Source organism: Fringilla coelebs (assembly GCF_963513975.1).
Source record: "Fringilla coelebs genome assembly, chromosome: 3".
Lineage (NCBI taxonomy): Eukaryota > Metazoa > Chordata > Aves > Passeriformes > Fringillidae > Fringilla > Fringilla coelebs.
In genome coordinates this window covers 51,501,546-51,573,634 of record NC_140030.1, presented here as the reverse complement: position 1 = coordinate 51,573,634, position 72,089 = coordinate 51,501,546, and the positions used below count along the sequence as shown (strand labels likewise).

At 40.1% G+C, this 72,089-nt stretch overlaps 1 protein-coding gene across 1 annotated transcript; it reads right to left on the bottom strand.

The window, feature by feature from the left end:
• Positions 1 to 13,292: 13,292 nt before the first annotated feature.
• Positions 13,293 to 61,050, bottom strand: CLVS2 (clavesin 2; the record flags this gene model as incomplete). Its single annotated transcript, XM_084203308.1, has 5 exons — positions 13,293 to 13,629; positions 18,143 to 18,363; positions 20,813 to 20,923; positions 51,967 to 52,141; positions 60,662 to 61,050. The coding sequence occupies 5 exons, from the start codon at positions 61,048 to 61,050 to the stop codon at positions 13,542 to 13,544; spliced, it is 984 nt and encodes a 327-aa protein (XP_084059434.1). The 3' UTR covers positions 13,293 to 13,541.
• Between the last annotated feature and the right edge of the window lie 11,039 nt (positions 61,051 to 72,089).

The window sequence follows — 72,089 nt, the reverse complement described above, 5'->3', positions numbered from 1 at the left end:
TGCAAACAGGGTGGCATTAATCATCTGTGCCCTGGAATTATGGACCTCACTATCTGAGGATGGAGGCAATAAAGCTGAGCAGTGCGTTGCTTAAATTTATAGAGCAGGTGCAAGCATTAACTAAACTTTTCAGAAGACTAATCTTGCATTTTAAGATGGGAGTTAATGACGTTATTATTTTCTAGTTCAGTAAATCAGGAAATAAGTGACTTTTAGTGTCCTCTTAGGCTCTTTAATCTTATTTCAGTTCATTTGGTAAAGGAACCAATATATATTTGCGACTTATGACTTCATATGACAGAAGTCAAGCAACAGAGCACATTCAATTAAGATCTTCTCTTCCATGAGAAATTGTGGTAGTTTGCCACTAAAGACACAAAATCAAAAAGGACATGAGAACAAAACTTCCTTTAAAAAGTGCAATGTTAATAATTCAGACTCATGATATCACTTTAATAATCAGAATAGCAGGCTTGATTCACAAAAAAAAATATATTGTTTTAGTTATAGGTTATAAACAGACAGAAAATCAATTTTAAAATCAAAGCTATTTTGAGACGGAAAATCAAAAAGTCAGGTCATTTTAATCAAAATGCTCTTGCAAATAATTACTGCAAACTTGAACATTAAAATCAATACCGGTACTGCTACTAGCCTCTGGTAGTTTTCCTCACAAAATAAAAAGTCTCTAGGGAAACTCTCTCAGCTTGAAAAAGCTGACAGTTTTATTCTCTGCCTTCCCAAAATTAGTTCTCTGATGGCACTGATACTTTTCTCCCTAGGGTGCAGCAGTTCTGTTCAGTGAAGCTGTGTGACAAAAATCCCATGGAAACTAAAACCCATATAAAGTACCACTTACAAAGAAGAGGTTTCCATATCTGAAATGCAAACCAAGGAGCTGTGCTGTAACTGGCCTCTATGGCCCCTCATTATTTAATGACTTCAGCCAAACACCAACTTACTTCTGCAGTCTGAAATCCACAAATTTCACTCTGCAAACAAGCAGCAGTAAAAGGCAGCTGGTAGGTGCCTTTTCACTATGTTGTGCCCAACCAATATACAACTTTCCCTGGTAGACTTTTATAGTAAATAAATTCTTACCTGAGCTTTAAAATGTAAATAAATAGATAATTAAACAAGGGTCATCTTATTAATGTTTTTTTTTCCATATGTGAGAATAAAGATAAATTTTTTTTTCCAGCAGAAAAAGCTCAAGATAAACTGCATTATTTGCATTTTATTGTCTCTGCAGAGGTGTAAATTGCTGTTATCTTGGGCTTTAAATTGCACTGTTAAGGTGCTTCTAGGAGAGGGAAACTAGGCAGGAAATTGGCATTATTATGCATTTTTAAGGTGCTTATATTTAATCATTAAAACCAGCAAATATTTGAATAATAAACTGGGGGAAATATACAGTCAAAAATAAATTTTTGTAGCTACAGGATTGTGAAAACATTATTTGATGAATTACCTTGAAAGAGAAGAAAGTACTTATTTCCTCCCCTTCAAAAAAAAAAACCAACAAAAAAAAAACCAAAAAACAACAACAACAACAAAAATGAAAAACCCTCACAACAAAAATCACCTCATCATCAATAAAATTGGAAGACAGGATATAGCAACAAATGAAGATTAAAGAAATTATTCTCTAGTAGATTCATCTGCTTCCTTTCATTATTCAGGACATTAGCAGGGAAATTTAAAGGCAATGAACTTGAGAATAAAAGCAACAATACCAGGTCCCATTCCCAGCTTCCCTGAAAACCTCTGCCAGATCATCCACCAAGCATCAAGTGGCAGAGGATGTTACTCACAGGAATTGTGGCTTCAGGTCAATCTGTTAATGACTGAATTTTAATTATTCCACACTGCAGTGTAGTTGCCTCTATATTTTACTAAATTCTTATAATGAAGCAATTTTATCATAGCGAGAAATTACCAGTAGGCTAAATCTTAGAATCACAAAATGGTTTGGGTCAGAAGGAACCTTACAGATCATTTAGTTCCAACCCCCCTGTCATGGGCAGGGGTACCTTCCACTAGACCAGGTGGCTCAGAGCCCCATCCAACCTGGCTTTGAGCACTTCCAGGGATGGAGCATCCTCACCCCCCTCTGAATAAAGTATTTCTTCCTAACATCTAACCTAAATCTCTCTTCTTTTAGTTTTAAACTGTTCCCTCTTGTACAATCACTATGTGCTCATGTAGAAAGTTGTATTACTGAAAGACATATTCCTTTTCCCTTGTCTTTAATTCTGGAGGTTGAAGACCATCATTCCCTAAAGTGACTGCAAACCACGTCTCTTTAAGAGACTGTGTATCTGACAGGTAAGTCTACAAGCATTTTTTAAAGAACTCTCCTGCAAGCAGCATCATTATTTCATGATTAACTTTAGTCTGTAATTTTTTTTCCAAAAGACACTATATGTCAAAGGGTTCTGAGATCCATGGCTACAGTTTTCTTAAAGAAGAAAAGAAAGTCTCATGAACAAGAAATTAAATCAAAAAAAGATACATTGTGAAGTGCCAGGTCCATATTTCCTTTCTTTTTTTTTATTTTTCTGCAAACAAGACAATTTGTTTCTACTTGAGGTCTTTGCTATATGAGCATTAAAAAGATCTAATAATGATAATATAGAGCCTTAATAGAAAAAATCCAGTTCATAGTATAATGCACTGTTGTACCTCATACTTTATTCTGAGCGCTTTCAGATTTTAGGGTATGTTCTTGGTTTGTGGTCTCTTGATCTGAACTGTAAAAGGGTATATGCATTAAAGAAAAAGAAAAAAATGTAAAGCTTTGAATATGTTATTTTCCACTATTGTGTTATTTAAAAATTAATTTGAGGCTTCATATTTCACATTTAAATTTTATAAAATTTGGTTTATGCGTCAAAATCTAAAAGAAAAAAATCTCACTAAGATCAGCATCCCAACTGCTTCTTCATCAGGGTCAGACTTTATCTGGTGATTCTAAGATTGGGACATGGTTAAAATCAGTCTCATTTTTACTTCATTGCTCCATGAGGAAGAAATTATATGTCTGTTAAAAAAAATTTTTATTTTCAGAGACTGAACTGAAAATTAATGCTATCAAACCATATGATTATCTGTTTTCAGTAGCATTACCACTGCTGAAGATAAAATTTAAGCAGTCATATTTAAATAATATTTTTCATTAATATCTTTTCTGTAAATTTAATGGTAAAAGTTGCAAAATTGCATATCTGAATAAAAGAGAATGATAGTGTAAAAACATTATCTCCATTTTGACCAGTGTGACATATTTTTGCTACACAGGCACTTTCTCAGTTGCTAATCTCCAGCGGTTTCAGCAGTTAAGCTGATGGATGATGGGAAGAGGATTTCTTGACAGCCCAGTAATCTGTCCAGAGGGGAAAGGATGCTGTTGGTCAGGGTTCAGGTACTGGAAGGGCTTTTGACTAGCCAACCATCTGGACATGTCTGGAAGGCCAAGGGCTGTTTTTCCCCACTACTCAGCTCATGGGTATGAAAACAGCACTGCCGAGAATGATGCAGGCAGTGCAACAAAATATTTTATTTGCTACTGACAAAAAGAATTTCTGGCTTTGTGTGCGCTTACTTTGTTTATATTGTGCTCTACAGACAGAGATGTGTGTAAACACTGCCAGTACTATTGAAATTATTAGCACAGCTCCCAGTTTCACTATCCACTCCTCTACCCTTCATCACTGCAGCACTACTGTGGGCTGCACCAGAGCTGTGGTAGCATGATAGGTAATTAACTCCCGGGCAAAGCTCCCATACTCCTGAAAATCCTTGTGGTTGTGCCACTACACTGATGGGATTTACACTGCCTCCAGTCTCCTTTTGACTGGAGGTCATGTGTGGACTCCTGCCCACAGCGAGCAAAAAGCATTCCTCTGCCCACTCACCTACTTTTATGGTACTACATGTCTAAAATGTCTGTGCAGTACAGGTCCCCACTGCCTCCCAGTTCCCTCAGAACAAAGGCAGGTCTGGCACTCTTTCTCCCGTCCTCCAGCCGTCAGGCTGCTCTCCTCTGGTAGGAGCTGAAGGTACTGGAGTCACAGGTGAACTGCAGGATGCTCCAGCCAGCTGCACATCAGAGCCAGGCAACCTGAGCGTGCCACAACACACTGACACTTGGCAACACAAGATGCCAGCTTTGAGGCCTCTTTTTCCCAGAAAACCAACGTTAGGGAAGGGGGTCCAGCATGGGAGGTGGGGTGAGACAAGCAGACATACAAACACACACACCCACACCCCAAAGGTGACACACTGAGAGTGCATTGTTTGCAGGGAAAAGCAGCCTGACAGCATACAGATGGGTAGTGGTTATAACTCAGAACTCTGGCTTTGCAGACCATACCATCATAGGGGCTTCAACTCTGCTGTCAGAGGGATGCAAGTGAGGGAGTTCCAAGGGAGCAGAGAGCTGTATTGGCACGTAGCTTGTACAGTTATGTCATGATGAAATGCACCCTTGTGCGGCAGTGGCTTACACAATGCATACAACCATGCAGCACCTGGGAGCTGAGGGACTGACAACATTCCCACATAGATGAGAACCCATCAAAATCTTATCACCATGCTAATATAAGGAATGCATCTGCATACAGCACTGAAATTTTGTGTGAAACAGGAAGCTACTGCAGCCTATTTTTTTTTTTAATCAGTGTAAACCAAAGAAAAGATACAGAAAATGTACAGAAGAGATGAATAAGTGTCCTTGTGTCTAAAGCAAGGCATACTACAAAAATGACATTAAAGAAGCACATAAACACATTACTGTAATTTACTGGGCCTCACCTCCCATGGGAAAAAAAATTCTAGAATGAAATATGGTCATTCAGCAGGCAGTGCTCCAATGTCACACAGCCTGCTCTATCCTACCCTGGTTAATCTCTCCTGAGAACAGAAACATTTTGCTGAACAAAGGGACATCCCTGTGAAGAGCTAATACCACTTCTCCCTGATGTGGCATCAAAAGAAAAGTCAATGAACACGAGACAATGCTAGGGAACATGCTACACACAGAGCTTAGAGGCAGGAGAGTAGGAATTATCTTGGAGGGGGAAATGAGCTTTCTTGTGTTGCACCTCTAGTGATCTTCACCAGTGAGATAAAAGAGACTTCCAAGTGACAGTTCAAAATGGTATTGTAAATGTGAAATATGTTAACTCTCTAAAACTTACTGATGGGCGGAAAGAGCCATTCAGTGTTACCAGATTTTCATGCTGTCATGCCACTCAGTATTTTTCTTTCAATACCTTGATTAAAAAAATGCAGTTCATCCAGTTAAAGTATGTCTTCCATATACGTTTTACCATAAGAAAGGCAGACAAACACTCCCATGTACAAACACGAAAATATATATGTATTTTAATTTTCATTTGGTCATATTTTATTTAACAGAATGTCATTCTTCCTCAATAACCAATGATGATTCAAAGTAGTAGCACTCTCCAAAGCAGCCCATTGATCACAGAGAACTAATGATATTTAAATATACAATATAAAGAGTGATGTTTCACAAAGTTGCTTCATCTTCAGACTTTAGGTTAGAACACAACAGACCTAAATTAACCATTTCACTAGGTTCAAGAATAAAATTCAAACTGACAACAAGTTGTGAAAAGAGAATAGTTATTGAAACTTTACAGAGAAAGAACATGATTAATAAACTTGTCCTGGCTTTACAAATCTCAGACCCCCTGAGTCCTAACAATACTAAACTGAGAAACAAACAAATTTTATCCTGAGGATACAAGCATTGTTTGTAAATTACTCCTGCAATTTAATTTTGAATTTTGATATGGTGCTATAATATTTTCCATAAGGCTCCAAAGTAGATTGCTGCATGCAAAAAGAACATTATTCAGTAGTTACTGCTATGCAAGTACTACAGATCACAGGAGCCTTAAGGCACAGATTGACAATCTGCAATTTTAGATGTCACCATGACTAGCTGTTAATCATTATTCTCATAACAGAGCTGTACTAATAGATTATGTGAGTGATTTTGTATTTGCACGAGTGCAGAATCAACAGAGTTAACATGATTTGTGCACAGCCTTCACTGGGACACGAGTACTTCCATAAAATGTTGTTGATTAAAAGTTGGCTCAGTATCTCCTATGTGAAGAGTGGCAACTAACAGTCAGGCAAGGTAACATCTTAAATCACAGGAGTTGTTTCACCTACACTTCTAGCCAGACTCTTTCGTTTTTTATTCCTTTATGATGTGGTTGGCCTTGGTCTCATTTTCCATCTCACCCTGTTAACTGGAGATTTATAGAGGGGAAATATTTAAAATACTGGTCCTCCAGATCTACTCTGCAGATTATCAGTATGTTTGGGTTTTTTTACAGTTTTCTTCAGTTATTCATGGAATAAAGCACACACAGAAGACAGGATGCTGTTGAACACAAGAGGGTAGGAGAAGGGATGAAAAGCTGGGAATGTTTTGTAGAGCACATTTTACACAGCAATCCTTAGGGTGAAAGAGCTAGAGAAGCAAATGATTTAAAAGAGCCATTATTCTCAACTTGAACACAGGAAAACTGCAAAACAATTTTTCTTACTATTGGCAGGTAATCTAAATGTGCCCCTCTGAATATATTCATAGCTTTAGAATGGCATTTTCTACTATTTAATTCCTTTTACCATGGCTGCATCAAAGATGCACGTGAACCTCAGGGACAAACACTTAAAGGAAAGTGATTATACACTAAGTCCCATCAAGGATACAATGCAACCAAACCCTGGAAGTCTTTAAGTTATCATAATCTTAGGCATTACTTGTAACAATAACCAATTTAATATTCTTAGGCATTAAGTGTAATGCTTAAAGTTGTCAGTTTCCTTTAAATCATCTCTGCTCTGAGTGACTAATAGCTACAATTAACATCACCAGCCACACTGTTTAAAGACACAGGACACAGATCACCAGCTACAGCTCGAAGGCTGCATAATCAGCACAAGACACTGAGGTTTGCAGGAGACATTCCCACACCACTTCCACCCACAGCTTTCCATAGAGTAGGTGCTGACACTGATGTCAGGACAAGGCAGGCTGTAACTTGAGCAAATGCTGAGTTCTCCCAAAAATTTTTCTCTGCAGCAGGGTTCTGCAGAATATGTCCCTCCCTTCTCTTCCTAGGGACAGGCTGGGGGTGCTCTGCCCTTCCAGCTCCTGCATGCTACATGATACCCACATCCTGCGAGCTACTGTGGAAACAGCAGAACCAGAGGCACTTCAGGTTTAGCATATGCATCAGGTTTAAATATATCCAAACTGAGTTTGTGTGGGAAAGTGAGAAACATGTTATCTCTCCTTCCTGATGACAGATGCGTCATGGGGTTTGTAAGTCCTCTCTAATATTACTGAGCAGGTGAAAGCCTCCCTCATAATTAAAATGGTTAAGCAGTTCACTCCAAATACCTACTGTTGCTTTCTCCCTAGGCCTGCCACCTTTCCTTACCACACAGTGCTCCTTTCATGATCTCCTTCCACGACTTCTTCACCCAGGTAGGACATAGCACTTCTCATATTCCTGGGACCCATCTACAGGTGAGGCTCTGCTGTCTTCTTCTGACCCCTTAAATAATATTCACAAGCTCAGCTACAGCACCTACTATTTTACATGGTAACTCATTTTCTAAAGATTTGGGAAACTCCATTGTGACCATACATGGTAGACCATGTGAAAAATGGAAACTCTGCTCGTAATGTAGAGGGGGGACTCATAATAGGCTACTGATTAATTACTTAGAAAATTCTATCACATCATTTTTGCCATTCATACAGCTTTCCACTGCAAGCTTGTTTCCTTCTGTTTTGATTTTTTAATTATTGCGTTTTATCATCTTCTATTATCTCTCCCCTTGATTTTTTCTACTCTTAAATTTTTATTAACCAAGGGACCTGATTTGAGATGCCTGCCTTTAGGCACTGCTGTTTGTTGCTGATGATGCAACAGCCTCTTTAGGGAATCACAGCCGCATTTCCATATCAAATAAAAATCCTAATTAACTCCCGCCATTTGTCTACTGTAAATTGACAGATATGTCAATTCCCTAGAAGTGAATTCTCTGCAAAAGGAAGCTTTGTCATGCCTTTATTTGAGAGGGAATGATTGTGAGCCACTGGTTCAGAGAGAACAGATCTGGCTGACCACAGTCTCTGCAGACAAAATTCTTTGGCCACATTTTGACAAAACTTGTACCATAAGGAATTATCAACATCTTCCTTTGGAGGTCTCTCTATTTCCCCTGTGTGCAGTGCTTCCCCCCCAGCTTTGGATTCCACAGCAACAGCTGATCAAGTCATATTTTGAACTCCCTGCAGAAACTTTTTTCTCTAGTTTTAAATTCATACCAAGCAAGTGTTAACACGCCTTTTATCAATCAAAGCAGTTTACACGCACAAAACACCAGAGGAGGAGTGACAAAAGAGTGGGAACTTCTCACCCACCCATGGCTCAAATTCACCACTGTCCAGTACTGCACAAGTTGTTATTCTTTAACCACAAAACCACTTTGCAATCCATCAATGCTGTTTTGTGCCAACAGACACTTCTGAAGGCAACAAATTAAGATCCCAAAGGCTGATGGGAAAGAAATCCCTACACAACTGAAAGCTGAAAAACAGGAATGTCCAAGGCAATCTGCTAAATACAGATTTTGACACAGGATCATTCAAAGTTACAAGGCAATACAGGACGTGGGATTCTATCTACCTAGCTTGCACTTTCATTTGGGGTCACCTGAGCATGCCTCTAAACAAAACGTTGATGTTCCTTGTATAGTTAATGGAAGATAAGTATCTTGTTTTGTTCCTGACAGATTTCTTTACGAGGCAAATTTCATTTTGGGGGAGTCTTTGGATTAAACTACCATTTTTTCCCAACAGTCAGACAGGGAAGAAAGGCATTTCATTTGGGGGACATACACCCTTTTTACCATTTCCTCAGCAGAAATGGTTAAATGTACACTCAGATTTAACTCTACAGGAAAGCAGATCACCCCTGGTTTGCAAAGGTCTTTTGGCAAAGTGTTTAAAGAAACTAGACAGGAGTGAATCATCAATAAGACTTTCTTACACAAAACAGGGACACACTATTTTCTCTCCTGTTAAACTCAGACTGAGTGATCAGTGTAATCTTTTCCACATAGAAAAATGTCATCCATTGAGATATGTCTCTAACTCACTGTGCTCCTGTTTTACTACCTGAGAAATAGGATGACTATCATTTTCTCAATTTCATTGAGTGTTTTGAAGTTTGTGGACAAAAGAGCTATTCTCACCACCAGAAGTACACACCCATGGGCTACTTGCAAAATACCTTTCTTTAGAGGGACCTGATCCAGTTAGCAATGTGATTAAGTGTTTTCTTCAGTACAATGCTTTGAGACGTTTGCTGTTGTCTTTCACATTGATATTTATCTTCCAAATTTGTCTTGGAACTCAACACTGCTAATAGCTCAGCAGGACATTCCACCGACACAATTTAAGATTACAAAATCCAAACTCCCCCTAAAATCCCATTTTAATATTCTAAATAAAACCCTGAAGCCTGATTGATTTTGGGTTTTTCTCTCTTGCATGCTTTTTCAAACATGACTTTATCAAAAAACTTGACAAATACATACACTGATAATCATAACAGAAACAATATAATAACAGAGATATGACCAAAGCTTATTGCAAAGTGTTTTCCAAGTAATGCTAAATGGTAGTTCTTATGATGCTTGACAAACTTTAATTTCCCAAACAGAACAGGAAAATAATAAAAGGCATGAACAAAATACTGTCAGGTTACAATTTAGTCAGGTAATGTGCTTAGGCTTGGCTGTGACTGTGATTAAATAATACAAAGAGCATTCCATGCAAGGTACTGAGCTAAAACATTTGAGAGCGACATTAAAGTGAATCTGCTCCTCCACATATCAGTGACCTCTTGAGGTCCCTTTTACTCCTCTTTTCTTTAATTCTGTTTTCAGTTTGTGACTAGGCATAGCATGTTTGTAGAGTGCAAAACATCTTCTTAAATATGCTATACAGTAAATTTACATTTCTGCAGAGACATCTCAAACTATTTTACAGCTAATAACTATTGGGAGGGAGTCTGTGTATTCATTGGAGCTTAGTGGGTCAGATTACCTGTCTCTATAAAGCCAAGAGTCTATTGACATCTCTGATTACAAGTAGGTTTTGGTCATGGAAGTTTCCATAATTTTTCCATATATTTTTAGACATTTGCGTCTTGGAAAAGTCATCATGTAAGAGGATTTTTTTAGATCTTATCAAAGGTCCAAACCTATCAATTTTTACACTTTTTTTTTTTTTTAATTCTCCTTTTTTTATGTAGTTGGACAGGTATATCCAGTTTCTCCACTAAGTTCCTTATATTGCAGGATATTTTTATATGCATATCAGCATGCATAATTACAACAAGGTTTTATTCTATCCAATACACAAGAAAGGTAAGAAATTAAGAGGAGTTCCTCCCAAGCATGTGCATTCTGTTTTCAGCACTTCAATTCTGCTATAAAAATTAGACAGCAATTCCTATGATAATAAAGATTGGAAAAAGTTTTCAGTCCAAATTCAGCTAATAAAAATTGAACTACCTATAAAGATTTTCTACAAGAAAGGTGGAACCCTTTATGTACCCTGATATGTAAAAGAGAAATGCCTTCAAAGAATAGTGAGAGCAGGTAAAGTAGATTTATTTCTTTTACCCATTTCCATATTCTTTTTCAATGTCACAATTGCAATTAGCACTGTCAGAATTTGATTCAGTGAAATAAAAGCTGCAGCCAAGATGACCTGTAGCCCAAGTCTTCAAGAGAGAGGATCTAATTGAAAAAGCAATTTTGTTCTTACCGAAATATGAGGTCCCAGTTACACAAAATTATAATATATCCTACTTTCACTTTCTGGAAGTGAGTATGTATTCATACTCATTACCTTAAATTGAAAAGACATCAGAAAATATTATATAAATTACAGTTAAGTGCACAAATAAAGGATTTTCAAACAAAAATTTATAAGCTTCAAAACAAATTTCAAGCTTCATACAGTGGAACAGATTTGCATGTTGTGATTAGACAGGTGGTGTACTCTGAAATCAGCATTCTGCTGATTCTGTCTTACACCACTCTGGCCCATGTATCTAAAAGGATCCATGAAGATTTTGATCACCACTGTGTCACAGCTTGTATAAATGTGGAGTACTGACTAAATCCTGAAGCCCTTATAAGGAGAAAATTTCTACTGATGTTTTAGTTTTATCTGATAAGAATTATTAAATCATAACCATGGCAATATACTATTCTACTAACCAGAAGCGTGGAAATATATAACATACATTCAAAGATGGCACTTATGCGAATACTGGAGACACATCTCACTTTTACAGCATGATTTTACAAGGAATGTGAAAAATACAACTGAATAAAAGAGTACATAAGAACTGATCAGTTTTTCAAGTCTCTCAAACCACAGCAGTAGTATTAGGACAGTTTCTACTACTGACAACTTTTTGAACAGACTGATAAGAAGTTCAGGCTCCATATCTTTCCTCTCTGCGTTTCCTAACACATGCCATGAAAACAGAATTAGGAAAGCAGAAAGGCAATGAGTTGTTCAGACAAACTCCTGCAAGCTGATGGTATATTAGGGCACACACTATTTATCAGTGCTGCTAATGACATGTGAAGTAGGAAAGCTTTATCTGTGATTTGCCTGGGCTAATCAAGGGTGATGCTGGAATAGTCAGGGTCGTCTCAGCCCTGAGAAATGCTGAAGCTGCCACCATAGGAGTTACAGCTCAACTCGAGACAACACACTTTCAAGTTCTCACTCTCTGCTCTTAACCCATCTCAGTACCAAATCTTACAGCTGTAATCATCCTGGATGAGAAGAAGCGACCTACAACCAGTAACTTGGAAACTTCACCTACCACTGGAGTGAGGGAAGAAATGTTTTAAACTCTAGCACTCAGGAGGCAGGGTTACTGTGAACTATCACCTCCAATGTGCTCAGTGTTTTCATAACCAATCCCTGCACTGCCTGAACATGCTCTTACAATACCTTTAATTATTCAGATGTCTTGCTGGGTATCCTGAGTGTCTTCCCACTCTGTCGATTTAAGTCCTAATAAGAAATTGCATTCTCACCTCTGCACACACATCAGCCAGCACACAGAGATGACACAGCCCCTATGTTTCAGCAGATTTACCCAATCCCTACTGAAACCTGTTGCCCTTTTGAGGTAAAATGTATTTCTCTATTATGGCACATGTTCAGTACATATATTTACACTACAACCAAAACAAAGGTGTTCCAAACTATAGGCTGAGATGACTAAAACTTATTCATATTAATCTTTGCTTGGAGTGGGATGCTGTTGATCTATGGAAAGGTTTACTATAGCAATAATGACAGTGTCTCAATATACAATCTATAATATATCTAAGTACATTGAATAGGTATGATTTCTTGTATAAACCTTCAATGAAATATACTTATCTAACAATGTCACCTTGTATGCTTGTCAGAGATTGGTAAATATATATATATATATATATATGTATCCAATCTCCCAGTGCACAGGATTCAGTGACTAACCTCTGCTGCCAGGCTTTACTTTCAGATACTGGTTATTCCACTGTAGTTAGAGGACTAATGTCTCACTCCAAGGGAGAACAGAGTTCTGGAAAAATTCTTGATGTGCACCCAAAATGCAAGAGAAGTAACTCCAATGTGTCCCACATTACAACACCCAGATTAAGGTACCAAGCCAGGTTGTAAATGAAGAGTTAGGGAAGAAACCTCAGAGACCCACAAAGCTAAATGACAAAGCTATCCGAGAGTTGGTTCCAGTTCACCTGTGATCTTTCTCACAATGTACATTGTTTATGCTAAATAACAATCCTAGACCCCCGTGTTATTTGAGAAACCAATTCCCACAGTTAGGAAACATTGCACCAATTACAGCATCTCCCAATGCCATAATCCCTCTCCATATTCCCTCTTTATCTTAGCACACTATATGATCATTGCAGAAAAAAATTTTTGTCCCATGGGAAGGACAACACTTAATTGCCTTTGATATTTTTCTTTGTTCAGTATGTTTCTCTCTGTGCATGTGAGAACACACATGTTTTCTTCTCTTTTTTATGGTGCGCTTCACTGACATATTTAATAGTCACTTATTTCCATAGCACTTTTTTACCATAACTTACAAAGTAAAATTGGAGGATTATATTGTATTTACAAACAAGTTGGCACTTACAGAATAAATTATTGATTCCTTTTCTTTTTTTTATTTAATTTTCTTTTTTTTCTCCGCTTCTTTTTCACCAGAGGGCTTCCAGAATTCAGGCAGAATAGTAACACCTGCTGCCAATATGCTACATTAACATGAGTAAATAGGATTCCAGCTGTTACAGTCTTTCCCAATGATTTTCTTGCTGCTGAGAGGCAGTGCCTTCCACCTCAGTTCATGTCCAATGCTCAAAAACTGTTAGTCAAGTGAAAGCAAAGGCTGCATGTTTTCTTCCTCATTCTTATCCATGCGTTTCAGCACCCCAGGATCCACAACTGACTGAGACCTGCAGAGGGACAAGAGGTTTATGTGACATTTCCAGATCAAGACAAATGAGGGTAAACCTCAGCTTTCTTTTGTTTATTTTAATTTCTATCAGGGTTTAAAAATAAGGGTACAGCATTACCCAAGCATCTGATCATTGCAAATCATCAGGAAATACTCTCATGGAGGGATAACAGGGCTCAGGGCTGATCTGTAAATATGGGAGCAATAGGTGGAATAAAGTGGATTCTCTCTTCAGTGAAATTGTAAAGCAAGGAGTATCCTCCACACACGAGCAAACTAAGCTGTCCTCAGTAGTGGCTTAAGTACTGACTGTCTCTCCAGAAGGTTATACAGCAGTGGGCTGGTAAAGAAGGTACAATTCAGCCACCCAGCTGGCTAATCACACACTGCAATTAGCAGGATGTGTTAGCTGGAAGCAGAGGTTGCTCGTTTTCTGAATAGCATCTTAATTCAACAGTGTGAGATCCTAAGTCAAACCTAGGAATGGTGCCATGGTTAGCAGGATTTTTGAAGCAGCACAAATGTGTCAAACTGACTTTTCAGCTCAACTGAACAAGGCAGGGTAAATTCACTGATGATTGTAAAATTTCTCCAGATTCTCTGATTCAGCCCAGAAGCATAACATAATACCAGTGCCCTGCAACAGCCATATGTGAGAGGCAAACAGGAAAACTGAGTGTCCAGCAAAATCAAAATGTTCCATTGAAAACAAATCCTGGAGTGTTAAGATGGAGTCTCACATTGCCATGGCTCAGCTCATCAAAAAGCAGCCACTTCTGGGCTACAGTAAATGCAACCCTGGTTAGATGTTTCCTGTAGTGAGAAAAATCTCAAGCAGGAAATGCCTACTTCTCTTTCCTTCTGTACAGATTTGAGATGACTAAAGAGCATGTGTACATCTCTACAATGCAGGCATTTATTTTTGATCAGTAGAAGCACACTGAGCCTGCAGCATTGCTACAGATTTGCCCATTTAGAGGGCTACAGTGCAGAGAAAAACCTTTATAAATTCTAACTTTTCCTAAGATAAGCATATGGAGTCAATCCCCCCCTCTTATAAACTGGCATCCTCCAGTGAAACCAATGAATGAGACTGATGAGGTCCTTCTCAAAAGATTTAAAGAAAACTTATAAAAACACAAGAAAAGAAATCTGACTTAAAGCCTAGGTGAAAACTGAATTAAAAATGCTTTTTTAAAATCTTCAGCACAAGGTACCGTGCCAATGCAAAGCTGATTGAAAATTTGCTGGTGGGAAGCTGCACTCATGGAAAATCCAGTTCATCATGATAAAAATTGCTGTGGAAGCAAATTAACTTCAAAGGTTTGCCAACTGGATTTAAGTGCTAAAACTGAGCCTTTTCCCCAGCTGCCAGTGACTGAGCAGACAGGGTTTCCAGTTCTCACCTGGGGAGAACTGAAGGGCAGCTGGAATGCCTGCAAACCCTGCCTCCAGTTCCCAGTCAGGAAGCTGAGGCCACTAATTCCCAGGGCCTCCAAAACCCCCAATGCCAAGGTAGGTGAGAAAATCAAACTGCACAAATCCTGACCTATGGTTTGTAAGCTCAGATGCCCAAATGCCTTGAAGAAGAAGGAGACAGTTTGCACTCAGTTTTAAACAGAAATATACTGTCATGCTTCATACCATTCAGCAGTAATTCACAAATGAAGGCATGTGAAAGGAAAAACATTTGTTTAAGTTGATAGCTCCTTCTCTTCTGCCTACATCTCCCAGATAAATTTACAGGCATTACTGAATATATTCCGAGAAAACACAGTGGGCCTGAGTTATACTGCAAAGTCCCATTGCAGAGGTGAGGAACCAAAGCACACCTCCTCTGCAAAGTTCATCAACACAGACACCTGCCCTGCTGGGTTAGGTGAGAGGAGGATGCAGGTCTCCAGCTGGGTCCCTCAGGATGACAGCACAGGTGACCACAGTCACAGGCTAAACCTGACTGCTGAGACAGCTGCAATGTTGCCAGGTGACAAACACAAGTTCTCCCCAGAAGTCTGTGCATTAATCCCTCCTTTTACCCATCATCCTCCTCCCAATCAACCTTCTTTTCAAGGTGAGGTCATGCAATTCACCGAAAATTCAAGGAGATCTGGAGGAATGTTAGTGGTTCCCACTGGGGGCAAAAAGAAATGGGGGGGGTGGTAAGAAAGAAATGAATTCTCAGTAGCAGTTTGGTTTTAGAAAGACATTCTTCCAGGAAGTAAACTAATTTTAAAATGGTAAGCCAAATTAAACAACATCATTGTTGGAGATCTGTAGATGCTTGTGAAATTTGTTCTAAGCTAAGCACTTTTCATTGCCTTAGTCATGGTTCTTTTATATGTTAAAAGTTTTATGCACTAACATATACTGACTGTGGGTTTAAACTGAGAGAAACAATCCATCAGTTGCTGAATACAAGTTAAATTTAATTTTTAATGAAATAGAATCTATCTGGCTTATCATAACTTTTCTATTCATGTTTTAACAGAGTCTGAGCACTTAGTACACTGAAGTCTTGGGACTTTCTGTCAGTCTTAGCACTGGCCCAGTAAGTCTACTTAGTACTTTTTATGTCCAGCAGCAGGGAACAAGGATTCCAGCAGATGCTGGAGGCATGCTAACTGAGAAAGAATGCATAGAAAGAGAATAACTTTTAGCATAATATTATACAGATACAGATTTCAACATATTTATTTTCTGCACTAAGGGTTCTACTGTGTTAGATCACCCAGAATGAAAGAATATCAATTTAAGCTTACACTGAAGTGTAACACTGTATGAAAAGAGTTTTTAAGAACAAGTTAAATGAGAATAAAAATTATTTGAGAAAGAATGAAGAATCTGGTCAACCCATTGCTTTTCCACTTCATAACATTCATGCCCAGGACAATCTGGAAAACTCTGCTACAAACAGGATACTCCAAAAGGACTTGTCACAGGCCTTCTCATATCTTATTTTGTTGCACCCTTGGATGAAATTATTTACTCTCACAGCATCATTTTACAGCAGAAAGACTTCTGCATTTCAGTTCCTTAATTCCATCCTTCTGTCTAAGACTGTTCCTCTGTTGTCTGATAATTCTTGTGTTATGTGCAAATCATATATAAGTGTATTGCTCACCTTTCCCCTCTCCTGGCTCTTTTTCTCTGCCCCATTTTCTCCATTAATTGTGCTAGTTACACATTTCTAGCTTCATATATCTGGGCATTGCAGATTTTGGAGGCTCTGGGAATTTATGGCCAAAGCTCCCTCACTGGGAATTTGAGACCAGGTTTGCAGCCATTCCAGCAACACTGTCATATAGTTTCAGAACCTTTTGAACTTCTTATCCTTGCTCATTCCTATCCAATTTCTTGCTATTTCCCACCTTCAATAAAGTGGAGGCTTTTTCAACAGAAAATCCTTAAACTTTATTGGATTTTTTTTTTAATTTCCTATAGCAATCTTATGTTTTCTCCTCTGTTTCCACAAAAATGACTCCCTTTTAAACCACACTGTCCTTCCCAGTCTAGGCAATACTTTCCAGCCAAAATAATATTCCTGGCTGAGAAATCTGAAAATACTTTATCCTGTTTGATCTGTTTCCTGAGTTTCTTTCCCTTCTGTATCACATGCCACCTCCTGAAACTGGGTTCTCAGCCTAGCATATCCTAACTTAGCTTTAATGACTATATATATTGGTTTCTGCCTTGTTTGTTCTTTTCTGATCCATTGCTAGGCCTGTCCCTTATAAGCTGCACTCTGACTTTTGCTGCCCTTTCTGCTGCCCTTTCTGCTACTTTTTCTATCACAGTTGTAATCTTTACCCTTTTCTCTCCTACTGCCCTGGCAAGCTTGGATCAGATTCACCCCTTCCAAGTTAATGACATAGCTACTGGAGAGGTAACTAAGCTCTTCCTATACTTTATTTTGAATGGTAAAATGCAGCAAGAAATTACAGTGTACCTTCTCAAAGAGAAGAATATCAGAATGCCAGAAGGTTTACCAGACTTGAGTATAACAACTGGCACTGATTTCGGTCCTGGTTCTCCTCATATTTTCTCAGGCATGCAGTGACTGTGACTGAAGGTTCAGATGCCATAAACGTCCTGGCACCTACAGGCTGGTGGATACCAGGCAGTGGGCTATGAGATAGAGGAAGATAAGAGCTAACATCCCCACCCAGAAAGATAATTGGTCCAAATTTACCCTCTGCACAGAGGCTTAATCCAGCTATTATTGTTTCTCTAATAAGTACTCTAGGCTGAGGTAAGATAGCAGCTTATTCCAAAGACAGCGCTGTGTATACAACCTATATGGCACCACAGAAATAATCAGCTGCACTGAGTTCACAACTCACATGTGTAATAATCATGGCCATGATCTCTCATCAACACTGAACTTTTTAAGAAAGGGGAAAAAAACCAAATTGTCTTCCTATATGATAGACTGAACTACCTACAGCTTCATAAAGGAGGAAGAAGGCAAATGTTAATGGCAATACTAGAAGACAGCAGTACCTTTAACTCACCTTTTCATGGATTTGGGAGAGAGGTCCTTCTCTATATCCTTTGCAGGAGTGTTGTAGGAGTCCGCGTTGCATTCACTGTCATCATCGTATTCATGGTCAAGCAGAGTTCTTGCCCACGTGCCCATGTCATAGGGGGGCAACATTCCTCCAAACTCTGAAGGCAGGATCTCAGGGTGTATGAGCTGATGCAGGCTGTTGAGGTTGTTACCATGCAGGAATATCTGTATGTACACATGCAGGTAAAAACACAGGGGTATCACCAAAAAACATTGAAGCCCAAATGACATCATCATTATTAGGAGGATATTGTACAATTTAAACATTCTGGTTGTGCTAGCACAGAGGAAAGGACACGTCACCTCTGCCTTAAGCATGGTCATACTACGTTCATAAATCTCCATAGTGATTAAAGCATTAATAACTTTAAATGTTTACAGGTGTCTGGTTGCTAGATTGACAGAATATTAGATAGACAAACTGCCTTGGTAATCTCTTGTCAATTGCTCTCCCTAATTCTGTGAATTAAGTTAATAAATTAAGATTATAACAAATGAATAACAATAATATATTCCTTTCTGTATATGGTGAATATATTGGCTTCCAGCATGTAGCCATGAGTTCTATAAATAAGATAAATTGTGCAGTGTAATGATAACAGTGCTGGAAATATTTTCCTCCTTAGCCTAGCCACCAGTAACTGCAATTTATACTTGATAATACATGAAGTAAGTAATAACAGGAAACCACTGTGACAACACTGAGGGAATAGCTGATGGACTATTTGATATTTTCCATCAATGTTTTGGTGGACTGATACTCATATATACTTTACACTTATATATCTGTATATTAGTATCGTGTAATATGAATACTTGTATTTATGTTTATATTTAACTTTAGTGTTTCCCCTCAGAGATCTTTCACATTCCAGTTCAGCTTGCAGGGACTCCTCTGGGCAGCTGCACCCTTAGCAGGATTTATAAGAGTTAAATTCAAAAGGCAGAAAGGCAAAGACCAAATATATGCTTGTTTTTTAGTGCTTACTTCAGACCACCTTCCACTCAGCTGTGGACCCAGGAAAGTTAATATGACCATGCTAAACCAGTGATTTTCTTCCATCTCAGAAAGGAATTTATCCTTTTGTGACAGCACATTTATTAATGGTGAAAGTTATTTGCTTTAGGGTGCCTTTACAGCTGAGTGTTTCACTTCTTAGCAGTTGTTTTTATATATGCCCAGTACTGCATTTATCTGAGCATACTTATCACTTTCAAATACGCATGACAAATTAAAAAAATACATAATAATTCAAGATAAAAACAATGGATAAATAATAAGCCTGATAAGAAACTATAAAGAGAATTCTTTTGGATTTGAGAAGTTTTTTTCCTACTCATTTGTTCTGCATCTAATAATTTTTTTTAAAGCTGATTTTAAATTTTATGTGCTGGTCATAACTTTCACATTTTGACACTAAGTTTAGAACTGTAAATCAATATTTAACCACCTGACTACTTTTTATAGGTATTTGGTATTGACAAAAAACAGTTGTAAAAAGTCAGTATTTCTGAAAATATATGCCATTGATTCAGGTGTCTAAGTAAAAATTTAGATGCCAACTGATAAGCCTCCATGTTCAACTGCCTTGTCACTTATTTTTAATGCTGTAACCCTTCTATGAGCTAAACTTTATTCCCTAGTTATGCATATGCAGCACTTGAGTTGAAAAGGCCTCAGATATATCTGGCACTACAATGTTCTTTGCAGAAGCTGCAGTCAACAGAGTGCAACTGAATCCTGCAAAATGGGGCTTCATTTGCATATTTATAACAGATATTACATAAAGTTCAAAATCTGTAAATACCAGAGGCCTCTCAAGCATAATCTGTCAGTAAAAAACAGCTCAACACCAAGGATCATTGTGGCCTTGCAGAATGTGTTTGAGGAGAAAAAACACAGGGCTGCTTAAGGAGCTGATTCCATTGAAAAAAAAAAAAAATCATCATGTTCTTTGTAGTGCCGTTGTACATGATGTTGATTGTGTTTTCCTGGATGACAAATTTCCTGTTACAGAAATAATATCATTCTATACGCTATCACCACCAAGCTCTAATTTAATTGCACTGATGCAAATGGTACAAATTCAGCAACATCTCAGAGGCTGCTCATGCTTATGCACAGATGCATGCGCACAAATTCCCTTTTATTGGTTTTCATTCAAATTAGTATTTGCAAACTAATACTACTAGATGCCAGCTGGGTATTTTAGCTTATGCTAATGTCAAGGAAAGCACACTAGGAAAGGACTTTGTAGTCACTAACTCTGTTTTTAAAAGAAAGACACAAATAATTTTAGCAGAAATTAAACTGAACTGAATTGAATACAATCTTAATAGAAAGTGTAGTGTTGGCAGTATTTTTTATATAGCCCCCAGGAGCAAGCATACGCTTACATTTTAAAATACATTTAAGTGCACTGCTTGACTGTGTCCTTAAAGGACAATGTTGTATAAGTTTCTAAAACAGTTGAAGGTACCCTTTACAACACAGATATATTTAAACATTTTCCACCAATAGCAAGCTGATATCTCATGTTAATCTACTTTATTAGAGGATGATGCATCTGCTGATGACGACTGCCTGGAAATGGACAATTAAAAAGAAGAATACCCTTTTTCTTGTCTTCTCCTTCAGAAAGGGCCGGATAACTGTGTAGAGGGCATGGATATACCACGGCTGATTGACGAAATGTATTCCTCCAAACCGAGCTGGAAAGCTGTCCTGTGTGTCACAAAACAAATACACAAAATTTGAGCCAATTCTTAACATATGTAGCATATGCATCGAATACCTTTTTTTTTTCCTGAATGCCTTCATCTTAATAATAAACCTTTAACAAGAAGAAAGATTATTCAAAACTATGTCCTCTTAGTTGAGTTCCAACCTTCCACACCAAGGAGCAACACACCTTGGACAGAGTAAGTGTGGAGGAAGTGTTCTGAGATAGCTTTGCTATTCAAATAAAGGCACAGCATTTCTAACCTCCAGAAATTCTTTAAACATTTATGATTTGCCTATAATCCATCTATACAATGTATTTTCCTCTTTTCCACTTCAATGGATTTTATTCATTCTTAATAGTAACAATCTCAACTCTTCCAATGTCATTGAAGAGTGCTAAAAAAGTCCCTCATCTCCTCCTTAAAAAGAAAGTGTAAATCTAAGCTACTATTCAGAATGTCTCCAATATTATCCATATTTAATAAAACTGAGACTGCATTAAACATTATGCACAAACCGTTATGCAATATCCATGACAGTAATTCTTGTCACATAGTCAGAGGCCTTCTGGGAACTTAAATGTAAGGATAGCATATCTGTATTGAAGCAATGGCTTTTCTTTTTTACTTGCTGAAAATCACAAGGAGCAGATAACTCACTAGGAAATGATTCTGATATGCATTTTCAGTTTCTAAGTCGAGAGAATATGCCACAGGGTTTGGCAGTTTCAGGAGGGCAGCCACTCCGTCCTGGAATACAATTGCCAAATTCCTTGTGCTGTCCTCATTTTGTCTTCGCCTGGTTGATCATATGCACAAACAATGCAGGAAGCCAGCTCCTATGTTTCCTAGAGTTGCACCATTGAGGAAGGAGGAGAGAGGTGTAAACAGGTGCAGTTGATGCGTGCTCCCTTTTGTTTTCATGGCTTACATCAGAACCTTCTCAGTGAAGAACCTTCTCCTGCTTATACAGACTTCCTAAATTAATAGCTCTCATTTAAGGATTAATTCAACAGGTGACACAACATAGGCAGCCATGGCAGTCACTTAGGTCACAGCCAGGTTCCTCACTGCAGCAGCAGCTCCTGTTTGACCATACAGGTAACAAACAAGGACATCCTTTCCAGCTACACCTCCTCCTCTTCCTCTTCTCTTCCTCCTCCTATGTGGATGCAATAAAGGCAAATTCAGCTCTGTGCCACTGGGATCAAAGGCTCCAAAGGAGGCAATCAAATGGTCGGACATGGTGCTTTGTGCTAACAGACCTATTTTGCCTCCTCTGGAGACAAGAGAGGAGGCCCTACAGAAGCACCCAGCAGCCTCAATGTAATCTGCAAAGCACCGCTTGAAGCACAGGGTCATACAGCACACGCCAGCAAAATGGCCAAGAAAGCAATTATAAACTATTCCAGCCAATCAAGAACTGTCACAAAAGGAAAGCAGAAACTGCAGGAAGGAAATCTTTCATTAAATGTTTCCAGATAGGAATATACCCTGCAACTGTCTGCATATCCACAGAACCTTTTTTAGTTCTGCGAATGTGTTTAGACCTGTGGGAATAATGAAGTACGAATCACTTACTCCTCTCCAAAGATCCATTCACATCCTGTCAGGCATGCCTAACCCAGGGGCTCTTTACAGCAAGGTACCTCTTGCCTTCAAATTGTAACAGTTTGCTGGATTTTCCATCAAGGAGGCAGCACCTTGACAATAATTTACAGGGAGGATGACAACCACAACACACACTATTCACATCTGGCTGGCCAGAGCACAAGTCAATGCAATCAATGGTCTGTTTTGCAGCTTTTCTCCTGAAACTTTTGATTAACAGCAGCCTTGAAAGAAAACAATCCTATCAAAAGATTGCTTCAGAAGCCCCATTCTGATAAATGCACAATTCCTGTCAGCACTAACTAAATGTCAAACAGGATGGTTGATAATTTGACACATAATTCACCCAGTTCAGTATTGTAAATCCCCAAACACCATTCTGAGGACACAGCTATGATGTGCAAAAGGTAGTAAATTATGTTTGTATCATAGTGATCCAACAAATACATTTGGGAAGGATAAATCACCGGATGACACCTTAACCTTTAGTTACAGGAGATACAATTCATCTACAGAAGGCTGTGTTTATTTGGATTATCACAGCTGGTTCTCCAGCAAAGAAATCAGATGCTCCATGATGCATACCATGCACAAAAGAGCACACACTTAGAGCTGCAGAAATCTCAGCGGAGCTGAGAGTCACACAGAAACTGAAGATAATATGTGAATAAGAACATCTCAATAGGCAAACTGGCATGCACAAACATGGATTCAGAGAAGACTGCCAATGGCCTCAGAATACTCTGTATCTTTTTAAAGATATAAAATTTCCAGCAGACAAAAAGATTATCCTTAAAAACTACCCCTTTGATACATCTACTATCTTCTCCTGCATCTTGGAAACCATTTACATGGAGGATCATGAATATATGTGGAATGATCCTCAAACAGAAGATGTTACTTGATCTTAAAAGCCAGTTTGTTTCAGTGTTTCTCAGAAATTCTGAAAGCATTTTCTGGAACTAAAGAAGACGGGTATTTATCAGTCTCTGTGACTAAACCGAGGTGCCCAGATTCAGAAGCAGGTCCTAATTAAACCGAAAATTTGTACCAAAAAAGAGAAAGGGTGATTTGGTCAGAATGATCCTGCATTGTACACAGTGCTTAAACTAGTATTCAAAAGCTCCTGAAAGTAGATCCAAAATCAAATCTCAAAAGCACCTGCTGAAAAATAAAAAAGTCGAATAAGCAACTACTAAGCAACTACATCTGCTGGAGAAACAGGTGTCAGAAGGTTGTCTTGCTCTTCTCAGATGTACCTGAATTCCACATGGGGATTTTCCAGACAGATGGTCATCCTTACACAAACAGCAGGTAGGAATTTCTTTCAAATCAGTGATTCTTCTGGGGATTTATGTAGATTAGGTTACAAGCACGGTGGCAGTCACAACTGCCTCTGCAGACACACTGCACTTCAACAGATGAGCCTGTAACCCATGAATCACATGAATTCTAAGTAAAAGGAATCTGTTGCCAGAAAACAGTAAGAAATGGAGATCAGCTGTAAAGTGAGCTGTGCTTCTGACTGGAAAAGTAATAAATCTGATGAGGTATTACCAAACTGCAAAAAAGAACTAATTATATCCACACAGTGGGTGGATTTTTCTTCACATTCACTGTAACCTCTGTTACAGCAGCAGAACATAACTTTTTCTTTTCTCTGGTGAGCACAGCTTGTGACATGGCCATGCCACAGACACAGACAAGCAGGCAGTTATTATCAGAGACCACAGACCCCATGACACGAGGCTTGCAAGTGACAATTAACAGGCTGCCAAGGAAGAGGCACACCCCTACACCACCGTCTGCAGCCCTGGGGGACTACCAGTGCGCTGGCAGCGTCACAGAGCATTCCCTCGCTGGGTTTCCAACTCTTGTGAAATGGTTCTGTGCGCTCACAGCACAGCAATTCTACCCTCTCTGCCAAACATAATTTATACAATCTTTACAAGCTTTCTCTCCAAGGACCCAGCTGCTGTTGCCTGCTACTACCCTTGGCACATACAATGCCAGGTTTCCACTTGCCAGACACCACATTCCACCCTGTGCTGGGCTCGGCCATCACCTGAGCCAGCTCTCAGGGTTTCACTGAGGGTCCCCTGCTCCACTCTGGCATTAAGGAACTCTTACAGCACAGGCAGTAACGGCAAAACCAGTATATGACATTTTCAACAGTACTTATGGGAAGAAAGTGCCAAATTCCTACTGAAAACCAATGTGAGTCTTAATGGTATCAGGACTGTTATCATAAAAATGACCCATCTTTACCAAATGTAAAAGATCAAAGAACTTCTTAAAGCATTCTTCACTCCTTGACCATCGTGTCAACATTTAAATCACTGAAGTCACTTTTAATGAAGCAGCCCTGCTAGCTGAACTCAGTACTGTAATCAAATTTGTCTGCACAGCTTCTAGAAGCGTAGTCTCAGAAGCTGCTGGGTCCACTGTGGGCCCAAAGGTACTTTGGCAGCCCATTGTCATCAGAGCCTTAAAAGTATGCTGCACATCTACAGCAAACAGACTGCCTGGACACATCTTGCTGCATATTAACATCAAGAGAGTGATTGGGCATGTGTGCTCTGGGGTTATTTCTGAGGGTTTGCTGTCCTTATGTGCAGTGAAACTGTTTGTGCAAACAGCCTAGAGACGTCCTTCAAAGGACAGTCTAGACAAACACAATGAATACACTCACACCCTTCACTTAAGGCTGCACTTGAGTGCTCTGACGAAGTCAGGCTGTTGCATCTGCAAACAAGAGGTTACAAACTCAAAACTGCAAGAGCCGTATCTTCATAACAAAAATTGCAAGTTCAAAGAAAGCATACAAAACTATTAGTATTTTAACTGACTTAAGACTTATTCCTCAAGATAATACATTAATCTTCCTTTAGCTTTTCTGCTAAGTCAAGTACTTCTGGGAGGAAAAAAAATTATTATAGTGAACCAAAATAGTATCTTCATAATGGAAAGCTCCACTAGAAAGAAACTGAAACATTCTGTCTCCTACAAAATGCATCACAACTAAACTTCATTTTGAGCATGTTAAAGAGAAAACTATGGAAACTCATGGAAAGAAAAGACTCTGACTAGAAGGAATAGCTCACATTCTTATCCAAGAGGTGAACTACCGGAGGAACCAAGAGTCACAGCCACCTACATCAGGACAGGACACCTATCTTGTTACCAGACTGTAACTTTAACCAAAGGTAGGAAAGAAAAAGGCATTCCTAATACCAAACTTCCTGCCAGCATCCATCCATGACATGAGTACTTGCAATGCCTCAAACAAACAAATTTTATGTCAAGACTGATCACCTATGCTGAAGACATGACTGGAACCAGTGATGAGATTGGATGATTAGGAGACTGGAAAGTGAATATTTGAAAACCTGAAAGAATTTGGGTTGGATTTTTTTAAGGAAACAGATGCTGAACACACCAGGGAGAATAAATAACAGGTGAGGAAAGAACCTTTCAAAACAAAGGACAATGCTGACAATGAAACAAAGGGGAGAAAGCTGACCAGGAACACAACTAGATTGGAAGCTGATAGACCGCTTTGAATCACCAAACATGCAGCAAGACTGGCACCCTAACTCATTTTGAGAAAATTAGTGAATTCTCAAGAAGCTAAGTTTCAGCTTGTCTAACAATAGGAGACCTTCCCTCTGTACCTCTCTGTTAAGGTGCTATTAAGGTTCAGATCCAAAAAAGAAGACTCAGGTGGTGAAATTTTGCTCGGCCCCTGGAACAGCTGCACTGGTGCTTTCCCTCCTTAAGACTAACATGTTATTCTCTCCTAGTCTGAGCTTTTCGTTTTTATTACACAACATTGAGCCATTTCTAAGACAAACAAAAAGTGCCCAAATAAATTTTTGTTACTGTGTTCAACCAAAAGGACAGTACCTAAAGGCAAATTGCATCATTCAGTGATATTCCTACAAAATAAGATTTAATTATCTAGAACTGGATGTTGCCATTTGGCTAAGAAGCTTCCAATGAAGCAATTTGACTTTTGGCAGCGCTTTTCATTTCTATTAGTCATTTTATCTTACAACTCATATAGAAATATGTTAAGTTGAATGAAATGAGAAGAGAGATAGTATCCATCCAGTAAGAATATTGCTTTTTTATTGAAGTATCTGTTTTAATTTCAAATAGCCTTCCACCTTGCATTTCATATGCTACTCATGAAAATTATATATTGTTTAAATTAATTAGGTGGGATTTAAATTTCATTTGACTGCATGTTTACGTATAAATATAATAAAATTTAAAACCTACAAAGATTTTGTGCTTTCACTGTTGGGATAAAGGGATTATATCACTCCAATTTTTAATTAGGAGGGCTTGATAAAGAAAGTATTTTGTGTAAAACCTTCATTTTAATTAAAAATTACTTTATTTCTTTACAAATTATCTTCAGTAGGTTTTGATCTTATTTAAGTTTTAATTAGAATTTGGAAATTCTTTTAGAAATTTTTCTTCATTTTGGTGGGGGCTTGGGGTTTTGAATCTTGGTCCTTGCCCTATTTTTTTAGTTTAAATCTTGAAGATGAAGGCTATAATTTTAAAGAAGAAATTAAAAATGCTGTTTTTCAAGGACAATACTGTTTTCAACTATCAGCACTGCCTCTTTTCTAACACTTAATTTGAAATGTGAGATATTAAAAAGAGGGAAAGGAACCCAAAAATTTTTACAGCCTGATGCTATTTTCCAAATAAGCAAAGCCAAAAAAGAAGAGTAAGAAGGAGGGTAAAAGTAGGTTCTTCTATTCTGTTTTCTACCCTGTGATGAAAATAATTTTTTACAATAGACAATTATCAGATGGTGATTTCTTCTATGGAAATTCCCACAGGGAAAAAAAAAAGTCTGTTTTCCAGGCAGCTTGTGAATGTCTGATTAGATTAAGATTACAGACAAAGAGAAAACAACACTATACTGCAAATTGCTGAGCATAAATACAGTAGCAATACTTTCATAATACTGGTGGAATAAAAATAATGTGGAGAATAATGTGGAAAATGCCCATAAAGGATTCCATACTCCAGTTCCTGAAGGCAGAAGTCTTTGGCCAGGGACTGCAAAGCAAGAGCTGAAATGCCACACCAGCATCTCAGCTTGGGCCACCCCCCTACTGAAGTCGCCCTCTTTTTGTCAGTGAGACTGTCCAAACAGCCCCTGGTCTCTGCCAAACTGCTGACCACAGGATCACTGTCAAGATGCTTTTCATCATGCAGAAAGCTTCCCACAGGCCTGAGGACACTTCAAAGAGGAGCATTAGTAGCTATCAGATACCACCCCTCCTCCCTGTACCTGACCACTTTCAAATATGAGCCAGTTAAACAGCGCCTGGGAATGAAGGGATATTTTAGGATAATGTTAATATGGGGATTGAAAGAAACAAGGCAAGGCAGAAACCATAGAAATGAGATAAAAGTAAGGAGCAGAAGAAATGAAATTAAAAAGTAATTCAGGGGGAGGTATCAAGATACTACTATGATCCACAAGAGAAAACCATTCATCTTGTTCCTTTTCCAGCGCCTTTTCAAAAATTTCACAGGAAGATAGAGAAAGAGAAATAGAAAGTATTCCTGCACAGAAGACCCATGTTTTACAGTCACATGTGAAGACTGATTTTAGGCACAGACCTAAACTCAAACAGGATAAATAAATACCAAATCCTATATCTTCCACGTAATTTCGTAAATCATTCCAGCTGACAATTTGCTAGCACCAGACCCAGCCTAAGGATTTTCAGTTCGGGATTGACTTCTGTCAAAATTTGCAAGAAGCTAATCTGAACCTGTCCAAGCAACGGGGCACACAGGTTTGCTGATGGATAAGGTGAAGAAAGATCCTGCACAGAGGCAAAAATGCATGTTTTAAAATAGCACTGCATAGCTATTAAGAGCCAGAAAGCTACTGAGTTAAAAGATACCACTTCTCCTACCATAATATTCGCTTTTTCTCCCCTAGAAATGGAGAACTTCTAAACTGGTGCCTATAAATTAATTTTTCAAAGCTCCTCCAAAAAAGCAACTCTCAGTTTCAGACAAGATGCATTAAAATTGGATTAGCCTTTTGTAAGTTTCAATTTACAACAATACAATAAACTGAAAACTATAGTGTTTCAAGAGTTATTTAATGAGCCATGTGTTTCTTCATACTATGAGGAATCAATCTCCATCACTGCAGTAAGCACTAAGAGCCATAATCATTTTAGCCATCCAATTTTAATCTGTCACTCCATGCAAATGACAGTCCTGAGAATTGAACTGAACTGCAAAATTGGAGTGATAGTGATTTGAGAAAAATCAGCTGAGGACAGCCACAGAGATCTAGAATGCAGCATAATTAAGCTTTAAATTACTGAGGAAATTGAATAACTGACTTGAGATCCATTAATAAGTATTATATTTTATTAAGAGTAGAGGTATCATGAACTATGCAGCATACATAGTTTCAAGAGGTCAGCTCCCCACAGGACAAATCTAATTCAAGTTCCAAAAAGTGTTCCAATATCTTTGAAGCAGTACAGAATAAAGATTTATTTCAGCCTTTCAGCTTTAAAGAAAGCCTTAGTCTGAACTTCTCAGCTATACTTTATCTTTACAAAGGTGCTTGAAAAAATATGATTTCCTGCATGTCAGCTCCAGCTTCCCTCTTCTTCCACACTCCTGAACAACTGCTGGTGGTACACACATGCAATATGTGCCTGGGAGTCCAGGGAGTTTCAATATTGTTTGAGGGAGAACTGTCATTCAAGTAATTACTCTAGAGAACCATAAATCATAGTTGAATTCTAACTTCAGACATCAGCCCCCTGTCTTTGTAAAACCAAATAAGCATGGGTGTCTCTGGAGGACAGAGACATCCTTTCTTTGGAGGAAATCTTCCAGTAAAACCAGAGATTCACAACACTTGGGAAAATAAATAGCTACATGTCTTACCATACATATCTAGGACAAGGCTAATGTGTTTGCTGCGCTATCAGGATACGCCAGTAATGAAGAAATGTGATGGTGGGATCTCTCTTAAAATCACACTTTTGAAACTCTTGAAAATTCATGTGCAAGGAATTGGGAGATCAAAACCAGAAATGCAGATGTCTTCTTGCTAAGATTAAAGTGGAACCCATGTGAATATATTCTCAGCAAGAGAAAACAACAGTAGCCTCAGCTCACATCACATGGATACCTACAGAGAAAAGAACTCAACTCTGAAACTGCCTGGAATGCAGGGTCCAGTGCTGGGCTTCCCAGTACAAGGCAGACAGAGACATACTGGACACAGTCTGGCAAAGGGCCAGGAAGATGACTCAGGGGTTGGATCATCTCTCATAAGGACAGAATGTCCAGCCTGGAGGAGAGAAAAATCAGGGGAATCTCAGCAATGTGCATAAACACCTGAAGAGAGGGTAAAAGAAGCTGTAGCCAGGCTCTTTTCAGTGGGGCCCAATGACAGAATCAGAGGCCATGGGAACAAACTCAAACACAAAGGGTCCTTCTGAATATAAAGAAACAATATAAGATAGCACAGTTCTAAAAATCACTGATGAAAAACATAAAATCACTGAGGTTAAATAGCTTTTTTACCTGCTATTTTTCAAACCACTTACCACAGTTGTGGTACTTTTGAAATTCCTCACCAGCAGAAGTAACCAGTGTGATGACAGACTCCTCAAAGGCAATTACTCAAACTTCTTGGTTTGGCTGAGGTCACTCAACAAGTTACTGTCAAAAAGGTGCTTGGTTTTCTCCACCTAAACAAAGACTTACCTTACCTGCAAACCCTGACATTTCATGCATCACACTCTTTGAAACAGGATTACAAAACATAGCCACTGCCAAAGCTGTCTGCACAACACTGAACAAGTTCAGTTTCTAAAGGCTGGGAATGAGCTTCCTCCCCAGTTCTGGCACCCACCTGTGAGCCCACCTTTTCAGAAATGTCAGAGGGCAACATGGGCAGCACACAGACCAGGGAAAGTCAGCAACAGTCAAATTAACTCCATTCATTAACCACACCTCCAGGAAAGAAGTTCAATTTCCTTTTTGAAACTGACAATTTGCTGCTCTGCTCTTAGCACTAGCAACATAACAAAGGGTGGTTGCGATTGAAAGTATGTGTTTTTTCTAAATATAGCATTATTTACAAAGATATTGCTTTTGCATATGTAACATCTTCTGATGTTTATAACTAGAGATTGCAGAATGTTTATTGCTCTACTGCTAAAACCTTAATCAAATTGTAGCATCTTAAGTGCAGTGCAATATACTAGACCAGTGTAACCTACTTTTTCCAGGAAGTGTAAGGATGTATGCAAAAAAGATCCTCCCTCCCTCCCTTATTGTATTTGAGCGGTTCCCAGACGTAGGAAGGAATGATGAATCTGACTACATGTTCTTAGAAGGCTAATTCATTATTTTAAGGTACTATATTATATTAAAGAATACTATACTAAACTATACTAAAGAATACAGAAAGGATACTTACAGAAGGCTAAAAAGATAATAATGAAAACTCGTGACTCCTTCCAGAGTCTCGACACAGCTTGGCACTGATTGGCCAATAAGTCAAAACAATTCACATGAAACCAATGAAACAATCACCTGTTGGTAAACAATGTCCAAACACATTCCAAAGCAGCAAAACACAGGAGAAGCGAATCAGATAATTATTGCTTTCCTTTTTCTCTGAGGGTTCTCAACTTCCCAGGAGAAGTATCCTGGGCAAAGGGATTTTTCCAGAAGATATGACGGTGACACTCCCTCACCTTCCATTCTGCTTTTCTGATTTAGCCACATTCTGATTTGCAGCATGGCCTAAATTTTCTGCTTTCCTCTACTCCTGTCACTCCAGTGCTAGTGGCTGATGCTACCCAGAGAATTAAATCCCCAGCACAGGGATGATGGCATATGGCATGCATGAGTGGACTGAATGGAAGGCAGAGAGGCCCTCCTGGCTGTCTCTTGCTTCCCATCCATCAGCCCCACACAGGGCATTGTGCCGTGCTGTCCGGCACATCCACGCTATTAGCGCCGACGCCGTGCAGCCGCCATCCATCCGCGACGCGCAGGCTGCAGCTGCAAAGACCCCTGCTGAGACCACCGTGTGCACCTCAGAGGGAGGCTGAAAATACACAGCTCCTTACTCCAGTGAGAGTATCGTTAAACATTAAACCGTAAACAAGCTTCTACCTCTGCTTAACTGAACGGGCAAGAGTCATTCCTCAGCAACACAAGACAAGCTGAAATAAAATCAGAGCCAATGCTAATATAAGCAGACACGGTCTCTTCCAACCTATCCATTCACAAATGGATGCTGCTGTTGAGACCGTGTCACAACACTCTTGTACCTGTACAAAAAAACAGTTTAAGCAAGGAAAATCTTTTGTTAGGTATTACCAGGTGTGGGGCCGCAGCAGGATGCAGATACAGACTCAAAATGCACCACATTTTCTAGACATATGACATCTTCAATTGCTGATGAACAGAACTGCATTGAAATCTAAAAGGAACATGTCAAATGTGTGTCTGTGTATAAAAATCATTATGCCTCAAACAGTAATTTCTTAAAAAAATATTAACATTGATAATTGGGCAATTTCCAGTAGTCTATTCTCTTTAACCTAGGTTTAAGCGCTCAGGCTATCAGCATAGGACAAAAAAGGCATTTCCTATCTAGGAACGAGAATCAGTTCCTTGTGCCCTACTGGTAAATCAATTATGTATTAGAGCTGCTGCTGCTTGACTTTTAATCCACATTAGTTCACAGACCTTAAACAAATTTGATGCTACCATATTAAAAAGGGAAAGCACTAGAACAAGTTATACATAAACAAAAAGGCAAACAGATCAAGCAAGAGACCAATTAATCAGTCAGATGCTGGCAGTGAGGCTGCCTACTGCCAGCACACAGGGAAGTAAGAAATACACAGATAAATCACTTACATTTCCTTCAATGTAATTAAACCCAACCTGGAATAACCATAAGAGGATTTTTAACATGTTTCTTTGTTAACCTTAGTTTTTGGCAATTCAGACAAAGAAATTTGCTGACATGTATTTATGTGTACAGTGTAGTACTATAGATTTATAATACCTGTTCTCATCCTGAATAAACTACATTTTGAGCCACATTCTGGACATCAGACACCAGCTGTATGCTTAGCCATTTGAAGATCCTGGCTGTGTATTTACTGAAATAGATAAATTAAAGCAGTACTTCAGTCAGCTCTGCTCATTTTGGAGTTTGGCTGATAAACCTTCATGTGTAGCTGAAGCATTAAAAAAATCTTTCATTTTCTGAGCCCAAATTCCTGCATCATCATACCCACTACAGTCTTTCAGCACTAAAATTAAAGGTAGCATGAATATTTAAATGTTCTGTGACAAGAATGCAGTTGAATCTGCCAGTATACAAATTGCTAAGGCTACCTTAGAATTTGAGTACACTGGAGGGAGGGAGGGAAGGAAGGAAGGAAGGTAGATGTAAAAAAAAAAACAGGGGGAAATTATCTCAGAATTCTTGCTAGCTATTGCTACTGCCCCCCAGGAGCTGTAGTTTGAGTGCTCTAATCTTCCATTTCCTTACAAAGACAATGTTATTTAGTTGAAATATTTTTCCTACAGTGCACAACAGTGTCTCCTGGAGACAGGAACAGATACAGCCTAGAGGTAAATGGGGATCTGAATGCTCCACTCAATGCTGGCAGCTTTCCCAAAATTAAACACTTCAATTTTGACCTGTTTGATACTTTTCAAATTAAAAAATCTTTAGAAAAGAGATATTTTACATAAACATTTTAGTTTAGTTGTTATGTAAAATTTGTGATTCTTCTTAGGAAGACTTTAGAATCAAAGGCAATAATGTTTCTGTTTAAATTTTTAGAAGAACTATAGCCTTTGTTTCTGTGGATAAGAATGCAGCATCTTAGAGCTACTCTAACAGATATCATTCTCTTACTTGCTTTGATCATATACAACTCAAGCTTACACCAGGATAAGGAATTGAATTTCATGCAGATCTGATATGAAGAGTTATGTGAAGCAATAAATCATAGACAAGCACAATTCTGTGTGTCCCAAGACACCCTCAGTATTCAAACAGATTGCTCTGATTTTTTAAGCTGTCACACTGCTGCAAAGTTAATCACCCAGTCCTGTGACTGACCTCAGCTGCAAAGGCCATGCAGAACAACCTCCAGGTAGAACCAAAGTGATGCCCAAGTTGGCACTTCAGTAATTGGTTCCTCTCCTCTGGCTCAACTCTGCCCCAAAGTTCCAGCACAACTGAAGAGTTGGTGTGCTCACTAAAGCTGCTAGCTCACAGCAGAAAAAAAGTAATGAAGGTTCTTGACCATTTCTGGGTGTATAAAGTTCCGTGGTGCCATTGTAGACAGAGAAGCATTAACCTCAATGACTTGGTCAAATAACAACTCATTCTGCCTATCTAAATCCTCTCTATACTTTCAGCTGACTCCAGCATTTTTGCAGCAGCATTTAACTGCCTCAAAGTGTCATCAAGAATGGGAAAACACCAGACGTGACAACTTATCCAATGTAAGATGTGATCATGTCATCACCATGAATAAGAGCTTATAGCAAGTGGGTCTGATGAGCCTGACTCTGTGACATTCCAATCCTGCTACATCAGCCTGCAGGGGTGAGTGCAGGCTCACCAAAGATCTCCAAAGCAATATTCTTCACATACAGCTCACTCACGTCAACTCACTGCGGACTTGCAGGCAGTGGTTTGCTTGTATCGGGTGCACTCCATCATTTCTAACTACAGAGCCAGGCCTTTCCCTAATGAAAAGTACCATAAGAAGTACCAAGATACACAAAGTAACATTCTTCAAAATCCCAAGCTGCATCTACCCTGCACAATTAACAGTGCCCAGAAACATTCATGGCAGAGAAACTAACTTACCTATACTGTGAAAATGTTAGAGTAAGTTATAGCCACCGTCCCTCTCCCAAGCAATTTGGAAGGTAAACAGAAATCAAGCACCATTTCCAAAATGACCTTTGAATGCAGCTATATGCTTAGGTTAACAAAAATAAAAATAGTCAGGACATAGCCACTACAGCAGAAGGGAGCAGCCCTGGGCATGTCTGTTTTATTAGCACACAGTTACAGTCTCTTAGAGATGTTGTCCACTGGCAGCTGTCTATTACAAACTAGCAAGAAACTCAGGAAAACGTGAAAAAATTTTAAATTATTATGCCTCATAAAAAACAAACATATTCGCTTTCAAATGTTAGCTATGGATTTTTAAAATCCTATTCATCACACAGATTAAAACTTTTAAATACCATTAATTAAAGAAAGTGGCTACTCAAGCACTATGCATCATGAGCTCTAATGTGTAAATACACAGTAAGGAGTCCTGAGAGATGTTTTTGTTCACTACAGTAACCTCTACTGAATATCTTTCTTTTTTTTTTTTTTTTCACAAAAATTACTATTACACCAATGCTTCTGTTCATATCATCCCTATTGAAATTTTTATTGTCCATATTCTGTACAGGTATAAAGATGACTAGAAAGGGCTGCAAGATATAAACAATTCTCCATGCAAAATATGCATCATTATTACTTTCCTAGCCATCAGGTCTTCAGCATCCCAGTTTTCAACATCACTGAGAAACGTATTGTCATTTACATTTAAGGTAAGTTATAATTACTTAATTAAGTTCTGTCCATATTCCAATTAATTCAGCAGGTAACTCAACGGTTTCAACCAAGAACCCTGGATCAGTAACAACACCTGGTAAAGGGGGAAAGGGAGGGAGAAGATGCCAGATCTGAATATCAGCCATAAGGGAAGGACACCAGAACTCACTCACAGATAAGCATAGTGAGAGCATGCAGGGGTTTGGAGAACCTCAGTCACAGCAACATAACTGTCTATGAGGAACTGGACTCTGCATCAGGTGAGAATCAAGTCCAGTGTGGGTACACAACTGAAAAATCCAAAATAAATAAAATCCACATGCAAGGTTGTAAATGTTGGCGATAATAACTGTTTCTGATAGTCTTTAAGAGTAACTCATCTGGGCTATGTGATTCTGCTTTTCCAGAACAATGCACCTGTCTGAAAACAGTTCTGTACTACTGAGTATCTACTGAATGCTTTTTCTATGTAAGAGGCTCTATATGTGTATAATAAAAACAACTTATTCCCTATCATCAGTAGGGTGAACAGCACAACCCCAACAGGAACAGGAGCTAGATTAACAAACATGGTGAATTCAGAGTAAATAAGAAATGCGAGCAAGATCTTGCATGGTTTTGCATTTCAAAGAGAAAAAAAAATGGATTTACAAGTGTTTTATACTTTTGAAATAAAACTCTCCCTCATTGTGTTGGTTTTCTTTGACACTAACAAAAATACAGCTGTAGATGTGTTTCCAAAAAAATTATCTTTTCTACAACACTATTCTTAAACAAGTGTTGACAGATCAACATAACTCAGAATCAAAGACCTTACAATATTTATTCCAACAAACCACAAAGTTTATAAAATAGATGCATTATTGCATGATCAGTAGGCTGCATATAGTTTTATATAGTCCACACAAGCTATAATTATTCCCTGATCCATACCTATCATACTGACACAAGCTTTTCAGTACTACACAAAGCAGTAACAAGTACAGATGCTATTTACTATCAAAGCATGTGCACAAGTATGTTTATCACCAACAATTTCTGCAGATGAAAAGTATTCCCAGCAAGGATCATACTGCATTGCCCTGGACATGGCTTCCAGCCAGGTAGGGAAGATATTTTCTCTTCAAATGAGAGATCTGAATTATGCCTGAAGCAAGAATCAAACCAAAAGTCAAAATTTTGAAATTCAAGCAAGTAACTCTCTGTCCAACCTGGCAGGCCTAGCTTTGTTCAAATCCACATCAGATCGACACCAGCTCTGATGATCTCCATGGACAGGCGACTGCTGCCAACTCTCCAAAGCTGCAGGGCTTTGGAAGCACGGGAGGCTGCACCAGAGCTTGCAGGAGCTTGAAGATGGGCACAGAGAATAAAGAGAACACATAAAGGCACAGAAAGACACCAGCATCATGGATGGGAAAGTTTGGACTTCCTGCACTGGAAGATCGCATCTAGCTCAAGAGGAAATAGGGTTTGGAACAGTTTTGGTGAAAGTCACCTGCACACTCACTGCAGGTAACCACTGAGCCTTTTCTGCAAGGATGGAGAGCTGCATTCATTACTTGAAATGTGTTATCTAGAAATTTGATTGTTAAAACTAATTAAAGATATTGAAAAGCTGGGTTTGACCCAATGTTATGTAACACTAAGGGAAATTAGATCTATTTTAGGACTCTAAAAATGAGTGCAAAACAAATGGCACACACAAACATGAGCCTCTATCTCCAGGTCTCACTTCACAGTCTGGACATCTCCCAGCCTCAACACGCTCACCTGTTACCTGGGAAACAACATGGAAATTTTACTTTCTAGCACCAACTCCTCTAACTCTATGCCCGATGACATTTTCTTGCGGTGACAGCTCCTATTTTCACCCCTCCTGCTCCTTCTCATTAACATATAAATGCATTACAGTACATTTCATTCTAAAAGAACTTGCTGTTCATCCCATTTCTATTTTACAGTTAATGCTCAAGAAACAGGAAGCCCTCAGTTGCTGCCATTATCCATCCTCCCTACCTTCTCCTCAGTCTCCCTGATCCATGCCAACTGTCCTCCCCAGTTTTCAGTGCCGTGGGTCACCTTTCACCTCATCACCCAGACTCCAGAGCTTTTTCCTTGCTCACTTCACACTGAACATCATCCCCAGAGAACTTCCTTTTCCCATGAGCATTTCAGTGTCATTCCTGTGTCAATACACATACAACCTCAACTCATGTCTTCCACTGCCAAGCCTCACCCATCATTGCTACTTCTCTGAAAGCTCACTAACAGCACCAGGCTCAAATTCACTCTGTTTTTATTTTTTCTAGTGTTGCAGCAATCCTCACTATGAACTCAGCCAGCAAACTCACAGCCCTGGGTTTCTCTGTAAAGTCCTGTTCTCCTCTAACACCACTGTGTCTGCAAGATCAACACTTACCGCATCTTCCCATGTACAATGCCGCCGGAAACCTGACCCTGTTATCTTTAATATCCTACTGCCACATTTTGTGCTGCCTAAAAGTTATTCTAAGGGTTGAGGTTTTTTAATCAATATGTGTTTGATGAGCCCAGGGCTGTGAATTTCAGTCCACGTTGAAAGGATCAAACCCAAGAGAGGAAGGACAAGAACCCATCACCCACCTAATAGAAGCAAAAAGGGAAACTAGGCTGACACTGCTTGCATGACAAAATTGTCATCTGTGCGAATCCTAACTGAATTCCCTTCTAAGTTTTTATTGTGTGTTGAAAAGAACATCAAGGTTCTGAACAAGGAGGGGTGAGAGAAGCAAGCAACACCTGGCCCAATATGATGCACAAATAGCAAAAAACATTCATTTTGAAACCATCTGCTTTGCAGCAGAACACGTCTCCTGCCATACAATATGTGAGTCAAAGCAGATTATGCCCGGGCTTTGCTGCAGAACGTGGAACAAAGCAAATCATCCCAAACCAGCCCCCCCATCGGAGCGCGATGGACGCAAGGTCGGGAATGCCAAATTAAACGCAGAGCAGCCTGCCAGGGCTGCACTCACTCCATCCGGCCTTACCTCAGGAAGAGGGACAGATGGTGCCAGTGACTCAGAAGAATGCCAAAAGGCTCTCATCTCGCAGCAATAACCTATGTCCTGGCCCTGTGACAGTCTGTCATCCGAGCAAATGATATTTTTCAAGGACATAAGTGTGAACTTGATGCTGGTAGCAAAACATGACAGAGCGCTCTCACAGAAAACCTCTCTTTTTGCAGCCTGGGCAAAGATAATTCTGTTCTGCAGGTTCACCTGTGTGCTCCTCCGTGTGAGAAGGCAGGGCCTTAGGTAATAATGCCTGGCAACATAAATTACAGCTTAGTGTACTTCCTCTAACTAACTTTAAATTGTCAAAAACCTATGCAGGAATAAAAAGCCTCAGGGAAAGCATAAAAGATTTGTGAGCAAGACTTCATAACCTTAAAGGAAACCAATCTCAACTTTAAAATGTGTAAAAAAAACCCCAACAAACCAGATCCTCCAGATTCTGCTTTTCTCCTTCTGTTTTTTGTTCAATTACTGTATTTGCAAAACAGAAAAAAGCAATTGCAGTTCTGTTCCCTGTCCCTTTAATTTTTTTCCATTTGCAAAGTACAAAATAATGGCTTCCCATTTTTTCTTTTCCCCAAAAGCAGGCACTGAGTGAATAAACGCAGGGAAACAGTGGCTCAACATCTGGTCCCATACAGGAGGCAGGACTAATTTAGGACAAACAGAACAGGGACAGAGCTTTGTATTGGTAGACCAAGACCTGGGCACAAATGAGCTGCTGAGAAGACCTGTGCCTGTAACAGCTCCTGTGATGGCATTCTTAGAGACACAATGCTGTAATGACATAAGCTTCACATTAAGCTTCATTGGGAAGAATAATTTTCTGCTATTAGACAAAATAGCACAGAATGAGACAACTACATCTTGGCTCAAAGTGCTGGTCCACAACAAAAGCTTTATATTGCCCCTTTGTATCCCTTACAACACAGACACTTCTACTCTTCCAGTCTCACCTCAGTACACCAAACACTTGGGGGCTTGTCAGCAACAACTCCATTTCCATTTGCCCTCCCAACTCAAAGGCTGTTTCTCAAAAGACCCACCCTGCTTCACACAGGCCCTAAAGTACTCTGCCCTCTGTCCCATTCTTTTTTTCCCATGTGTCAGTCTGAGTGTGAGTTCACACACCATCTCTTGCTGGTAGCTCACACAGAGATATCCCCAGTGCTTTTCTGAACAATAATTTAAGTTTGCAGTGTCTCTTTCTTAGAAATGTCCAGCTAAAGCACAATGTAGAACGAAAAAGACATCCTAAACCTGCCAGCCTTACCACCATTCTCAAACCTTGCACATGACAGAGCTGAGTCATTCATCACATTCAGGCCCTGTCATATTCGATTTCAGCTGCTCTCAAGCCCCACACATCCCACCTCTGTTTACATTCTGCAAATTCTCCTTGCATGGTGTTGCTTAGACAATGCAAGTGGCTGAGAAAGTGTGCTCACCAATGCAGCAAATTATCTTTTTTTTCCAAAAACACAGAATTGTGGCTTTCCTGTTTTTCAGGGAAGACTTCAGCGCTGCAGATGCGCGTTTTTTCATCTCAATCCTCATGTCTGCTTTCCTAGCCTGTGATTTAATGAAAGATTAAAGACTAGCTTATGAAAGTTCACCACGGCAACTGCTGATGTCATTGGGAACTGGATTCACAGTCAGGGCTTAAAGAAAGATGAAGACCATACTGATAATTGACAATATTTTTGACATTATTCATCTACCTAATTAAGCCACAACTCCATTCCACTACATATCCGCAGAACTGAATGAACAGAAGATGTAGCACCATTAATATGCTTAGCTATTGGTGTTACATAAAACTAGTCCACAAAAATTAACTGTTCATGGAAGGTGTAGATTATTTACTCCTTTCTTATGAAGCAGCAGAAAAACAGGATCATTCATGCATCTACTTCACGATGCCATGCCTTTAATAATCCTACTGAGAAAAGTATGTGCATTCTAAATGCTGCATCCTACACACCGTAAAGTGAAGCAAGATTTTTATTCATTTAATTGCAAGGACATTCAAGCACTGAAGAAAAGAAGACACACTGACAGCCTGGACAACTTTGCTGGTAGTCATTGTCATGTTTGCCATCCTTTAGGGAAGAGGTAAAACTTTTGTCTATGTACAAACACAAGAACAAAAAGCACATTCAAAGCAACTGAAGTGTACCTGTGTTCCCCTTCTGACTTTTTCTGAAACAAGTTATGGCTAAAATGCCTCCATGGTAGTTTGTTACTTGCTTCACCCTTCTACAGCAGCCCAAAGGCAATGTACCGATGGGCAGCCAGCCCACAGCATGGAGATACACTCAGAAAAGGAGAATATCTGCCACAAACCTGTACCTTTCAGGGATGGCGAATAAGGGGCTGTTCAGGACTTGAGCAGATTTCATGAGGAAACAATGCAATTAGGGGAGGAAGCAAAGGGTGATTACATTAGAGAAACGCTAGCAATGAGTACAAACAGTTATGCTTCATGCATCTACTATGATTACGAGGATTTTGATGACAGGAATGAGAATGGAGGCAGACAGACCATCTTCTCCCTGCATTTAAGTGAAAGCCATGAGACCTGGAACTGTGCCTGAGTGCTGGACACACAGCCCAGAGGCTCTGCAGTTCTCCTACACAGTGTGGATGCCATCACCATTACAAAAACAGGCTAAAGTTGTCAAAGGGGAGCTCTTAAAAGAAGACATTTACAGTCCCCATAAGAAACTAAAACAATCCACCAAGAAGATTTAATGGGACAAAGTATAAGAGGATGAAGAAAAAAATACACAGTAAGACTCAACTTGCATGTAAGATGCTGCTTAGTTTGGCTTCATTCTTACAACTTAAAGCAAGAACACACATGTTCCCATGTATCTTCAAATAAATTCTTTCTTAACTGGCTTTCACACAGCTGTCTTTAAAGGCTTGTGTGCTACTTTCATTTGATACTGCATTGATTTTCTCTGAAGTTTCCTCCTACCATGGCTACCCTGATCAATTAGTGGGCTATAAATAGAGCAGTCAGATTCCTTTCACTGGTCTCATTAAATTGCACTCCTGCTGAATTTCTGTGGAGAACAGAATTGGATCATACTGATAGCAATAGTATGAAGACATCCTAGCGTTTTCCAGAGAAAATCAATTGCTCAATATTCCTAACAAAATGCTTTGAAAAGCATGACCCAATGGATCTCAGCTAATGCCCAAAACATATGTCAAACCTTGCTTACAGTTCTGCATCTCCAAACCACTGAAAAACAAAGGATGAGAAAATAAGTGGTTAAGAGGCTCAGGCAGCTTCTCACTGGTACATAATCCCTCATCAATCACAACTGTTTAACTGCATCCCCTCATAATGGAAACACGTTGCTGGAGGTATGCAGTTAACCCATGTCACCCATGTAAAATGAATTAAGAATTCGAGGAAGAACGCAGTCTCAAGGCATGCTTGGTGCCTGTCAAAGTCACCATGTTATGGTGGTGTGCTCACTGACTAAAACTAGGGGGGAATGATAATATCTGGTGCTATTGTAAAGCTCAGTTACTGCAGCAGATGTGTGACAGCTATGATTTCAAAAATGTTAATCTTTATTTTCCAATGGCAAGTCAGTATAGTTTTAAAAAAATCTGTTTTAGAGATGACAATTTAGTCAACGAGACTTGGGAAATATAATTATCTACTTTGAAATATTTCAAAATCTAAACTGAAGGGCAGGTTTTCAGTCTGTCTTCTGCCCAACACCTTGCTTTATCCTTTCATAATTATCCTGTCTTCTCCCGACATTCTTAGTGTCCTCCTTTTCTCTCTGTTATGCACTATCCTTCAAAACCTTTTCCATCTTCCTTGCAAAATGAATCTACATTTTCACCATATCGTCTTCTGCAGGTTGAAAACCCCTATTGCAAAGGCTGGGTTTATAACTGCACTTGAAATACTGAATGTACCCAGTGTTTCTACATGGACTCGCTGTGTGTCTGGAGCATAATCCATGGGGTTTCTGCGCAAAGACCAGAAAGATCCACTGCAGATTTCAGAGGACTGGCTGTACCTTGCAAAGACTTTCTGAGGAGAATGCTGGAGGACTACCAGTACTTGACAATTTGCCCTGGGTTCTTTATACTTTGCACTGTGGCCTTCAGCCAGAAGATGCAGTGCTCTAAATTTATATTATACTATTTATTCAATACTTTCAGTCAAGTAGATTAGCAGGAGATGAAGGCAGGTCCCAACAAACTCAGAAGCTTTTGAAGGTAATAGAGAACGTTCAGTGCAATGTCAGTAAGAATTAATGAAAACTGCAGTTGAAACACACTTTTAGGGAGGCCCTCCCCTGAATCACAGCAGAATCACTTTCTCCTTCCAGAAAATGTTTTCAATGGTGTAGGCGGCCAAGGGTTGAAACCCCATTCTCAGAAAGGAAGCCCTACTCCAAAAGATTTTAACAGCTATAAAGGATTCATGACAACCAATTATAAAGAGCAGGGGAAATAACAAATACATTTGAAAACACAATCTTTAATCACTGATTAAATATTTCATTTTCTAATGACACTGTGTGATGTTAGAGTCAGTCCTATAAAATAAGGGATAGGAACACATATTTCATAGTCAAAACCTATACTGTGAGGGACAACGTAAAATGTGATCCAAAAGAACAAGCAAGCACCTCGGCACAGCCAGAACTGTGCTGGGGGTGATGCTGACTCAGTGTCAGGCGCTGGAGTGAAATTCATTTTTCATGATTGAATGCAAATTTATTTTCCTCAAAAAGGACGATACATTCAGTCACCTCGGATTTCAGCCCAAATCCATGTTTGGATATTCATTATGTGTAAACAAATCATTACTACCCAATCATTTTCGTTAGAGAAAACACTGGGAAAGATTAAAAGCAGTATTTTCATATTCCACATAATAAGAAGAGATGTTTCTTAAGAATTTATTCTGACTTTTGCAAAATATGCATGAACAGACTACAGAAATGCTTTTCAGGGAAGGCAGCTTTTTTTTAAGCATATTATCCACACTGTAATATGATATTTAGAAAGAATTATTACTTTTTTCTTCAGAAATACAATTTTCATCATTTGTTATATATCTAAACTTTCAGCTCCTGAACTACTTTAAATCACCACCAAAGAATCACTTATTTAAAAAGTTATGCCTATTAAAACCTACAAAAATTGAATTTTCTAAATTGCTTTATGACTAGGAAACATGAGATGAGAGAAACCTTTACTAGCCATATAATTTCACATTTTTTATGGTGCTTCCCCCAGAGAAGATTCCCTCAGTTGTTTTCAAACATCAGTGAATTATGATAGCAGTATTCTTCCTGCACAGCAACCACTTAAAAAAAAAAAGTCAAAATTTTCCTTATAACCAAAGGCAAATTGGATTCATAAAAAATAATTGTCAAAGGAAGCGAACACTTGTTAAGAAATATAAACCAAAATCACAAAAAAACCCCATTGTATTGTTTTGAGGATGGAGCACTGTAAGACTTTTCTGGCAGAGGCACTACATGCATGGGCAGAAGACACAAACATAAAGACAACTGTGCACAGCCTAATAAGATCACAGAGGATTTATTAGCATCATGGAAAATGAAGGTTTGACTGATTTCAGAAAATAATTACAAAATCATGCAGTGTGTACTTTTGAGGTAAATGTGAAAGATGCATATATAAAATGGATTGATAACACAGGTAAATTGAACACTATAAAAAAAATAGATTTAGGCTCACCAAATAAAGAGGATCCCATTAATTTTCACATTTCAACATCTCCAGTGCCAAAGAAGTCAGGAGGAACATCTCCAGGTCCTGACTACAAATCACTGCTGCTGCAGATAGGTACTGCATCAAAACAATTCCTTTCTATGGGTTACTGAGAGTCACATACCAATTTCTGCTTTGGACCCAACAGCACACAGTGAAATAGCAAAGGGTTTTATAGGAGTTGACATTTTGAAATAGAAAAATTAGGACTAATGCCGAGAGGAAATCTGAAGAGCAAGAAGTCTTAGAGAGGTTTCCAAAGAATGTGCCAGACTTGCCTTCGAGCTTTTAAATTAAACTGTGAGAAGCACTAGAAAATACAATGCACTGGGTAATCTTGCCTTAGCAGGAAGGTGAACTATGATCCTAAAACATGTCTTCTGTCTCTAACATTACAACTTACAACAAATTAGTTTTATTTCTGAGTGACCTTACAAGGAAGACTACTATTTATTCCCTTTATTGCCTTAAGATACTGAATAAAAGAGAAATATTTAGACCTTGACTGAGAAAAATCACTTTCAAAAATAAATAGATATCCTGAAGCTGAGGAATGGTTATAACCATATAGTTATTAAAGTGTGGTTTACTAGAGACAGCAAAAAGTCATTCACAGTGACAAGAATTAATTGCCTATACTGAGTTTGTGCTACAAACCCTTCATGTTTATGTCACCTTGGTATTGTATTAGTTTTTCAGCCTAATCAGAGCAATTAAGTCACTCACTTTAGTTAATGCATATAGATTCAGCTTCCTATTAAAAAGAAGAAAACCAGAAAAGTGGACAGCTTTAGCGAAAGCTCAAGAAAGAAGCAACCCTCACGTACGAGTCTCTCCTATTTTCCTTCTCTCAAGATGCAATAATTTTATTTGGATGTTTTTCTCTGTTGACCAAACTGATGGAAAAATGTAAACTATGAACATTTTCCTTGGTTTCTACACTAACCCCATATACTTTGTTGAGTAGAAGAGAACATCAGATTAAAAAAAAAGTTATTCTTTTTCTAGATCACGCCATGTCATTTCAATAACATCCTCAGAAGCTCCCAATGTCTCCTGCCTGGGCCCATGAGGGGCAAGTCATGTGTATCAAGCAGGCTAGCTCTGGTGAGAGGAACTAAAAGGAGAGTTTCCTTAACAGCCTGGTGTCTAAAGGATTCACTTGGCATGTGAACTGATCAGGACTCACTCTCCAGTGCTGCTTTCATGACTGTTATGAAGAGCAATGAGAACACCGGTTAAAAGAAGATTTGGAGATGGGAAGTTTGAAGGTGATTGGAAGCCAGATGTGGAGAGCATTTGGCCAGTGAAAGCACAAAAGGCTGAAATCTCCTAAGGAGCCTGAGATGAAGTTAACGTGCCATGCAGTCATCTGTGGTGACTGAGGTTTTGGAGGATGCCATCAGAAGAGAGACAAAAATACCCACATGAGTAAAGACTAGTACAAAGTAAGACAGTGTCAGCAGGAGTGGGTTGAGGAACTGGGGAAACAGTAGGACTGTGGCAAAGCCTGCTTAGAGCAAAAAGGGCAGGAGGAATCAGGAGAAGAGTCTGTGCCAGTTAGATCAAAGTGTCTGAACAAAAGCCAAGCTCCCCACAACAAATCATGCCTTGCTTACAGCAAATTTCTGCAAACCACTGGCAAAGTGCCCTCTCTCTGTCTTTGCTCAGGTTCACATGGAGGATGACAACCTACTGCAGGCAGATACTCCACGAGCTCCAGCAGCAGTGTTTGGAGGGTGGATATTTAACTCCATTAAGCTTCCTTGCAGCTTTCAGTAAGATGCCACCGAGCAGAGTTTCTTGGGGGAAAAAGAGAATTTAGTTTGCTGCTGCTTCTCATTTCTTTCAGAGGCAGCAGCCCATGTGGCACTAGGTACATTCAAAGAGAATCTAATGAGAAGCTCTTAATTTAGCCATGCTAGAATTCAGACTCCTGGCTTGGGCGCTCAACATCAAGACAAAAGTCCTGATCAAAAAGAAATGTCAGCTGGACTTCAAATATATAAACTGTGACAGAAAATCAGACCATAGCCTGTCACAGTTGGGCACCCCAAATAAGGAAACACTTAACAGTAACCTTTCAGTGGAATTATTCTCAGCAGGGAATAGAAAAATAAGGAGAAAAAAAGATTATGGTATCCCCTCATCTTAAAAATGTGTTTGTGAAAATACATAAATCAACAGTCCAAAGGCATTCTACCATTTTTTTTCATGGGCATCATAAAAAAATCTAGCAAGGGAATTAATTATTTTGTCTTCAGATAACAGGTTAAAAACTGGGACCACACTGAATAATGTCTGTGTCCACACAGCCATGCCTGTTTGTAGCTGAACTCGAGCTATGGTCACAAAGGCCTTTCTCACCCAGCAGGTCAAGTCCATCCAGACAGCAGGTGAGGAGCTAGAAATAACAATCACTTCCAGTCTACCCAGTTTCCACAGTAAATTGTTGCTAAGCATTTTTCTGGTCTTTTTACAAGTGAGGAAGACCAAGTGTAAGCAAACTCTTGAAAATAACAAGCTCTTAGGAAAAATATCCCATTTTAACTGCTGTTGCTACAGAACATGAGTTGAACTGGTATGAAATTATGCTGTTTACAAGCACATCCCTCTGTTCTCTGGGAAGTCCTAGGCTCAGGGGACCCTAACATTTACAAATAATTTAATTCTTTGATTAAAAAAAACAAAAGAACTGAATAAAATTATTTACTAGACTTCCTAAAAATGGAAGATACTCCCATTAAAAGTTTGAGTCTGCTACTTTTTAATATTCTGTCAAGCAATATGTGAAGAGTCAGGACCCTGTTCTCAAAAAATGGTAGAGAATTCAAGCACTGAGTGAGAGAGGTGAACAGTTTTAAGTCTGGATGTAAAAACATTTAAAGCTCTATTTTGTGCTTTGCAGCTCACTGCTGCTCACTGCTAGTGCAAACTGTTCCTTCAGCTCATTATTAACAATCTTATGCACTGCATGGAGCATGTGACCATGTAATTATATGAAGTCATGACACTGTTTCCAGAGGCCTCCTTAGTTCTGGAAGTTCCTGTTTTAGGAATCCTTGGCATTCCAGCATGCTGGTTGCATAGATGTAGTCCAGAACCAGGTGGCAAAGTTTAAGAGCTCTGGGCTTGTTGAACCAACCCTAATTTTCAGTAATATTCCCTTGATAGAGCTCATACCTAAAGAAAATGGGAGTAGCAAGTCCTGTCACTTTCATCACCAGCCTGTACAGAGTCTGTGTCTGGTACCTCCACCTTGCAGTGCTGCAGCAAATCTGGATGGGGATATTGTTCCTACAGCTCACAAGAACAGCTGCATGAAGGATGTTTTTGAAAGTAATTTTAGCTGCAAGGATGCTGCCTTCATTTACTTTCTGGTTTGCTTTCATTTTTACAGGACTGAGTTTATTTTAGCTTATGAAGCCTTCCTCTGTTACAAAAAAAAAAAAAAGACACAGTTAAAAGACCTGCCTTGTCCCCCATAACGCTATCCCTGTTTCTCCCAAACAGCCTTGTCCCAGAAGCAAGAGTCTTCTGTCTTCTGCAACAGTGCTGACTGTCCACATATGCTCAGCTCCCCATTTAAATTTGTATCATCCCTTTTCCACCAGCTTTTTATCTCGAGGAGAAGCATTCACATTCAGCCAGCTATACACTTTTACAAAGCATTGAGATGTACAGCCTTCCTGAGTGAAAACATGCATGAAAAAAATCTGTCATGCATGCAATTACTATTATGCACTAAATAGAAATCAATATTTAAGAAGGAATTAGTGGTCCAGGTTTTAGAATACTAAGTATCAGTTAATCAGTGAATGCGATTCATGCATACCTCTAATGTTCCATTTTGCAAAACTCAATTATAATTACCCCCAAAGCTGTCTATCAGACTTAATAATAATTCCAACTTTCAATATAATTTCCAAATTGAATTTTCAGTCTTTGAAACTGTTTTCACCTGCCTTATGAAAACATTCACGTATTGATAGTTAAATATTTTTTAAAAATTTAAAATTTAATATAATATATAATTTAAATATTACTATAAAATTACTACAAAATTTAAATATTAATATAAATATTTATATTATAAAAATTTAATATATAATTTAAAATTTAAAATAAAATTTTAAAATTTAAAAATAGGGGTTTATGTAAAAAAGGACTATCACCAAGAAAATAATCATACCCAGAACTCCCTCCCTCTTTCAGGAGTTCTCAGCTAAGAGTTTTGGTAGCAGGGGTCAGGGCAGTGCCAGAAGCAGGACAACAAAAGGCAGGTTTTCAGAATGGGCAGAGGAGTGGAATATACAAAACTTGACTTGATCATGCCATACCAAAAGTCCACCTAGCCTTATATCCTGTCCTTAACAGAGACCAAAATAGAGAGCTAAGCAGCTACAACTTGGACAACATATGTGATTATTTCCACTCAGCATCCACCTCATCTCCAACTTTGTACAGCCTAAGGAATTCTGAACTTTGATTTGGTTTTTATATATTTACCAATCCTCATCTCTCTTTTCATTTTCCCTAGACACAGCTATTTATGCATCCAGAATTCCTCATGGCACAGAGTTCCACAAGTTACCCAGATGTACAAAGGTGTCTTACAAAGAGCCAGGCCTCCTCCTAGTATCACCTGATGATGCCCAAAAATGTAAATAACAAATAACACCTGCAGCTTGTCCACTCTCTCCAGCCAGTCATGATCTTTTTTGTATCCTGGTCAGACCTCATAACAGACCCTGCTTTAAGAAGGAGGTTAGATTTGCCAAGCCTCTGAGGTCTTTTCCAAGCTGAATGATTCTGTGGTTTTACAGATTTCTGTACTCTACAGTTTTCTTCTTCCATCCAGATGAATTCCAGCCAATTTAATTGTTCCTTATCCAGAAACCATCTCATATATTTGGGGCTTTTTGCTCAGAGTTCATCACATCTACAGAAATTTAGGACTGGTTTTCTTCAGAGCTCTCAAAAATTCTCTCTTCTATGAGAAAAATAGCTGAAGCACACAGATTACAACCTGTTACTGGTGAAGGAGGCAAAATTTTGTAAAGTTTTTGAAAGAGACCTTAGGAGGAACTCTAGTATTGAAGCACACAATGCTGTAACACTCCCTGCTTTCAGGAGTACTGCTGCTGAGCAACATGAGCTTCCTCACAAGCCTGACATCAGTGACCGGTTACAGAAATCAATGAATGGGGAAAAGCGGGCGCCTAAAGAGTGGAACTCACAAACATCCACATACTGAATGCAGTAGGGAGAGACAACACAAAGTCCCAAAGTCAAGGTGTGTTCCAGCTCACAAACATTCACATACTGAATGCAGTAGGCAGAGTCAACACAAAGTCCTAAAGTCAAGACATGCTCCAGCTCTCAAAAAATATTTTCCTTCTGACTTTACACTAGGGAAGGTGTAGGAGCTCTAAGTGCAAATCCTCCTTCTCAATGATGAGGAGCAACAGGAGTGCTGTAGGCACATGTATCTGCAAAGAAGATTGTTGCTCCTTTTTCCAAAAGCACACAGCCAGTTTATGAGCTAGGACTGGAGCATCAAGAGTCCTGGCTAAGTGCCCCCACCTCCACATAAAGTTTTCTTGTCTTGCAAAACCATTTGTCCTACAAATCAGCACTGACCTACACTGCACCAATTGTTTGGTACGGAACTGTTGCAATGGGTATGCTAGACTTTCACATCAGATTACAGATATTCACTGTCCTTTAAGTGTCATGATCAAAAGTCTCTTTTCCTGGAAACAGCTACCAAGGAAGTTTTCCTAATTTATAAAAGTAAGTTTGGGGTATGATTATTCTTTTCACACTCTCATTTAACACATATGAAGACAAAGTATATACTAGAACTCATCTTTTATACAGTAGAAAACTCTATATTTACTTCTCTTACTTTCAAAAGCAATTTCTTAAACATTAAGCCATTGTGAAAAGCCAAAAAATGCCATGGCTTGTAAAGCCTTTGGTACATACCATATTGAGTATTCTGCTCACTATGGAAGCTAAGCAAATATAAGGCAAATTCAGTAGATTTCATTCAGGAGGCAAAGGGATTTGGTTAACATCAAATTCAGTGGTCACTAATCCCACTCTCACTGTCCTCTTCTGCCTAAGCAACACAAATATTTAAATTCTCCAAATGGTAAAGTTCAGCATCTTGAGCCCTGTTAAATCTTATAAGCTAAAGTAAATTTCATTCCTCTGATTAAATAGAAAGTATTTACAAAAAATCATCAATAAATAGTATGTGTGAGTTTTTCTTGTTCTCTTTCATTCTACCTGATTTCCTTTGACATCATGCAGAATGATGTTTTTGCTATGCATTTTCCTCCAAAATAAAAGGCAGTCATTAAAGTGCCTTTTCCTTCTTTCTTCTGGAGTATTCCACGCCCACTTTTGCATCTCTGCAGTAAAAAGCACTGAAGGCAGTGGGCACAAAATGGTGCCATATGTGCTGGCCACCATCAGACTTGGAATATTCAAAACCACAAAGCTGGGGGCATGGGTAAGTTAAGTAAGCCCAAGGACTTCTCAATTCAGTCATGAACCAATCAATGGCAGGAGAATTCTGAGTCTCAGAGCCCACCTGAAGTTTGGTGGCCTCATATTTTCAGATGTAATTATTCATTGCAGCTCTCTTCAAAATAACCATCTCTGAATAATGCCCAAAAAAGAAACACCACCCTTTGAAAACAAAGACTACTAATGCATTTGTTCATGTTCTAAACCAGAAAACAATGGCTAACTTTGAAAAAAGCACAAAAAAAGAAAGCAACTTTGAAAGCAATAAAAGGAAATGCAGCACTTCTAGAGCACAGCTCTCTCTGCTGCCTTCTAAGGTAGCTGTGAAGACGATGAAATCACACTGTTGCATAAGGAAACACAACAAAATGAGAACTGAGATCTTTGCCTCATGTCACTACCCTTCTGTGTGTGACAGCAGGCTGAATACTGGCTGAGCCATTTCATCAGTTACATCAAAACTCCGTATTACTGCTATACAAGTTTCTCCAGAAATCTCACTATCACAGTGAAGAAAGTTCAAAGGTAAGGCTGTTATTTTGCTTTATGAGTAATAAAAATGTGTAAATTCTAGAAATATTACAGAAGAGGAATACATGTCCTTCTAAAAGCAAGGCCCACTGCCACAGGAGTGAATTACAGATATTTTTAACATGGCAACTCAGGCTTGTGTAGAAAACAACGACCTTAGTTTCTCATTTAACAAGAATAAAATCCCATGGGAAAGAGATGCGAGTTACGCAGTATCCTTTTCACCAATGCGCCTGTGCCATGTAAAGTGCGTTTACAATGAGCTGAAAAGAATTTAAATCACTGCGTACTCAATCCCAGAGGCTGCTGCTCAGATTAATCTTGACCCAGAAAAAGAGCCAAGCACATGCTGAACTTTGAGTAAATAAATAGTCCCAGCTAATCACAGGGCCCTACACTTTCATGACAGATGATGTAGAGCCTGTTTCCAAAAGAATCAACAAAAAAAACCAACCTGGCATGGCAGCAGCAACCCCTATTTCATTAGCTCTGTGCATAATTACAACATGAACTGATTACTTCTAACTTCCTGTTGCAGAAGCTGCCATCTGAATTTACAGAAAGGCATGCACTTTGAAATAAAGACAAAAAAATTACCTCATATTTAGAGCAAGGAAGGAGCCTACACATCAGGAGTTACTGCAGTTAGCTGACTGAGTTCACACTTTTGTCACAAGCAGCCTGCCTGTACACCCACACGTTAAGGTGTTAATAGCCTTGCTATTCATAAGTTGTTGGAATTTTGTTTTGCTTCGGTCTTTTTTATCAACCTAGATTTGTAATGTACTGCAAAACAGAGAAGAATTGGGAAGAGAAAGAAAATAATAATGGTACCTGAAGGCCCTCTATGGCTAATCTAAGCATGCTTGGTGTGAGCTTGGAGGCCTGCTTGAAGGTGAAGTTGCTCCAGTCTATAATCAAAACAAATCCATTCACTTGCAGCTCAGGGTCTTCTATCATGGCTTCTAAAGAAAGAAGTATGGCACGCAGAATATCCACCAGTGTGTACCTGAGAATGGGAAGAGGAGATTTGGTTAGGAAAGGAGCAACAACCACAGAGGTGGAGAAGTTCTGAGTAGTCTCCCTTTGTCGAAAGTTTAAATTAAAGAGTGCAAATGTCTCCTCAGAAGAGCCTAAAGCTGGGAAATCTTCAAAAGCCCAATTAGTTGAGCCCATCTTCTGGACCAGGATTATGTACCTATAGATCATCAGCCAGCCAGAACAAACTACAAGAATGTAACATACCAAAACCAATAAGAACTTTTCCATAGTATCCTAACCTGCCTTAGTATCTTTATGTGGAATTACATGTCTGTATAAGAGCTTCTACACAAATTGCATTTTTCTAAAATCATAATGATACCAAAATCTGAGACTAATACCAGAAGTGTAGATCCAAAGTTTCCTCCTACATTTTCCTAAGGAAATGAAATAATAGGTCCTAAAAAGTTATCAACTAAAATTGGGAATTTCTACATGTTTTCCTTATCCCACTCTCTGTGTAATTTTTTCTCTTAAATCCACAAGTACAGAAGGCTGATTACTCAAGGATCTTAAAAGCAGAAGATAACACACACTAGGGCTTTGAGGTGTTTGTCTACTGAACATGACCCTGTTCATGGCAGAAGAGTTAGAACTGGAAGATCTCTGAGGTCCCTTCCAACCCAAGCCATTCTAGGATTGTGGGATTTTATAAACAGTTACCAAAACAGACATAAATATGCACTAGAAAGTTAAACCTGAAAAATATCAGAAATACAAATATTCCAGAAATGAAAGAGTTAAATATTCAGTGTACAGACATTTTTAAGCAAAGCCCTTTAAATGTCTCTCATGATGGCATCAAACAGAAGTTTTCAAAATTGTGAGTCCCCTAGAGAATTCTTCACCATTCTGCATATGTAGCAAAGAGCATGTGTGCCTGCTTAGAAATTAAATTAAATTACACTGAATTCGACTTGCTTTAATACAATGAGTATACTGTTCTGTTGTGGAAATAACTGCATTTTGAAAATATCTGCAAAAGGAAATAACACAAATGAAATTAATCTGTTGTAGCTGACTCCTCGCATCTTTCCATCTTTGTTTATTTAGCCAACTAAAACTCAGTGAATTTCCCAATTATGCATTCATAGGAGAGGGATCAAAAAAAGACTCTCCTAATGTCTGAACAGGAGAAAGTGTGTTTTCCCCAGAAAATAAAAAGGGAAGCATTAAAAGTAATTTTTTAAAAACAAAATTCTTCTCTTCATTTTGAAGTTACTTTTTTTTAAATTTTGTTTGATTGATGGGGATAATTTTTTTCAAATTTACTCCTTTGAACTTTTCTGAGATTTAACTCTTTTTCTAATGCTTTACTTTTCTGAGATCTAAGTTTGGAATGCCTTGGTCTGAGAATGATTTTGACCACAGCTCATACAAGGAATAAACACTAAAAATGTTCAAATTCTAAAACTAGCCTCAACCCTACCTGAATGGGTTGTCCCATTCAAAAGATCTCATTCCCCAGAAGGGCTCCACAGTGCAGAGCCCTAGATTCAGTCCTGGAATAAGGGTTCCAAGTTCCAGATGTACATCTGTACTGTCCTCCCTAAGGAGTTTAAGGATACTTCACATGCCTTGGATTAACAGCTTCCTAGTGGCACAAGGTTGCTAGAAATCTGGTGCATCAGACATAAAGATTCTTTGTTTATGAGGCCAGTCAGCTCCCTAAGACTGACCTAAAAATGCTTTTTTCATGCATACCAAAGAGTCCAATACAAGATGTATACACGTAAACAGAAATTATGTGTTTAATTCATTTAAGTAAATGGGAAAACTGTCAGGCAGCAATGGGAACAGGATTTCAGCTGCCACAGAGAGTAAATAAGAGTCACAGGGCTGGGTCTCCACAAATCTGTGGCATATTCACCACCACCATAACCCCTATTGTAGGTCTAGTGTAAGAAATACAGCCCACAACAACAATAATATTTGTGTTTACTCACTGAAAATAAGAGACAAGCCCTGCACAAAACAGGTCCAACTAAAAGCAATCAAGAACACTTTCTGCCAGAGGGAGGTACCTGAAGTATTCTTAAAGTCTAAAAAGCTACATCAGGAGTACACAGGGACATGGCACTCACAGTCAAGCTTCCCACCTCAAATACCCTTCAGGGCAATTAGCTGAAGAGAGGAGCTATTTTTCTTTCTGTACTGGATCTCTTCTCTTGGTTTCAATACCTTACTTAAGTACAGTGCAGAGCACCAGAGAGACAAATCCATTAGTGAGTATTTAAAGCAGCTTTTATACTGAACACATGCTAAGGCAAGCCAGAAATGTAAACCTGGTGTGGTCAATGAAATCATAGGTGATGCAAAATGCTAAGTATTGAAAGTATCAGCTAAGCAGCTCAAGCAAAAAAGCATGATTGAAGAAACTGCACAGAAGCTTTCACAGAGCACAGTAAAGACTCATCTTTAATCCATTCCAGCCCCATGTTGTCTGACATTTCACCTCACTGCTACCACTAAAATGCACAGACTCTGACATAAAACACTCTCCACCCCCGGCTGGACTTTGGGGAAATCAAAATCGTATGTAAAAATAAGATGTAAAAAATTACTCTGGATTTTGCTGAAACTTCTGTTCCACACTGAAATTATTTTCCATACAGATACAGAAATATGACCAGTCAAAAGTGAGAAAAACAGGACAAGCTAGTGAGTGTGAAATATATTTGGTCCAAGACAGCTTTGACTACCTTTCTAATTTGAAGGAATAGAAAAAAAAGAAAATATTAGCCTTTAATTTGAAGAGACTATGGTGTACAGTCTGAGGGGAAGACGATTCTGTTTTATTCTTACCAATCTGTGCTAAGTAAAAATACATACTTAAGGAACAGCAAGTCACACATTTTGCCCTGGCACCAGGTTTTAATGACTTGCCCCAGTGCTGTCAGATATGTAGGATGTGCTGGGCCCAATTGGCTGCAGTGCATGTTCTGTAGCAGCCTGAAGTTAGGCTGTGAATAAATAAATCCTAATTTATTTATGGTTAAATCCAGTTGCATTCACTTGTTTAAACAGACTCTTATGGGACATATTGTAGCTAGCAAGATATTACTAATTGCTAGGATAATCAAAAACTCACAGTTAATTTAAATGTATTTAATACCTTCTATTTTTAGAACCATGCTTAATTCAATGGAAAACTTGGACATGTTTTTTAGTCCTGTTATTAATGTGAGTAACAAATGCTGGAAATATCACATATATAATGCACTCTTAATGTTCCTTTTTTATGTGAGTCCTAGTTTGAGACTGACTGAAGCAGGGACTGCTGTGCAAGACGTACTCTGCTACCTCTTGAAATTTTTCATTCAGGTTGACTTGAAAGTAATAGAGCCTGAGAAGGTGTGCAAGTTAACAGCCACACTGACAGTGATTCTTTCAAATGCTTTGGAACAGCTACCATTTCTACCCTAACAGTGACACAGCTTTTGAGGGAAATGCCTCACTGGGGTCTTTATTTGTCAAGAACAGAAGACTTCAAACAATTTACTGAGCGTCCCACTCTCTTGTAGTTTAACAGGGGCAGCAATTTCCCTTCTGCAGAAAAAAAAAGTTATATGAGGTTTTTTTTGTGGGACATGAACAGATTCAATGTATCTCCAAGGATTTCTGGGGAAAACAGTCTGGAAGACACAGCTGTCAACTCTTGGTAATGCTTCACCAGGACCTTTCACCTTTACCTCCAAGTTATGGGGTCTATGCATCCTCTTGTATGCATCCACTGTGATCTCCAGCAGGGCAACATGAAGAGAAGAGACAGGGAGAATGCAGGGTACAGATGCCTCATGTCAAACCCAGCTGTGTCAGCTGTTTTCAATACTTTATGCTCTTGATGATGAGTGGCATCAACCATATCATCTGTTTAACCAGACTCTGGTTCCAGTCAATTCTCTTTTGCCCTGAATAACAGATAATGCGATTCAGCAGAGTTGCCCTACTATCTCTATGGCTATTTGTCATGTCCTCCCTAAAAGAAAGAAATTTGAAGTAATTTTGAGAATTAGGACTGAATGGCATGAATCTGCCTCTCAGGATGTGAAATAGAAGAGATAAATAGAAAGTCTCCTTTGCTTGAATTTCAGCCATATGTCTCTTGAAAGTCTGAAACACATAAAGAATGCACAGTCTGTATTTTAAGCTCCTCACCATTTGGACAAGAAAAGGCTTCTGCCAAATGAGCTCTTGTGCCACTGTGATTTAAAAGAGAAAACTGGTCAAGTCTCTGAGCCATCATCCCATCTCTAAGGTACTGTTCTGGCTCAATATTTTTAGAATTTCACCAAAACAAGAGCCCTCAAGATACACAAAGGAATACTTTGAAATGGTGCCTCAAATCTCCTTGGTTTATCAGTCTGGGTAGATATTTGAATGCTAAGAAGATGGGGGTTTGAAAGTTCTCTTATGGCTATTCTGCTTAAATAATGGCAGCATGCCCTGAGGATATTTTATTCTAAATACAAAAAAGCACCACTGCTGTTACAAAAAATGCAAAGAAAAAATAGAAATAGTTTCAAGTATTTTACCAGATTAACTTTTAGGTTCAGATTTAATACCATTCATTATGCCACATATTAGCCCAGTGGCTAAAAGTCACAGCCACAGATGACAATTCAGCAGATCTAAATTTTACATTGATCACAAAGCTCCCTAGCCAAAACCCCTACAGTCTAAATACAGGTGATGACAGGCAGATAGGGATACCTGGGAGAAAACTAGGAAACAATAAAACAGCATCAGTCAGCAGGAGTGACTGTAGCAAAAATGACAGTGTTTACACTAGTTAATAGTTATCATTTGGAAGATATAACTTCCAAACAAAAATTGACTCTGCTAAACAGTTGGGGTTTTTACTGTTAATATGTTTCTACTGTTAGCATTGCTATTTATTTTGTCATACTGCCTCCATCAGAGTTTGGAAAATACTTTGCCATCTCGCCTGCTGTTTATTGTGAGCTGAGGAGCTGACCAGCCTCCTCATAGCTACAGAGGTTACATTTTCATTTAACAGGGGCAAAAGTTTCTAGCACTTGTGCATGTGAAAGCCTAGTTTTGAAAGCAAACCCGTGGCTCCTCTTTGCCCTGCTGTAAACTGTCTGATGCAACAGCAGAACCAGCAGTAAATGAGGGATTTCCATATTCACTGAGGTCGGTGTGAGCTGACTGGGTCACTGTGACACCGACAGAACTAGGTACCATTTCACTTTTCTAACTCACTTTCTAGGGAAAAACCAGATATAATAAATACCAGAAAGGTTTCAAACACATAGCATCAAAACAGACTGATATTACTGGGGAATGTGTGTCCAGGTGCCAGGAAGAATACACAAGACCATGCATAACAACAGATCTTTTGCAGCTGAGAGCTGAAGTTAATAGCACTGTTAACTGGAAAAAACTTCACCAGCTGGACACATTAGAAGAAAGGGAGTCTTCAAATGCACATAGACACCTACAAGCCAAATGTAGTTAAGAATCAACAATCTGGAAGCTAATAGGGAAGGTTGATCCCTCCCTGAGTGCTATCCAGCTTCCTGGCAGGAATGCTACTGACCTTCATTTTCCCTATAGAACAGACAGGGTAGAGAGTTAGGCTGGGTCACACTGAAAAGCTGCTGGGCTACTGAGTGCATTATCTTTCACCTTTCCTTTTTTTGTTTGTTTGTTTTAAATACATGTCTGATTGGGTTGTTCAGATGGCAGGACATCTGGTACAGTTTTCAGGCCCTGCTTTAATTTAATGATTTAACATCTAGTACACAGGCTTGTTTTACCACAGAAATTTTTTTTGCCTCCCACACTTTTCTTTCTAATTGGAACTATGTAAATCATAGGCTGACAGTGCTATATAAATAATCTCTAGTATGTCTGCTATTCATTTAAATAACAAATTGGAACTTTTTTTCCTAATTGTTACATCCTGGCCATAATAATTTGCACATATATGATAAAAGTGGAGGTTTGCTGCGCTCTATTAATTTAGTTTATGAAGCACACAAAGAGAGCCTAACCAGACAGGCTTCAATATGTAATCCTCCTATTGTTGCTGTAAGAGGAACACTGGGTTATGTACTGCAATATCTCAAGTCAGTTAAGGCAGAAGCTTGAGACATATTGCATAGCAGCTTGGGCATAAGTTCCACAGCGCTCCCCAGGTTCAGCCACTGAGCATCAGATAATGGAAGGCACTAAATTAATTAGAAAAGAAAGTGACCTAGCTCCATTCCCAGATGTGTCACTGACTTGTCATGTGCCTTGGAGCAAGCCACTCCCCGCAGCTGGGCTTCAGCTCTCTCTGCTTTGTCTGAGTGGTCTGCGTGAAAACAAATCCCTTGCTCCGGAGGAGAGGCGTGCCGTGAGCATGCAGTGCTCAGAAGCAGTCGGCACCCAACTGCAAACACGTCCATTAAGTCCTCTAGTGCATCCCAGCCACTTTGGTGTCATAGCATAAATAATGTGAATCATACCAATAGGACTTCATGAAAAAAAAACCAGTAAATTCATTGCTGTGTCAGCTGAGCCCATGTACTTTAAATATCAGCATATCCATCATCAAGAAGATAATAAACCTATTATTTCTACATGGCAATTATTATTTTAAATGCTGCTTTATCTCTGCACTTGAATTCTTGGTATTCTTTTGACTAGGATCAAGTCAAGTAATATGACAAGTGTCGCACAAAGCTTTAGGATTTTTCCATTAAGAAGAAACAACAGTATACAGTAGGTCACGGTACCTTTAACAAGGGAACTTCTTCATCATAGACATGCAACTTAATAAAAGTCCTAAACATGTGTTTCTTTGCTAATTCTTCCTTCAGGGATTTTTAACAGTTTGTGGAGTCATTTTTAAAATTAAAAGTTGACCTGGTCCTTATGTGGGAAACAAGGAAGGTCCTTATCTGGGAAAGGAAACACACTCAGGACTCAGTGAGCCCTTAGCCTCATCACCACTGCTCTTCACTCAGCTTTTATGCTCCACCTGCTAGAAAAGCAAAGCAGAAAAAGGATACTGGCCCCAGCTCTGCATATATTCATCCACCCTTTCTAGTCGCTACCCTGGCTGTGGGCAGTTTTGATTTGTGCCAGACAGCTTTCTCCTAGTCCCAAGGCTCGATTTCATGGATTAGCAAGGGACAGGAAACTTGTCCCATAGACAGTGTGGGTGTGGCTGGCATGCCTGAAGGAAAGGAAAGCCAAGGTGGGCCAGCATCCCTCTGGACAGAGACCTGTCCGTAGCTGTAACACCAGCCAGGGCAGGGAGCTGTGGGAGAGCTCCCTGTGATGGCAATCCACACAGCCCACAAGAGGACAGCTAAACAAACGCCTGAAAGGCAAACTTAAACATGCTTCTCCCCCAGATTTTGTCCTTTCTATCCACACTGACAGTTGTTTGAGTTCCCCCAAAGTTTCAAAGTAGCTGAGCTGAGGATACCTGCACTGAGCACTCAGCACTATGTTGATGGAGATAAGGATGGCAACTTAGAAGATTCTTCATTTTCTCACTAAAAAAAGTGAGAAATAAGATCTTAAACCTGCACTCAGGTTGGGAATCGAACAAAACAGTGCAGTGCTCACAGATTTTAGAGAGTTTAAATGTACTGAAATCAAGCCATTTTTGTGGATATATTGTTAGACTACAGGAGAAACTGAGCATGACACTCCCACAGTGTATTTAGAATAAACAAATAGTGTGACATAATATCAAGCCAATTGCTAAAAAGGGCCTTGATGTGAGACAGCTCTTGGGTCACCCTACTAAATCATCTTCAGGTCAGAGTAGTCCCAAAAAAAAAAAAATCAGAAAGTGTTCTAGAGATCAGTCTTCAATGAGCTGTCAAAGCTTTGTGCACTTGGATTATTATGGAGAAAATTGACATTGGGAGCAGCATGAGTGGAAAAAGAAGTGGTTCCAGGAACTTCCATCCTGGCATTTCTAGGTGGCTCAGGAAGAGCTTTCTTCAGCTGAGGGAAAGGATTCAGAGTCTCAGCTTCCTGCACAGGCAAACTTTTCAGCTTAAAAGCCATACTCCTGTTCTACACAGAGCATCTTCCACTTTCTCCCACGGCACCTGAGCAGCTCTGTGTGTGCTGAAATAGAAAGACCAGCCGAGAGTGCACCCAGCCTTTGTCTCGGGGATAAGCGCATCATCTACGTGCCAGCTCACTTCGGCTGAGGGGAGGCAGAAGGGTGTAAGCCTCCTAGCAGACAGCTGAGAAGATCACTCCAGCAGTGTCTCCCTGCCCCCCAAAATTCACACCCCAAAGGATGATGAGCTGCTTGAAAGGGCCCTCAGCCACAAAACGTATTTCTCCTTTATTCTCTCTCTCTGCCTTCCAGGCAGCTGCCCAGCCCCCTGTGGGCAGCGCCGGGTGTGTCCCTGCTGCCCACCCTCTCTCCCTCTGCGCTGGCACCGCTTTCCCACGCATAGCCCGGGGGGACAAGGGGTTGAGGTAGCTTGACTGGCTCTGCTTTTACCTGCTCTGGTCCCAGTTGGCAGCAAAAAGGACGAGGATCTTCCTGCCGTAGTGGTCCAGGTTGGCCAGCCCCCCGGGGAAACCATCCTTCAGCGCTTGCTTGATGCCCGGGTCTGTGGCCTTGAAGCTCTTAAACATGTCCAGGTTCTGCTGGCGATATTCAAAGTATTGGGCCAGGAGGCGAAACGCCTCGAAGTGCTGAAACTTCCTGGCCCGCAGAAACCGCAGGATGAAGGCATCGTCGGTGCGGAGGAAGCCGATGTCCGGCCGGGTGATGACCATGTCCCGCACCTCCTGGATGTCCTGGTGCAAGGTGTCGGGGTTCTCGTTCAGCTCCAGCCGGGCTTTCTCCAGAGTCTCCGGGGAGAGACCTGCCTGCAAATGAGTCATGGCGCTGCCCTCCTCCTCCTCCCCGGCTCTGCTGCCTGCGCTCCTCAGCCTCCCGGCCGCTTGCCCCCCGGAGGCGGGGTGCCCCGGCACGGCCGGCCGCCGTTCCCCCGCCGCGCCGGGCCTCGCCCCGCCGCTCCCCGGCTCCGCCGCCGCGGCCAGTCCGTCCGCCGAGATGCGAGCGGCTCCCAGGCAGCCGGGTCCCGGGGGGGGCTGGCACCGACACTGCCCCCGGGCTGCTGGCGGAGGCGCGTTATCTCTCTGACATAGCGCCCTCCCCGCCGCGGGGTCCAACGCGCCGCATCATCCCCGCAGCCGGTCCGCGGAGGCGCCGAAACCCGCCGGGAGCGGGGCTGCGGGGCTGCCGGCTGCTGCTCACCGCCCGCCCCCGCCGGTGCCGCTGCCGGTGCGGATCTCGGGCAGGGCGGCAGCGAGGAGCCCGGTCGCTAGGCAGGGCGAGCGGCGCCCGAGGACTCTCCCCTGGCCCGGGGCTGGCAGGGGAGATGCCCTCCCCGGAGCAGCACCATTTACGTAAGATCAGCGCTCACCCCGCTTCGGAAGCGTCTCCCTGGATTTGAGGGAGGGTTAAGAAGGAAGAAAAAAAAAAAAAAAAAAAAAAAAAGCTACACCACCACCAAACTGAAAGAAACCAGCGAGGAGGAGCAAAGCCGATCCGCAGGTACTTCGCCGGTACTGCCGCCGAAGCGCCTCCCGCTCGCCGGCGCGCAGCCAAGCCCGGAAAGCCGAACGGAGCCTCGGCCTGGAGGATGCTCGTGCCCCCCTCCCGCGCCCTCCTCCGCCGCCCGCCCCGCTCGCAGACGGCACCAGCCGGCGCGGGGCTGCCCGCTGCGCGGCCCCGCCTTGTGCGCGCCCCCGCGCGGGCCCGCACCCGCTCCCGCTCGGGCGCGCGCCCGCCGCGCCGCGCCCCCGGCCGCGGAGGCAGCGTGGGGCGGGCGCTCCGCCGCTCCCCGGCTCCCCGCACCGCGCAGCGCAGCCCGCGGGGCGCGGCGCTCCCGGCGGCGGAGCGGGGCGCCTCTGCAGCGCCGGGGCTGCGCGGAGGAGGCGGTGGTGGGCCGGTGCGGGGCGGTGGCCGGGGGGCTGCGGGGTAAGTGGGGCCACGCGTGCGCCCCCGCGGAGCATCCCGCGGGAGTCGGACCAAGCGTCCGGTTTCGAGGTCGCGACAACAGCGAGGTGTTGTTCATCAAGCGGTGGTTTTCCGAGCGATCCTCTCTTGTGACCGAATTTCTTAACGCGAAGCGCCGTGAGCTCAGAAATCTGGGAATGAAATAAAGCAGCCCTCTTTTGTGGCCTCGTGTTGGAGGCGGCATGTCTTTAGTTGCTTTACAGTTCAAAGGGCAACAATATCTTGCTTCTGTGTGCAGAATATTTCTCTGAGGTAAGATGCCTTTTTTCAAGCAGGAAAGTTTGTTGCTGTAGCGTCTTTTGGGGAAAAGTTTCCCCAAAAAAAGCATTTGACCTTTGTCTGTAGGACTGGACCTTCCCGATGCAAATGCACCTGTGAAAATCAACCTTACACAAAAGACACGGCAAATATGGGAAAGCCTGCAGCATGTACCTCCTCCTCCTCCTCGTTCCTATGGGAAGGGCAGCTCTTTGGTACTGCATTGGGCTCCTTTCCCAAGGTGACAAAACCAGAGCACACAGGCTGAATTACTGAAAAGGCAGTGAGGCCACTGCTCTGTTCAGAGGGTGTATATGGAGAATACACCAGAACAAAGTCTAGGATGGGTTCTCAGACTAATAGCAGGGCTTATAGAAACATTTCAGTGTTAGCCTGCAGGCCAGTACCAGGTGCTCGGCAGCAGGAGGGAACCCTCTGCAGTGAGCAAGGTCCAAGCAGTGAGCAATGCTTCGGTAGCAAAATTGGTGTTCTTTTGGAGACTAAAGAAAGGCTTTTTGGGGTTACTGGGTTTTATATGGGTTCCTGCACTGGGATCAGACTGCCCATGTCCTAGTTAAGGGAGAAACTTTTGGAAGGACCAGTCCAATAATGCCCAGTCATTGTGCCCCAACTCTGTTCAATCTGAATTTCATTATGTGATTTGAGATGTCTCACAAGAGAGAAAGATATGCTATCTATCTAAGGACTGAATCACTCTCTAAAAATGCTTATTTCTCTTTGTCTGATAAAATGACTTTAAATTACCCCCCTTTTGTAGATGTGATTCATCTGGATTGATACCTTTTTCTTAGAGCAGTTATTGCTCCTGAAATAGTTTGTGTGCTTTTTTTATTATTTTCTATTATTCTGAAATTTTCATTTCCCTTTGCTCTTACTATCTTCCTCTACATTACCTCCGCAGAGAGCCTTTCAGAATAGCAGTTCCCATCACCCCTGTGGAACAAACTGCCAGACTTTTCCTGCTATCATTTTCCATTTCTGATGCTTCTCCTCTGCCTTTTCCATTGCAACTAAGCTAATAAAAGAGTAGGTCATGTGACAAGTGCCTTAAATTCACTCGGTGCGAGGCAAGCCGCAGGCATCCAGTGTCTGGCAAAATCAAGTCCATAATGTATCCTGTCTGTGACCTTGTAGTGGGTTCACGCTGGCTGAATGCCAGACACCCACCAAAGCCACTTCTCCCTGCCTCCCTACAGCTGGACAGGGAAGAGAAAATATAACAAAGGGTTCATGAGTTGAGATAAGGACCAGGGGAGATCACTCATCAAATACTGTCACGGGCAAAACAGGCTCGAATTAGAGATATTAAATGAATTTGTTGCTAAGAAAATCAGAGCAGGATAATGAGAAGTAAAATAAGATCTTCTTTGCACCCTTCCCTCCATCTTAGCTCTACGTCCTCCCCCAGTGCCACAGGGAGACAGGGAATGGGGTTATGGTCAGCTCATCACACATTGTTTCTGTCACTGCTCAGGGAGAGGAGTCCTTTCCTTGCTCCAGTATGGCTCTCCTCCCACAGGAGACAGTTGTCCATGAATTTCTCCAGTGTGAGCCCATCCCACCGGCACAGTCCTCCTCAAACTGCAGTAGTGTGGGTCACTCTTCCACAGGGTGCAGTCCTTCAAGGACAGGCTGCTCCAGTGTGGATCCCCCTGGGAGCAGAATGCTGCCAGGAAACCTGCTCCAGCATGAGCACTACTCTCCACAGGTCTGCAGCTCCCTACCAAGAGCCTGCTCCAGCAGGGGCCTCCCATGGGGTCACAGCCTCCTCTCAGGCACCCACCTGCTCCAGTGTGGATCTCCTCCGTGGGCTGCAGGTGGATCCCTGCATCCCTGTGGAACTCCATGGGCTGCAGGGGCACAGCTGCCCCACCGTGGTCTGCACCGTGAGCTGCAGAGAAATCCCTGCTCTGGTGCCTGGGGCACCTCCTGCCCCTCCTTCTGCACTGACCTTGGTGTCTGCAGGGCTGTTGCTCCCACATATTCTCACTCTGTTCTTCGCTGGTCACAATTACAACTGAGCAGAAACATTTTTGCCTCCTGTAAAATCTGTTATCCCAGAGGTGTCACCACCATTTCTGATGGATCCAGCCTTGGCCAGCAGCACATCCATCCTGGAGCTGGCTGGCATTGGCTCTGCTGGACATGACAGAAGCTTCTGGCCACTTCTCACAGAAGCCATCCCTGTAGCTCCCCTGCTACCAAAACTTGGCTGCAGAAACCCAACATAGACTTCTAGTAGTGCAATCCTTAATCTGCTTTAGTTTTCTTTTGCAAATGAAAACATAACACATATATTAGATTTTCTCCTTTATGCCAGAGTATAAATGCACTGAATAGAGAAAAGAAGCAAGCTGGCCAAAATTGAAAGGTTGAAAATTTTGATAGAAAAGGCTATTTCTAAGGTTCTTAATTAAAAAAAAATATTGAGAATTTATCTGGAAACTCATTATTGTTTCATTTTTTGGTTTTCCCCATTTTTAACCATATTTAAGGCATTATACTTACCAGTTTTAAAATTAAAAAAAAAAAGTCCAGAAAAACACAGGGAAAATATGAAGGAAGAGGATAAAGAAATATTTAAGCCAAGTAAATTAAATTCATCAACAACTCTCCATTTTCTATACACTTCCTTTTTAAAGACAGGTTCAGTCTCCATAAAAATTTATTTAATCATGTAACAATTTCTAAATTTTACTTTGTTATATTAAAACAGGATTCACTGAACTTGAACAGCATTTCAAGAAAATCATTTTGGCAATGAATTGTTGAAAGACAGATCAAAACACCCTCATGGAGGGCAGTGTGGAGGTGGAAGGAGGTGCTTCAGCCAGCTCTTTCCTGAAGTGATTAGATTTAGGAGGTGGACACTATGAAAAGCACATGTGGCAAGGCAGCCTGAAGGCAAAGTAGGTGAAAGAATAAGATATTGGTCATGTTCTATCTGAGCCACAGACAATAATAATTTTTTTCAATATTTTGAAATCTTGCATGTAAACACACAAAAGATCTGGTTTAAATATAAATAACTTGGTAGAAGGAATAAAAAACTCTGTCATCTATAAGCAGATTTATCAAACCAATTAAATAGGATAATGAAAAAATATGTGCTTTCCAACATGTTACCCCACTTAAGTCTTGAGGGGAAAAATAGAGCCACCAATGCAATTAGATGCAACCTACTGATGGCAGATTGTAATTTATTTATTGTGCACATGCACTTTTCCCTCTATAAAACAGTAGGGGTGTCTGACTAAATCCATTATGTAAATCTCAGCATCTTTTCACTTGCACTTAGAAACTATTCTTTTTCTTTGAGGCATTTATAGTCACTCTTGCCTGAACTTGATACAATTAAAATCCAAGTGCTCTGCAATTCTACAAGCACTGCAGTTAGGTACCTGATTTGAAATAAAACTTACACACAAATAAGGCACAAAGGTGTTTGTGTAGGTGTTTGATATCAGAGATCTTAACTCATATTCAGAATTAAATTGTTTAAAACCAGCAATAGAGCAGTGTATTCAGGACCAAAAATAGAATGCAGAAAAAAAAACTTAGGAAAAAAAATAATGTTGGTGGATAAGAAAATAACTGTATTCAGACCAGCGCTGGTACCACACTTTCTCTGAACTGGTTTAAGATCCTAGATAGTTCTTGCTGTTGTTTTTGATTTAGAGTAACATTGTCCTCAGCATCCTGCTCTGGGCATTCCTTCAGGAGAGTTGTTCACTTAGGATCTAATTTCTGAGACAGTTTGTCCTACATAGCTGTGATATGGCTAAAGAGCTGAGAAATATATTTGAAAGTGCATATAACCAGGAATGTATATGCTCACATCCATTCCTCTTCAGCAGCATTTTTGTGGGTACATATTGCGTGTCCTTGAAACTTTTGAAAAGTGGTAAATACAACTTTGTTGAAAGCACCTAAATGACACCTAAATCAAAACCAGCTGAATTCAAAGTCTAGGTCCCATTTTCAGAATCAATTTAGAAACTTCATTCAAACATTTTAAGAGCATAAGAACAGCTACAGGTGGTCTGAACAAGCATCTTTGTCAGTTCATAGGGTGCCTCCAGAGTGGTTTAATGTGGATGCCTCAGGAACAGTATCAGCTAATGTTAGGGTCTGGGACTCCTGAAACATTTTCTTCAGTGTGAGTTAATGTTTGAAGCCTGCTGTGACTTAACAAGTTCCTATACTACAACTGGGACTTGGTAACGGATTCTAAATCATAGAATGACTTGGGTCAGAAGGTATCCTAAAGATCCTGGAGTTACAACTCGCATGCCTTGGGCAGGGATGCCACCCACCAGATCAGGTTGGTCAAAGCCCTGTCCAAATGGCCCTTGAACACTTCCAGGGGTGAGGCATCCACAATATTTCTGAGCAGCATGTTCCAGTGTCTCATCACCCTCACAGGAGAGAATTTCTTCCTAATCTTAACCTACCCTCTTTCAGTCTAATGCCACTACCCCTTGTTCTATCACTTGTGAAAAGTAATCCTTAACCCCTGTCAAAAGTCTCTCTGCAGCTCTTACAGGTACTGGAAGGCTGCTATAAGGTCTTCTCAGAACCTAAGTGATCTCGTTCATGACCTTGTCTCACTACAAATAACTAATAAATCTTCACAGTTTTAATCTCAGTGGAAGCCACTTGAAGCTGAGGAGGAGCTCAGATCTCATTCTGTAACTAGGTGAGTTACAGGAATGCAGCCCTGTCTCAGAGCATGATGGGAGCTCTTTGCTTAAGCATATTTGTAGAAAATGTCAGGATGCTTGACCTAGAAAGTCCCATTATATCTGAAACAAAGGAACTTCTAGAACTGAGCTCTGTAGGAAATCTGGCTGTAACTCCAGATGCCAACTGGTTGAAAAATTGGCTTCTGAGAACAAACTAGGCATCTGTCTTTTATTCATCATCACAGGTCTCTAACAACATAAGGATAAATAGCTTTACAGGAGCCAAGGCATAGCATCAGACCCTAATCAGAGAAATATTTCAGTATGACAAGCCTACTCACAGAATCATAAAAAAAATAAAACTGGAAGGTATTTTAAGAGATTGCCTAGTTTATCTATCTCCCATCCTGATGGATGTTTGTCTGAATGACATTTAAAGCCTCCAGCAGCAGACGCTCCACAGCTTTTCTAGACAGTCTGTCCCAGAGTTTCACTATCCATTCCGTACATTTTTCCCAATGTCAGGCCTATCTATCACTTGCTGCAATTTAGCCCCCTTTTTTTTTTTAATCTTATCTACTGTAGACTGACAGAATAATTTATTTCTTTATTTGGAGACTGGTATAAAGTCTAAGGTAAAATCTCCTCCTTTTTTAGTTGCACAGCCTTTGTCCTGGCCTTTAAAACACTTCAGATGTACTTTGTGAGAGGATGGGTGTCAGGAGGGCATTAACATCCTGAGAATAGCATTTGGATGGGCTTTCCTTGCCTATCTACAAGAGGTCTTTATTTTATTTATGCAGTCCTCACTGTTGGGGCAGATGGACTTACAGAGGTGTAGTTGTAAGTAGCAATAAATAATCTGTGATTTAAAAAATCCGGCATCTCACAAACAGATGATACACAAAAGAAAAAGTTTCACCTGGCAATATTGCCAACACAAATATCTTAACTGCTGTATTAATTTGGGAAAAAAAAAAAAAAAAGAAAACAAACCAAACTTAGGTAACTGCAGGATTCTATCAAGCAAGTTCAAACATCAAATTAGTGTTAGCAAAAAGGGTATCTGGAAATGTAATGAACTTCATTCTTATATTAATATCACATTAACTGGGAGCAAAGCGCTTAGACATATTTCACTGCTACAGAAATTTGCATCACAGAGATATGTAGGGAATAAAATATAATGAATTCATAACTGAGCCAATACTTCCAGTAAGCTTAGTCAAACGATGAGTTAGGACTCTAAACATTCCATAGTTTTGGTACCTAATTAATACAGAATGCTGAAGAATGCTAAGGTTGGAATAAATGTACATTTTATTAAAAATGTATGAATGCAGTCCTGGAACAAAATTATTCATTAAATCATTTTTAATGCAGATATGAGAATGACATATAAGCCTGAAAAGCTTTCAGTGATGAGCTGTGCCTTGGGTTTCTTGAATTCAATATTCAGACTTGCATCCCAAAGTAGTAGGTGATCAGTTTTGTCTTTGAACACAACCCAGCACATGCATCAGATGGATGAGAAGTGCAACTTTGGATGAGATGTAGAATGACAAATCTCAGTTCTTTCATTAAACTGGCATTACCTATGCCAGAATAACTGCAAACTGATGTCATTGGAAAGCCAGGTAATGTTTGGTTTGGCTGCACAAAGTGTGTGTGTTCTTGATTTCCATATGCCTCATTCAGTTTACAGCTCAGGAAGCAGAGTGCCTTCCAAGCTAGTATCACCTGTTTTCTTCAAATCCTGATGGGAGAGATGCTGTAGGATGGATTCACTGCTTCGAAGGTACTCAGAAAATTCCTTTGCCAAATCTGGAGACAGGTTTTCATCTTTTTAAGTGTGGTTATGGGAAACTTCAGTATCTCCAGCGTTATAGCTTCTTGTTGAATTTTCTTTTAGAGTAAGTTACAGCTTCCATCTGACTGGAAATGCTACCTTGCTTTGTTTCATAAAGAATGGTCTTCTGTTTCTGAAAATCCAGCCTTTGAAAAGTTGTCACTGACTTATTACTCTCCTAGCTTATTTTTCTGTCTGTCTGTGGGGTTTTTAACTATTTATCTTGTTTAGAGCTCATTTTCCACCAAACAAGTAAGCATTTTCTATTACATCCTGGCTTCAAATTCTCATTTCCTGGTATTTCTTTACAATATTTTTTAGCGCCTGCTTTGTCCACATGGTCAGGTAACTCGGTAGTTCCTCACTGGAAGTCTGTTTTGCTTGCTGTGTGACGTGGATCCCTACTGGCATACACAGCATCACACATTTTATCTCTAGAGGTGGCACTTTGTACCGCATCATACTTCTTGATAAAGCACACAGGAATTTTTTTCTCTTTAACATAGCACTTCCTGAAGGATACTTTTCCCTTGGTGTGTAGTTTCATAAACAGTTCCATAGGTACTTCTTGGTATGGTATTATTCTTAGTGTTCTCTGGGCAAGATTAATTCAAGTCATAACCACTGCAATAATGATGTATGTGACTCTGCAAGCTGCAAGCTGGATGCAATTTCTGACATTAATCCTACAGTATCACCACACTATTTCTGGCACTGTTTGATCCCCAACATCTAGATGCAATGACAAATCTGTCACTGTTGACTTGGTTACAGCCACTGATCAGATTACTTGGTACAACCTGCAGGTGAGGTCTTGGTAAACATTCACGCCACCTTTTCACACACAGCAGCCTTCAACTACCTCCTTTCTGTAGAAGTCGATTATTTGCATCTGCTACAACAATACAGTATGGGCAGAAACATCCATTCTGATCTTAAAGGTCATAATTTATACCCTTTTGAATGACTGAGTTTGTGAATTTGGCTTGATTCTGTCAGTTACTTTGAAATATCAGAAACTGCTTGAAAGCAAAGCAATTGAATAAAGCTGAAGTCAGCCAGTTCTGTGGCAGCATTTTCAGCTTGTTCAGCAAAATGTGCTTGCACTCCATCACAGCACAAATACTTCAGTCACAAGATAATGCAACTACCATAAGCTCTCTTTAGTAATATAATTTCATTAGGATTTTCTAGTTTTCTCCTTTCTTTGAAAGCTTGGTACATCATCCATATATTTTGTGATTTTCTATTTTGTTTTTAGAAAATATCATGAAGGATGAAGAATCTTTTTGCCTTTTCGATTTGTCTCTAGCCTTTTTTCCTTTGGTTAAAAAATTCAGGCTGTTTGAGAGCTTCATCTATTTACTAAGTCAAAAAAACAGATTGCACCCAAAAGCTATCGAGTGGCAAAATTGCCTTCTGCTGTAACTTGTTTCAAAATAAATGGAGCCATTGAAAGTCATTAAACCAGAAGGGGAAGAAAGGTGGCCTTGTTTTCTAAACTTACACTCATGGAGAGCTTGTTGTCACGGCGTCTTAGACAGTAATGGTAGCAGGCAACAAAAGTTCAGTTTTCTTTGAAAACACTGATGGAAACAGCGCAATGCTAACAAATGTAGACGCTTTAGGTTTTGGAAATTAAGTTCAATCTGCTACTGTTGCAGGTGATTTGATTTTAGTACCTTAAAAATGTCACTTAGGATTCAATTCTTTTGCCAAAGCACAGGCATTTAGGGTCTTTTGAGACAGCTTCAGTGATGGAACTTGGTCTTCAGCCCAGCCCTATGCAGGTGCCATCTGTATCTCAGGGAACCTCACTTGGTGGTGGGCACCTGCCTTTTGAAAAACAGATTAAGCACTATTAATTAGTAACAATGTAGGTTTGCATGTTTACTTTCAGTCCAGTTTGAACACTTAGCTATCTTCTTTGTGGAGCTATGGAATGGTAGGAGGGGAAAAGGACGCCTACACCTGACCTGTTAATTAGAGAGACTAGCAAATACTTTTAGTTTTTCCTAAATCTAAGGTGCCTTTATCACTGAGAAATTCAAAGAAGGACAAGTGCAGAGTTACACAGCTGGCAAGCACTTTTAATGAACTCCCGAGATCTTTCCAGGCACTCTGATTCACGCTGGAGGCCAAACAGCATTCATAGGTTGCATGGCTCACCTTTCTTCTCTGCAGTGACATTGCCCAGAAGACAGGAGCAAAAAATCACTGGGGCTGCACTGAGGCACACAGACATATTTGCAGCAACAAAGGGAGCCCTTTCTGTTGAGCTCAGACCACCCAGGGAGAGCCCCAACATCTTCTACATTTGTGCTCGGTGACTGAGAGACCACTGGGTAGAAGAGATGCACTTTCAAACAGCTGAGATTATCAGAGAACTGAGCATGTTCAGGACTAAGAGAAGAAATTGTGAGCTCATTTCTCTATCACCAGTTGGAAGTGTAGGAAATTAAATGGAATCAAGAGGTAACGCCATGGTGTTTCCAGGGCTCAGCAGGCTTTGCTCTCACTAAGCCTTTTTTGCACTAGCAATACTGAAGGTGAGGTACCTTGCTATCTCTTCTTTCAGTCTCACCAAGTTTACCAAAGAGCCTAGAGAGGACCTGAGCCCTACCCCAACAGGTCCTGTAAATAAAAATAAAATATGATGCGCATTTTGCCAGTCTTTTGTATAGCCATAAACTTCCCCCAAGCCCTTTTCCACCTCTCTAAGTTCTTTTGAACACAGGTGTTCTTTTCTGACCTTTAGCTCTCAGCTTGTTTCAGTGGATTATCTCAGTGAGGTGATAGCAGCAAATCTGGAACTAAATTACTTGTTTTCACACATCAGTGCTATGAAAATACCATACTCACATGAAGTCTTGGTCCACAAAGTCAGAGGGACTTTTCATACTGCCTTTGAGAAGTAAGGGAATTCACTCAGTTCCTAAACTTCTCTAGGAATACTTCTTGCAACACAGCTTAGACTAACACAGTTGTCTCCATCACCTTAAAAATACATGGTTCTCTAAAGCATAATGTTCATGAAAAGTTTAACTGTTTTACTGTTGAAAGTAAAATAAAAACAATTATATAT